Below are 55,844 nucleotides of genomic sequence, written 5' to 3'. Positions count from 1 at the left end.
AAGGGAACAGGGCCCATTATGAGAGGAGTCCATTAGAGATATAAGGGAACAAGGCCTATTATGAGAGGAGTCCATTAGGGATAATAGGAAACAAGGCCCATTATGAGAGAAGTCCATTAGGGATACAAGGGAACAGGGCCCATTATGAGAGAAGTCCATTAGGGATATAAGGGAACAGGGCCCATTATGAGAGAAGTCCATTAGGGATATAAGGGAACAGGGCCCATTATGAGAGAAGTCCATTAGGGATATAAGGGAACAGGGCCCATTATGAGAGAAGTCCATTAGGGATACAAGGGAACAGTGCCCATTATGAGAGAAGTCCATTAGGGATATAAGGGAACAAGACCCATTATGAGAGAAGTCCATTAGGGATATAAGGGAACAAGGCCCATTATGAGAGGAGTCTATTAGGGATAAAAGGGAACAAGGCCCATTATGAGAGGAGTCTATTAGGGATATAAGGGAACAAGACCCATTATGAGAGAAGTCCATTAGGGATATAAGGGAACAAGGCCCATTATGAGAGGAGTCCATTAGGGATATAAGGGAACAAGGCCCATTATGAGAGGAGTCTATTAGGGATAAAAGGGAACAAGGCCCATTATGAGAGGACCCCATTAGGGATATAAGGGAACAGGGCCCATTATGAGAGGAGTCCATTAGAGATATAAGGGAACAAGGCCCATTATGAGAGGAGTCCATTAGGGATAATAGGAAACAAGGCCCTTTATGAGAGAAGTCCATTAGGGATATAAGGGAACAAGGCCCATTATGAGAGAAGTCCATTAGGGATATAAGGGAACAAGGCCCATTATGAGAGGAGTCCATTAGGGATATAAGGGAACAAGGCCCATTATGAGAGAAGTCCATTAGGGATATAAGGGAACAAGGCCCATTATGAGAGGAGTCTATTAGGGATAAAAGGGAACAAGGCCCATTATGAGAGGAGTCTATTAGGGATTAAAGGGAACAAGGCCCATTATGAGAGGAGTCTATTAGGGATTAAAGGGAACAAGGCCCATTATGAGAGGACCCCATTAGGGATATAAGGGAACAAGGCCCATTATGAGAGGAATCTATTAGGGATTAAAGGGAACAAGGCCCATTATGAGAGGAGTCTATTAGGGATAAAAGGGAACAAGGCCCATTATGAGAGGAGTCTATTTGGGATAAAAGGGAACAAGGCCAATTATGAGAGGACCCTATTAGGGATAAAAGGGAACAAGACCCATTATGAGAGAAGTCCATTAGGGATATAAGGGAACAAGGCCCATTATGAGAGAAGTCCATTAGGGATATAAGGGAACAAGGCCCATTATGAGAGGAGTCCATTAGGGATATAAGGGAACAAGGCCCATTATGAGAGGACCCCATTAGGGATATAAGGGAACAAGGCCCATTATGAGAGGACCCCATTAGGGATATAAGGGAACAGGGCCCATTATGAGAGGGGTCCATTAGGGATATAAGGGAACAAGGCCCATTATGAGAGGAGTCTATTAGGGATTAAAGGGAACAAGGCCCATTATGAGAGAAGTCCATTAGGGATATAAGGGAACAAGGCCCATTATGAGAGGAGTCTATTTGGGATAAAAGGGAACAAGGCCCATTATGAGAGGAATCTATTAGGGATATAAGGGAACAAGACCCATTATGAGAGGAGTCCATTAGGGATATAAGGGAACAAGGCCCATTATGAGAGAAGTCTATTAGGGATTAAAGGGAACAAGGCCCATTATGAGAGGAGTCTATTTGGGATAAAAGGGAACAAGGCCCATTATGAGAGGAATCTATTAGGGATATAAGGGAACAAGACCCATTATGAGAGGACCCCATTAGGGATATAAGGGAACAAGACCCATTATGAGAGAAGTCCATTAGGGATATAAGGGAACAAGACCCATTATGAGAGGAGTCCATTAGGGATATAAGGGAACAAGACCCATTATGAGAGGAGTCCATTAGGGATATAAGGGAACAAGGCCCATTATGAGAGAAGTCTATTAGGGATTAAAGGGAACAAGGCCCATTATGAGAGAAGTCTATTTGGGATAAAAGGGAACAAGGCCAATTATGAGAGGACCCCATTAGGGATAAAAGGGAACAAGACCCATTATGAGAGGAATCTATTAGGGATATAAGGGAACAGGGCCCATTATGAGAGGAGTCTATTAGGGATAAAAGGGAACAAGGCCCATTATGAGAGGAGTCCATTAGGGATAAAAGGGAACAAGACCCATTATGAGAGGAGTCCATTAGGGATATAAGGGAACAGGGCCCATTATGAGAGGAGTCTATTAGGGATAAAAGGGAACAAGGCCCATTATGAGAGGAGTCCATTAGGGATATAAGGGAACAAGACCCATTATGAGAGAAGTCCATTAGGGATATAAGGGAACAAGGCCCATTATGAGAGGAGTCCATTAGGGATATAAGGTAACAGGGCCCATTATGAGAGGAGTCCATTAGGGATAAAAGGGAACAGGGCCCATTATGAGAGGAGTCCATTAGGGATATAAGGGAACAGGGCCCATTATGAGAGGACCCCATTAGGGATAAAAGGGAACAAGACCCATTATGAGAGGAGTCTATTAGGGATAAAAGGGAACAGGGCCCATTATGAGAGGACCCCATTAGGGATATAAGGAAACAAGACCCATTATGAGAGGACCCCATTAGGGATAAAAGGGAACAAGACCCATTATGAGAGGAGTCTATTAGGGATAAAAGGGAACAAGGCCCATTATGAGAGGAATCTATTAGGGATTAAAGGGAACAAGGCCCATTATGAGAGGAGTCTATTAGGGATAAAAGGGAACAAGGCCCATTATGAGAGGAGTCTATTTGGGATAAAAGGGAACAAGACCCATTATGAGAGGAATCTATTAGGGATATAAGGGAACAAGGCCCATTATGTGAGGAGTCTATTAGGGATATAAGGGAACAAGACCCATTATGAGAGGAGTCCATTAGGGATAAAAGGGAACAAGGCCCATTATGAGAGGAGTCCATTAGGGATATAAGGGAACAGGGCCCATTATGTGAGGAGTCTATTAGGGATATAAGGGAACAAGACCCATTATGAGAGGAGTCCATTAGGGATAAAAGGGAACAAGGCCCATTATGAGAGGAGTCCATTAGGGATATAAGGGAACAGGGCCCATTATGTGAGGAGTCTATTAGGGATAAAAGGGAACAAGACCCATTATGAGAGGAGTCTATTAGGGATAAAAGGGAACAAGGCCCATTATGAGAGGAATCTATTAGGGATATAAGGGAACAGGGCCCATTATGTGAGGAGTCTATTAGGGATATAAGGGAACAAGACCCATTATGAGAGGAGTCTATTAGGGATAAAAGGGAACAAGGCCCATTATGAGAGGAATCTATTAGGGATTAAAGGGAACAAGGCCCATTATGAGAGGAATCTATTAGGGATAAAAGGGAACAAGGCCCATTATGAGAGGAATCTATTAGGGATATAAGGGAACAAGGCCCATTATGAGAGGAGTCTATTAGGGATAAAAGGGAACAAGGCCCATTATGAGAGGAGTCTATTTGGGATAAAAGGGAACAAGGCCAATTATGAGAGGACCCCATTAGGGATTAAAGGGAACAAGGCCCATTATGAGAGGAGTCCATTAGGGATATAAGGGAACAAGGCCCATTATGAGAGGAGTCCATTAGGGATAAAAGGGAACAGGGCCCATTATGAGAGGAGTCCATTAGGGATAAAAGGGAACAGGGCCCATTATGAGAGGAGTCCATTAGGGATATAAGGGAACAAGGCCCATTATGAGAGAAGTCCATTAGGGATATAAGGGAACAAGGCCCATTATGAGAGGAGTCCATTAGGGATATAAGGTAACAGGGCCCATAATGAGAGAAGTCCATTAGGGATATAAGGGAACAAGGCCCATTATGAGAGGAGTCCATTAGGGATATAAGGGAACAGGGCCCATAATGAGAGAAGTCCATTAGGGATATAAGGGAACAAGGCCCATTATGAGAGAAGTCCATTAGGGATAAAAGGGAACAAGGCCCATTACGAGAGAACGTCAGGCCCGTACCCAGGATTTTTCTAGGGTGGGGGGGTGCGAAATCAAAAAAAGTGGACCTAATTTTTCTGGGGGAGGGGGAGGAAGTTTTCTGATAAAAATCTGACCACCCCCGACAGAACAAAAAGGGTTTTTTTAATTTTATGCAGTATTTTCACGGGACGTTTATTGTCGGATTTGGCTACAAATAAAGTCTGACTTATGGATTAATGACATACCAAAGTGATCTAGCTTATGCTTTATAGTTTTGTCTACGAATAGCACGTCTATTGAGAACCGAAAGTGGACTTTCGGCCGTTTTGGGGTACGGGTCTTGACTTCATTAGGGATAGGGATATAAGGGAACAAGGCCATTATGAGTGGAGTCCATTAGGGATGTAAGGGAAAGAGTCCCATTATGAGAGGAGTCTATTTGGGTTATAAGGGAACAAGGCCCATTATGAGAGGAGTCCATTAGGCATATAAGGGAACAACGCCCATTATGAGAGGAGTCCATTAGGGAAACAGGTATGAGAGGAGTCCATTAGGGGAACAAGGCCAATTATGGGAAAGGAGTCCATCAGAATGTGTGCAAGACGAGAAGAGGGGAGAGATGAATAAGATCATGGGGCGGACATTGTAGTGCTACGTTTAATCCTGTAGTTTTATTTAGATGTGATTATATAATTTATTGTTTATTGTCTATTGGTTTTATACTATTTCTTTCACGTGTCTCAATTTAATACACAATTTTGGCGAATTTTCTTTTAAATGTTGCTACGTTTTTCCCCCATGATTCTGCGATGGCTTGCTCTATTTACAGAGAATGCTATCATTGTCAATTTAAGGTTGAAAACTCCTCTCCAGATTATGGCAAGTGAATCAAGGCTCTCTTCATTCTGAAATGGAATAGATGATGTTTTTTTAGTACTGGAAACCTGCAAAAAATTAGGAAGATATAAAGGGCTATAAAGTCAAGAGGCAAGATACAAATCAAATATTGAAACAGAAAAAAAAGAAAAGAAAAGAAGTCGAAAAAATAAGGGAGAGATCCTCTTTTTCACATTGAATATCTTGTCATTTTAAAATTACCATCATTTCATGTGCTATCCCATGCTGCGCATATAAAATGGAGCCGTTTTTATCGTTGGATGGATTTGACTTCAGAACTATGCAATCGGATTTATTTACTTACTGGGACGAGCATCTAATTTTTATTCACTCTTTTTTTATAAGAACCTTTTTATAAGAACATCATCAAGCCTGAGATTTCACCAAATTTTTAGGACATGCTAGGAACATGCCGAGGCTCATATAACAGAAAATTATTCTTTGTGCTGATGCAATCTAAAATGCAGAATCAAATTGTGCTTATTATTGCTATTAATCATAAGTGTAATTCTTCCTAATAATTCATTGGGTATTATATTCTTATATACACTAAAATTTAAGAACATCTTTAAGAACATATTCAGCCTTAAAATGTCCCAAAAATAAAAACGGCCCAGCCTAAACTGAAAATTAGACGTTCTTATAAAAAAAGAGTGTATATTCTATCAAGACTTCAAAACAAAGTTCACATAATTTGGCACAGAGTCTAAAAAATGTCGATCAACCATTCTTTTGTTAACTGGTTATTGTTTACTCTTTTGAAATACAACGGCTATTCATAAAAAAATCTAAATAACCAATCCAGATTGAAGTCGATGTGATTTTAAACGCTTCAGTCAGCCGTAGATTTGAACTCACGGACTTAACGTTGATCGTAACTCGCCGTAGATCGTAACTCGCCATAGATCGTAACTCGCCGTAGATCTGAACTCACCGTAGATCTAAGCTCGCTGTAGATCGTAACTTACCGTAGATATAACTGACCGTAGTTCCTAACTCGCTGTAGATCTGAGCTCTCCGTAGATCTGAATTCAACGTAGATCGTAACTCACTGTAGATCGTAACTCACCGTAGATCGTAACTCACCGTAGATCGTAACTCGCCGTAGATCGTAACTCACCGTAGATCGTAACTCGCCGTAGATCGTAACTCACCGTAGATCATAAGTCACCATAGATCTGATCTGTCACCGTAGATCATAACTTACCGTAGATCTGATCTGTCACCGTAGATCATAACTTACCGTAGATCTGATCTGTCACTGTAGATCGTAACTCACCGTAGATCTCAACTCACTGCAGATCGTTGCTCACCGTAGATTGCAACTCACCGTAGATCGTAACTCGCCGTAGATCGTAACTCACCGTAGATCGTTACTCACCGTAGATCGTTACTCACCGTAGATCGTAACTCACCGTAGATCGTTACTCACCGTAGATCGTTACTCACCGTAGATTGCAACTCACCGTAGATCGTATGTCGCCGTAGATCGTAACTCACCGTAGATCGTTACTCACCGTAGATCGTGTAGGCGTAAATGGAGTTTGGTCCACCGGCACAGTCCGACTCTTTATCGTCCGGGCATGGACCTTTGTCATTGACGCATTCGTCCGACTTGCCATGCACTGCCACCGCATTTCCACCCCAGCAAGTAGCTGCGCAAATCAAAATAAGAATACAAATAAGGCAGAGCAAAAAACACTTTCTTGTAAACAATGACAATGACAATGACCATGACAATAACAATGATTCATTCTCCCCTGATATGACAATGACCATGACAATAACAATGACAATGATTCATTCTCCCCTGATAAGTCAATTAACCGTTACGCCTGCGGTAGTCCTTTAATATCAAAGTACGAAAATGTCACTTTGAATATTGATAAGAAGTGAACAATATACCATTATTGTGAATCCCAAAGCTATTGAAATTATTGAACTTGGCAGCACGAGCGCATGCGCAGACAAAGCTCGAAAACTCGTTCCACTTTTCCAGGTCCAGGATACTGCCATAAAAGTGCGGGCTGGCGGGATCAAGACGGTCCAACAGTTCGGTCTTGAAGGCGCGGTCATCACTTTTCTCGGCGAAGCAGCCTTCAGGTTTGTGCTTAATCTCGCACGGTGCCTCTGAAGGAAAGGGGAATATATCAGTCCAGACCGTACTGTTTTATTTCCTGTGTCAGGTCTGGAAGCAGGGTTGAGTACCCACCTTGGAGCCGGTAGACGAAGTTAGCGTGGTTTTTTCCAGCACAGAACTTGTCGAATCCCTTGCAAGGTTTGAAGCAATGGTTTACGCACTGGTCCGATTTTCCATCCCTCCAGTATTGTACCTCACTGTCCGGTCCACTCCAGCACTCACCTGATAGCAGATGTCACGTGGTCAGTCACGCCACCACAGACACGTCACATGATCAGTCACAACACCACGGACACGTCACATGGTCGGTCACACCACCACAGACAAGGCACAGGTCGGTAACACCACCACAGACACGTCACATGATCAGTCACACCACCATAGACACGTCACATGAACAGTCACACCACCACAGACACGTCACATGATCAGTCACAACAACACAGACACGTCACATGGTCACCACGCCACCACAGACACGTCACATGAACAGTCACACCACCACAGACACGTCACATGATCAGTCACAACAACACAGACACGTCGCATGATCACCACGCCACAACAGACATGCCACATGATCACCACAGACACGTCACATGATCACCACGCCACCACAGACACGTCACATGATCACCACGCCACCACAGACACGTCACATTATCAGTCACAACACCACAGACATGTCACATGGTCGGTAACAACACCACAGACACGTCACATGATCACCACGCCACCCCAGACACGTCACATGATCACCACGCCACCACAGACACGTCACATGATCACCACGCCACCACAGACACGTCACATGATCACCACGCCACCACAGACACGTCACATGATCAGTCACACCACCATAGACACGAATGGGCATAGCCGACAATTATAAATGGCCATACCCCGGTTACAGACCAGAGCTTACCATAGAATTGAATGCCGAAGGTTCTGTATCCCTTAGCTTTGATGGCTTTCGCGCATCGACATACTTCATCAGGCATGTAAGCGTCCCAGTTCCTCCAGTCAATAGGGGTGCCAGTATAGATCGGTATAGATATATCTCGGTCTGTTTGGACGTACTCTGGAAATGGCCTAGCACCAGAATAATGATGATCCTTGAAGCAACCGACCCTTTCCACCCTACATGTTGGTCTCACTGCAAGAAAAGACGGCGCATTAGGATATCCCAGCAAATATGACACGACGCTTGACATCTAAGTGATCCAAAAGGAAATGGGGGCCTATTCGTGAAGGGGGACTCAAAAGTTGAGAACGCTCTTCTTATTTAGGGATTCTGGGGACAGGCCCCACCCAATAACTTTAAATTATTTAAGATCTGGAAAAAAAACTGCGAAAGGAATTGGTTAAAAGTCATTACCTATCTCATAAACAAAGTTTGTCCACTGCTCGCCTACACAGAACCGACTGAACTTGCCGCATTTCTGGTAATCATCCGTAATACACTTGTCGGATTCGCCATGCTTGTTGTATTTAACAGACGTTATGACATCGGGTCCACTCCAGCATTCGCCTGGAAATACAATCAATCATTTTATTAAAAAGAAACATATTTAATCGCATCTATAGCTATCAATCATTCAATCACATCTATAAAAATCAATTTTTAAATCACAACTATAACAATCAATTATTTCGACACAACTATAGCAACCAATCATTTAATCACATCTATAACAACCAATCATTCAATCACATCTATAGCAACCAATCATTCAATCAAATCTATAACAACCAATCATTCAATCACATCTATAACAACCAATCATTCAATCACATCTATAAGAACCAATTATTCAATCACATCTATAACAACCAATCATTCAATCACATCTATATCTTGTCGCCGCCCCGCCTTCCACCTCCGAAACCTGGATCATATAATGGAGTTTCCTCGTTGAAAAATAATGCTCTAAAATTATGTCAGTTATCTTAAAATAAATGACAATTTACGGGGTCAAAGAAGAGGATAAGTGGCTACCTTTTTTGTACAAACGAATTTCCATTCCATTTTCTCAGAAATGACTGCTATTATGTGATTAAATATTATAGAGGGCAAATGTTATGAAGATCAAACAACGGCGTTCTTACCGTAAAACTGAAGACTAAAGAAACTATAGCCCTTTGTTCGTGCTACTTTGGCGCAGCGACATGCGAAACCAGACAAGTAGTCATTCCAGTCGTGCCAGTCGATCAACTGGTTTCCATACACATTACTAGAGGTGTCTCGCTCGTTCAGTATTTGCTCGGACAGTGCGCGGTCGTGTTTCTTGTCCTTGTAACAGCCGATCGCTCTGAACTTCACGTTGCATCTATTGCATCGCCAATCGCCATTTGCGTGCCCCAGCCCTAAAGGAAATGGCACGTGCTATTAGGCCATTCGACCTATTTTCTGATTGGCTAATCGCGCTCGCGTGATTGACATGACTGATCTATAAAGGTTGGTTCTCACTACTAGGGCGCAAGTACAAGAGCAACGCAACACAAGTGAGAATCGGTCAAACAAAAGCGCAACACAAGTGAGAATTGGTCAAACACAAGCGCAACACAAGTGAGAATCGGTCAAACACGAGCACAACACAAGTGAGAATCGGTCAAACACAAGCACAACACAAGTGAGAATCGGTCAAACACAAGCACAACACAAGTGAGAATCGGTCAAACACAAGCGCAACACAAGTGAGAATTGGTCAAACACAAGCGCAACACAAGTGAGAATCGGTCAAACACAAGCACAACACAAGTGAGAATCGGTCAAACACAAGCGCAACAAAAGTGAGAATTGGTCAAACACAAGCGCAACACAAGTGAGAATCGGTCAAACACAAGCGCAACACAAGTGAGAATCGGTCAAACACAAGCGCAACACAAGTGAGAATCGGTCAAACACAAGCGCAACAAAAGTGAGAATCGGTCAAACACAAGCGCAACACAAGTGAGAATCGGTCAAACACAAGCGCAACACAAGTGAGAATCAGTCAAACACAAATGCGGTATCCAGTTGCGCGGTCCACTTTCTAACCCTTAATCTACCCAATTGCGCTAGCACTAGCCCTAAACCTTACTCTACCCCTAGTTGCCCTAGCCCCAACCCAATTGCGCTAGCACTAGCCCATAGTTGCGCTGACCCAATTGCGCTAGCACTAAACCTTACTCTACCCCTAGTTGCCCTAGCCCCAACCCAATTGCGCTAGCACTAGCCCATAGTTGCGCTGACCCAATTGCGCTAGCATTAGCCCTAAACCTTACTCTACCCCTAGTTGCCCTAGCCCCAACCCAATTGCGCTAGCACTAGCCCATAGTTGCGCTGACCCAATTGCGCTAGCCCTTAATCTAACCCGTTCTCGGCGTAGGTAGAGAATTGGTCAAACAAAAGCGCAATGCAATAAAACTTCAAGCATTTGCGACGCTGTAAGGACATCGATGTCAGGCCTCAAAGGGAGCGCAATTAACGCGTTATTTCAGCGAATGTGTTTCGTTGTCGTATATCACGTCAGTGTCATCATGGATTGATAATTACGCACTCCATAATGATTACTGCAGCAGAGTTTTCCCTTGTAGTTCAGAATTTTAGACAAGTTAAACAGTCGCCTTAGCCGGACTTTAGCGTACAAGGAGGCGGGTTGGGGGATAACGACCACAACTGGTGACTGTCTGACAAAGTGATCATAAAGCCACAACAGAAATGACCACTTGAAGAGGCTTTTATATTGTTCATGTTATTCTTAAAGAATGTTCTATTAGTATTGGCCCTTGAGATGTGGACACGGAAAATGCGTTATGCTTCACATGTTTGTTTGACTCCATATAAACACTTGCTCTTTCTCGTCGCCAGGTAGTGATAAGGCCGTATAGTTGGCAAAGGCACGCTTTTCAATTATTTATTGCCATTGCCATTGCCAATGCTTTACTTATATTTATATCCACAGTGAGTTGTCTCTAGAACATTTTTTGAAACTTATATATTTTTTCATTGTTTCGTAAATTCTGATTTTTACAAAGCCCGCAACGAACTTTTTCACTTGATTTGAGCTGGAAAATATTTCTACCTAGAATTATGAGTTTTAGTCGCCAGAGGCGTGACGCGATCATTCGGAACTTATGGCATCCTAAGCACTAACACTTGCATTGAAAATGCTTCTGATATGAGCTCTGCGAGTTAAGGGGCGTTTTTTAAACCACAAAACAACACAGCCTTGTAACAAATCATCGGTTTCAAGCGCCTGAAGCCATTGCCGTACGTTAATTTTTTAGGGTAGACAAATTTCCTTTGTCTGAGGTAAAACGAGCAACAAAATCGAGTTATGTTGGAAAAAGCATGACGACCTAGCTTCCTACATTCTCGTACTATTTTTCAACTTGGATGTTTGCCATCGAAAAAAAAGAATGATCGTTTCCTTTTGAAAAAAAAGTAATTCAAGTCAACAATAGATCGGTTTCTGCTTTTACTAGTTGCCAACTAATGCCACAAGAGAGATCTAGACAAAATCAAACAATTTTATTTATCTATGCATCATTCAAGCTAATATCCAAAGAATGTCGTACTCTTCCCCAAGAAAATAAGTCAGTGTGTTCGCTGATCGAATTTTTCGAAATGACAATGCTCGAGTCTCGCTCGAAATAAAATAGCGTTTGTGTGCTCACAAGCGTTGCCATCAAATCGCGTAAGAATGTGTCCATTTACCTTGTAGAAGAACCAGTACCAGTAAAGTCTTAAGTAAGACCATCCTATTGCACGGACTTTCCAAAACTTTCCCTTTTTTCTTAATGTGTGTCAGAACTAAACGCTGTCAGGAACTATTCTCGTTTAGGTCTCCTTGCACAAAACCAGCGTATTCATAGATTTATTTGACACATCTGCTACGCCCAACTGAACAGATTACTAATGCCTTTATTTATGAATAGTTGCCCTTCATTCTTAAACGTTCCAAATCACAAGAGAGAACAAGTTGATCCTTGCTCCTTAGAATAGTCTTGAAGACGCCCTCAAAAGTCTTCGAATGGCTCCCCAACTAGTCAAAAAGAGAAAATCGCAGTTACTTTTGAATTCGTCATTTCATTTTACATTCACAGAGGTGGCTTATTCTAGCATGAAATAGTTAGAATTCCTTGATAATTCAAAGTATTCAAAGGGGAGAGTTCTAGCACGAAATAGTTAGAATTCCTTGAGAGTTCAAAGTATTCAAAGGGGAGAGAGATAGAGGGAGAGAGAGAGGGAGAGAGAGAGAGAGAGAGAGAGAGAGAGAGAGAGAGAGAGAGAGAGAGAGAGAGAGAGAGAGAGAGAGAGAGAGAGAGAGAGAGAGAGAGAGAGAGAGAGAGAGAGAGAGAGAGAGAGAGAGAGAGAGAGAGAGAGAGAGAGAGAGAGAGGTGAGGGAATCCTTGATACGATTAACCAAAATATAGCTATTCTAGTAAAAAAAAAACCTATTGATACGATTCTGAATTTCTAGTAATAATTATAATCATAATAATAATAAAAATAATCTTTATTCTTACTAGAAAAAATACATTTCTAGGAGCGCTCTACTTTACACACTACTTTACAAGTACAGAAATACAAAAACAAACAACCTGCAGTTACAACTTTAAGGCTCACTCGCTAAGGCTAGATTATATCTGAGTGCAAGCCGATTAGCAAAGGCGTTGAGAAATCTATCAGTGTTAACACGGGGCTTGGTGAGCTTCTTATTACGAAGATTGTAGTTAGTTGATATAACAACAGGAGCAATATCCCTTAGAGGGTGGTTGCTGTTACCTTTGATTTTGTTGAAGATCTTCGTGTCCGTTTTCTGAAGTAGATCCATGATATTGACTTTATAAGAGATATACCTCCTTTTTTGCACCTATCTAAAAATCTCTGAATGGTGTTTAACTCTGAATGGCTAGCCGCATAAACTGCCAAGCCATAGGTTAGTTTAGGTACAACAATACTCATAAAAAGGTGATATACTTCTGCCTGTTGGTATCCTTCCTTTCTCAGGGATCTAATAACATATAGACAAGCATTTGCCTCCTTCAATTTTATGTTAATGTGAAGGGAAAATTTGGAATTAGTTTGTAGCGTTATTCCTAGTAGTTTGAGTTCATTCACTCTAGGAATATTACTTACAGGGGCTGGGTCGAATTTCGCCCCCTTCTTATAAAATACAATTTCATGGCATTCCTTGGGGTTACAGCTCGTCTTGTTTTTATCTGTCCATTTAAGAAAATGGTCTATTACATTAACTGAGCTATCTACATTATTGCTCACAGCCACCTGGATCGAGCAATCGTCCGCATACTTTGTGATCTGGATCCCCTCGTCTTGTATGTCAAGATCACTCAGAAACAAGGTCCGGAGACACTCCCTTGCGTGGTCCCTTGATTAACGATCTCCCAGTCTGTGGTGACTCCTTTGGTGCACACCCTCTGTAGTCGTCCCTCGAGGAAGCTCAAGTACCAGTTGATTATGTATTTGTTTAGTGGCCACGCCTTGAGCTTGTCAGCCAGGATCTTGTGCTTTACGCTGTCGAAGGCTTTTGAGAAATCCATCGAGAAAAGACGAACAGCAATGTTGCTCGAGTTGTCCAAAGCCTGAAGTTGGAAGTGCTGTATGCGCAGAAGGGCCTCCGTGCAGCTGCCCCCCGAACGATAAGCAAATTGGGCTGACTCTATGTGTCCCTCGACAGCAGATTTGTTGAAAACATTATACACCGTTCTTTCAAAGATCCGGGACACAACCAGGGTGATATTGATACCTCGAAAGTCAGAGTTCTCGAGCGGTACGTCAACTTTAGGGAGAGGACTTATGTTGGATCTTTTTCATTCCCTGGGCCATGTCTGCGTCCGTAGAGATTCCAAATTGCAGATACTATGGGAGTAAGAGCTTCCGCGTTTTCCTTCCACATCCAAAATGGCATGCCGTCCGGGCCAGAGGCTGTTTTCCTGCACGATGTTAGGGCTTTCCATGTTTGGACTTCCGTCAGTTGGGGAACATCATACTCATTGTCAATTGGTACAGGGGGAGGCTTGCTATACTCCTTTTCCCAACACAGATCCTTGAAATACTTGTTCAGCTCTTGCGCTTGTACGCTTAACTGACATGGAGAGTGACTTTTCCGTTGACTAAGGCAGTCCACCCTTCTCCACCACTTGGCCGATCCGATTACTTCTCCAGTGCTGAGATTGCGTCTATATCCGGACACCAAACTGCCAATTTTGTTTTCTCGGACGCGCTCTGCCTTGCCTCTGCATTGTAATCGCCGCTTCTTCCGTAGAAGCACTTTGACCAAAGGTGTTAGCCAAGGTGGGTCGCGTGAAGACATTGTGATGGATTTCAAAGGGAGGCATTCATCCATTAACAGGTGTAGGGTCGACTGGAAGGTGTTAGCGATATCATCAATGCTGGAAAGCTCCCTGAGAGGGGACCAGTCAAAATCAACAAGCCTTTTGTAAAGGGCGTCTTTGTGTTGTTGCCGACAGTCCCTAAAGGCCAGTTTGGTTCGAATGGGTTTTAACTTTTTCGCGGCCGGAACAATAAAACCCAAATGGTAAAAGTTTCTAAAGTAAAGTTTATAAAAGTCCAGTTACTTACTTACTTAAAAAAATACTATTTTGTTATTAAATAATACGAAAGGAAGGTGGCTTCTGTTCTTTCAAAGAATGAGGCCTGTTACGTGATTCCTTGAAAAAGGTTTAAAGGATTCGTTCCGTCATTCCGCGTTTTAGGATTTGGGCCAAATTTCGACATTCTGCCGTTCCGCCATTCCGCGTTATTAATTCCACCATTCCATTTTGTAAGATAGCCCTAGCCTCCCCCGCAGGTATCTCTTCCCATCGGAGAGAAAAAAGCGTTTCTTTTTTCGATGCCGGGTTCCTGTGGCGAATATTGGTTGAAACTAGACCCTGCGCGCAGGGTTGACTGGGATACCTGAGATCTTCAACTTGTTTGGGCCCTTGTGTTGTGACATGTACGACAAATATTTTACTGCCAACTTTGAATATGATAAAAATATATATTATCTTGGTTTTTATTGTAAATGCCATATCACAACACTGATTGGGGCAAGAAAGGTAAGAGCGTCATCTCTTCAGGTAGGCGGGGAGGTGTGCTCCATGAAAGGGCTGATTGTCCTATCTAATCTTTTGCGGTGTAAAAATCTTACAAATACTATCACAGTAGAGTTAGTACCGAAATAAAATTAAATAAGATCATATACATATTTTCACGATCAACAACACTACAAAGACAACATAGTTATCTAGATTTTATTGAAAATGTTCCATAAAAATAAAATGACATTCAATGAGGGAATTTTAGGGAAATAACAAAACTTATCTATTTTTTTTGTATTTTGGTGCTTACCAAACTACCAAGAAATAAGCACCAAAGTACCAAAATAATTTTCATAGATTTAAACATCTTACACTACACATGACTACTGACATGTACCTCTACCTCTAAACAGATACCAAAACCAAACAGCAGGATTTTAACTTTTCTCGTACAAGATTTTTTACGCTTACTGCTCGATATTCTGATGGAACTTGTCTCATTTTCTACCGAGTTATTGTGGAAAATCATCTCAGCTTGGATTGATTTCGCTGCATTTACACGTGTTAATACATTTGCGACCCCGAGACCGGAGACTCCATGTGAGTTTCCTTGCAGCCAATCGTGTAGAAGTCCCGCTTAGCCCCCCGCCCCCAAGCTTACGGCTGCAAAGGAGACCAAACTCATTCCGGCTAGAAACAGGTCATTAGGTCATCGTGCTTCGTTAGGTATTTTGGCGCACATTTTCAAGGGCGATTATGAGAGATATGACAGGGTCGACCTTTTGAGAATTTTTCGACTAGGCGGGAAACACGGTTGGCGCTACTTTAACGTTCTTTCCCGCTCAAACCCAGAGCTCGTTGCATTTTCTCGAGAAACAAAAACAGTCATTGTTCAAGGGGGGAATTCTTAATTTTGTCTTGTTGCTAATAAAAACAAATTAAGATTTTTGCCGACATAGAAGAAAAATTAATCAGTGTTTAAACCTTAAATTGGAATTAAATTGGAGAATACGTTAAAGAGGCGCATCTAAATAGCCTCGCGGTATCATGACATCCAGCGGCGATACAGCTCGAAATTCATTGAAATTGCGTTGAGTTAAACTCATTGTAGCTCGTCAAATAAATGCAGTGAGTTGCAAAGAGTGAAATCCTGCTAAAACTGGAAATGTGCTTCATACTATTGACATTTATACGAGTATTTTCCAGACGTGCGCAAGCAAAACCTACCTGATATTAACACGAGTGTGACGATCCTTAGGATAGTTCGTGTGATTCCCATGACTAATTATGAAGTTTGTGCGCCGTGACTCGCGGAGACTTTTCAGATGATTGTTATCAGGAGAGTGCTGCATTTGGGCGATATTCACTGTGATATATACACACAGGCCTGCGAGTGATACTCTGTAAGTGCCAGTTGAGCCTCTCAGATAGTCTGGCACAAGTTGACAGCTACTTGTATTACAAGGTCACTGTTCGCGAGGAGCTAGAAACTTTGTGTTATGTTTAAAGGAAAACGAATAAAACGTATCAGTATTTCACGTATTCTGGTTCGTTGGCTTTTTCGTATCCTGCGTAGCGGCATTGAGCTAGAGGGAGGGGGTCCGCGGGCGAGAGAAAATAAACCGGAGCGTGGGGCTAGGACCGAGAAGGTGGATAGAATTCTAAAATTAAACGAGACTTACCTGTAAGTCGAAGTTTGATTGGGATTCTATCTTGTCATCAGTCAGGAACGGAGGAGTAACATGAGAAGCACGCGCGCTTGCTTATCGAGCCATTTTTTAAAGAATCCTACCCACTTACTGGCAATCGCGGGACGGAGGAGTAAGGGAGGGAACATGCAAAGCCGCGCAGCCAAGAGCCGCCAAGCGTCACGATACCATTGTTGACGACTAAATAAACGACCAGCTTATGTGACAAGGGTAATCCCCTCCCTCTTCACAATTCATCTATGCATTTCACCGTGATTCACTTTTTGTGTCTTCAATTTTGGTACCCCCTTCCACGATGAATGCGCAATGAGAAATGAGACCAGTCAGTGTTAGGCTCGGCATTAGCCAGTGTAGGGATGGGGTCTGTCGTTAGGAAATAACGCATTTTTTTCTCAGCCCACAGGCTTACCAACCTCTCAGTCAGTCTCCAGTCAATCCCAGTATCTAGCTCGAATATTTTTTCACGATTGACACCTCCTGTAATTGTCTTATAATTGTCTTATATCCTAGAATAAAGGTCACAATAAACTCTCATTGCTTTGTGATGTGTATTTATTTAGAATAAGCGCTATTTGAGCAGATAGGGAGGTAATACCTATATTAAATATACTGTACCTGAATAGTTTTTTCACTCCCTTTCGTGAAATAGTGCTCCGAACCCGAAATAGTGCTTCTCAGTGCAATAGGGACAAATGGCTGAAATCAGCAAAATTCAGGCCATCTCCCGGTTAACAAAATAGGAAGCTTTTTTTTTCTAATTTTGTACGACAACGCCGCGAAGCTCGGAGCCTCTGGTACCAAAGGTAGACTATCGGGGTTTACTTAGACTCTTTTTTGATTGGTCTAGAAAATAACGAAGCACAACAATAAGAATATCTTATTACCGATGAGTGATTGGTTGTTCACCTTTACATGTAGCCTACGTGCGTAGGCTACTTTACAAGCCTTCTTGACTTCTGTTTACATCATGGCAACCTCAAGCTCCCGTATTGTCGTGTTTTGCGCTGCAATTCTTTGTGGAGTGATCTTACATTCTCGACCAGGTATTTCATTTTAGTAGTACAACAGTAGCGATACAGGAGTTTTGGACTGTATTTTCGCGTCATCGTCAAGCTCGTTATTGGGGACGGGCGTTGGTGTATTCTCTTCATCTCTACTTTGTACCGTGCAAAGGTCATAGAATGCATTTTTGAATGTTAAATCTTGAAAGATTTCAAAACATTTTGATCTGTGGATTATGTAGTAATAGCCTCAGTGACCAGAACTCAATGTTTGCTTATCTTTGCATTGTTGGGTCTGCGATGCTCTGATCCCTTTGTATAGTATGATAATACTTGTAGCCTTACTAAAATTGACCTCCTTTTAATCATCAGTGACAACTTGAAGTCTCAGTGATAGAATTTGGGACGTTTTATAGCGCTAGTTCCATTTTCAGCACTAGTGTCTCGGCGTCGGTTTGTGCTCCACGAAGCAGCTAAGCCTAGATTTCGCTACGCCATCTGACCGAACAACACAGAAAGCGCCCAGTAAATCATAGCAGGAATGCGAGCGGCCAAACTAAAGGCACCATGCCTTGTTAGGCTAGATTCTACAATAAACACGAAATCTTTTATGGCTAAATTATGCTCGATATTTTCGAAACGCTTTGTCTGTTTACTCAAGTTCCATTACGAAATGTGAGCTTCTTGCAGCGGACGTGTGTATTTCAGGGCAGGGTGGAAGGCAAGTGCGGAAGGAACAGAGTTTATTAGGCTAAATTCTGACAAGAAACCACAAACTTCCTCTAATTTGGCTAAAACGTGCCTTGTTTGCGATGCGATCTCCGTGTTTGATTAGAAAACCCGATCAAGTTGCGCTGCGTAATCGCTGGCGCGAACCGTCCCATGCAGATAATTCCATTGTTCCGCTGTGATGTGCATAGTAAAGCGGCCGTCGAAATCTGATGTGTCAAACTGCCCAGATCTGTCAGTTGTGTACTATTTCAAGATATCTTTTGCAAGCGTTTTTCTAAACCAGAAGTTGCTAGTTTACAGTCCATGCTCTTTCCTTAATTTTCGCTAAGAAAAAAAAAAACCGCGAACTTTCATCTCGCGAAATTTAATGGATATAGAAAAATCGTTTAAGGTTCTATTTAGATCTTTTAGTGACGATACTCAATAATTGCTAAAGAGAACATTCTAACATTACTGTTACGCCGCTAAAGAAAGGGGTGTTGGTTTTGTTTTAATATAATTAGTGGTCTTGTTTCAGTAGTCGGTTAACGTCATTTTATTGTAACAACGAAAAAAGGTCACTCGAACTTCAAATTCGCGAAATCCGTGATAGCGAAATAAAAGACTCGCGAAATTTGCCGAAAATATTTTCGTAAAATTTAAGATGGCAAAAACAAAGAAGAATACTAAGGCATTCCTTAATGGAAAATATACATTGCATTTTAAAAATTCCTTTCTTGCATTTGATCGCATGATTGGGTAAAAAAGACGGTTTCCTTTGCTTAGAGATAAAAAGTAGCCTAGCACCCATAGATACGCGCCTGGTCTAACCTAGCATCCCTTAGATACGCGCCTGGTCTAACCTAGCACCCCTTAGATACGCACCTGGTCTAACCTAGCACCCCTTAGATACGCACCTGGTCTAACCTAACACCCCTTAGATACGCACCTGGTCTAACCTAGCACCCTCTTAGATACGCGCCTGGTCTAACCTAGCACCCTCTTAGATACGCACCTGGTCTAACCTAGCACCCCTTAGATACGCGCCTTGTCTAGCCTAGCACCCCTTAGATACGCACCTGGTCTAACCTAGCACCCCTTAGATACGCGCCTGGTCTAACCTAGCACCCCTTAGATACGCACCTGGTCTAACCTAGCACCCTCTTAGATACGCGCCTTGTCTAACCTAGCACCCCTTAGATACGCGCCTTGTCTAACCTAGCACCCCTTAGGTACGCGCCTGGTCTAACCTAACACCCCTTAGATACGCACCTGGTCTAACCTAACACCCCTTAGATACGCGCCTGGTCTAACCTAGCACCCCATAGATACGCACCTGGTCTAACCTAACACCCCTTAGATACGCGCCTGGTCTAACCTAGCACCCCTTAGGTACGCGCCTGGTCTAACCTAACACCCCTTAGATACGCACCTGGTCTAACCTAACACCCCTTAGATACGCGCCTGGTCTAACCTAGCACCCCTTAGATACGCGCCTGGTCTAACCTAGCACCCCTTAGATACGGGCCTGACCTAACCTAGCACCCCTTAGATACGCGCCTTGTCTAACCTAACACCCCTTAGATACGGGCCTGGTCTAACCTAGCACCCCTTAGATACGCACCTGGTCTAACCTAACACCCCTTAGATACGCGCCTGGTCTAACCTAGCACCCCTTAGATACGCGCCTTGTCTAACCTAGCACCCCTTAGATACGCGCCTTGTCTAACCTAGCACCCCTTAGATACGCACCTGGTCTAACCTAACACCCCTTAGATACGCGCCTGGCCTAACCTAGCACCCCTTAGATACGCGCCTGGTCTAACCTAGCACCCCATAGATACGCGCCTGGTCTAACCTAGCACCCCTTAGATACGCACCTGGTCTAACCTAACACCCCTTAGATACGGGCCTGACCTAACCTAGCACCCCTTAGATACGCGCCTGGTCTAACCTAACACCCCTTAGATACGGGCCTGGTCTAACCTAGCATCCCTTAGATACGCGCCTGGTCTAACCTAGCACCCCTTAGATACGCGCCTTGTCTAACCTAACACCCCTTAGATACGCGCCTTGTCTAACCTAACACCCCTTAGATACGCGCCTTGTCTAACCTAACACCCCTTAGATACGCGCCTTGTCTAACCTAACACCCCTTAGATACGCGCCTGGTCTAACCTAACACCCCTTAGATACGCGCCTGGTCTAACCTAGCACCCCTTAGATACGCGCCTGGCCTAACCTAGCACCCCTTAGATACGCGCCTGGTCTAACCTAACACCCCTTAGATACGCACCTGGTCTAACCTAGCACCCCTTAGATACGCGCCTTGTCTAACCTAGCACCCTCTTAAATACGCACCTGGTCTAACCTAGCACCCCTTAGATACGCGCCTGGTCTAACCTAAAACCCCTTAGATAAGCGCCTGGTCTAACCTAACACCCCTTAGATACGCGCCTGGTCTAACCTAGCACCCCTTAGATACGCGCTTGGTCTAACCTAACACCCTCTTAGATACGCGCCTTGTCTAACCTAACACCCCTTAGATACGAGCCTGGTCTAACCTAGCACCCTCTTAGATACGCACCTGGTCTAACCTAGCACCCCTTAGTTACGCGCCTTGTCTAACCTAGCACCCTTAAGATACGCGCCTTGTCTAACCTAGCACCCTCTTAGATACGCACCTGGTCTAACCTAGCACCCCTTAGATACGCGCCTTGTCTAACCTAACACCCCTTAGATACGAGCCTGGTCTAACCTAGCACCCTCTTAGATACGCACCTGGTCTAACCTAGCACCCCTTAGATACGCGCTTGGTCTAACCTAACACCCCTTAGATACGCACCTGGTCTAACCTAGCACCCCTTAGATACGCGCCTGGTCTAACCTAACACCCCTTAGATACGCACCTGGTCTAACCTAGCACCCCTTAGATACGCGCCTGGCCTAACCTAGCAACCCTTAGGTACACGCCTGGCCTAACCTAGCACCCCTTAGATACGCGACTGGTCTAACCTAACACCCCTTAGATACGCACCTGGTCTAACCTAGCACCCCTTAGATACGCGCCTTGTCTAACCTAGCACCCTCTTAGATACGCACCTGGTCTAACCTAGCACCCCTTAGATACGCGCCTGGTCTAACCTAAAACCCCTTAGATACGCGCCTGGTCTAACCTAACACCCCTTAGATACGCGCTTGGTCTAACCTAACACCCTCTTAGATACGCGCCTGGTCTAACCTAACACCCCTTAGATACGCGCCTGGTCTAACCTAACACCCCTTAGATACTCGCCTGGTCTAACCTAACACCCCTTAGATACGCGCCTTGTCTAACCTAGCACCCTCTTAGATACGCACCTGGTCTAACCTAGCACCCTCTTAGATACGCGCCTGGTCTAACCTAACACCCCTTAGATACTCGCCTGGTCTAACCTAACACCCCTTAGATACGCGCCTTGTCTAACCTAACACCCCTTAGGTACGCGCCTGGCCTAACCTAACACCCCTTAGATACGCGCCGCCTTGTCTAACCTAGCACCCTCTTAGATACGCACCTGGTCTAACCTAGCACCCCTTAGATACGCGCCTGGTCTAACCTAACACCCCTTAGGTACGCGCCTGGCCTAACCTAACACCCCTTAGATACGCGCCGCTTTGTCTAACCTAGCACCCTCTTAGATACGCACCTGGTCTAACCTAACACCCCTTAGATACGCGCCTTGTCTAACCTAGCACCCTCTTAGATACGCACCTGGTCTAACCTAGCACCCCTTAGTTACGCGCCTTGTCTAACCTAGCACCCCTAAGATACGCGCCTTGTCTAACCTAACACCCCTTAGATACGCGCCTGGTCTAACCTAGCACCCCTTAGATACGCGCCTTGTCTAACCTAACACCCCTTAGATACGAGCCTGGTCTAACCTAGCACCCTCTTAGATACGCACCTGGTCTAACCTAGCACCCCTTAGTTACGCGCCTTGTCTAACCTAGCACCCTTAAGATACGCGCCTTGTCTAACCTAGCACCCTCTTAGATACGCACCTGGTCTAACCTAGCACCCCTTAGATACGCGCCTTGTCTAACCTAACACCCCTTAGATACGAGCCTGGTCTAACCTAGCACCCTCTTAGATACGCACCTGGTCTAACCTAGCACCCCTTAGACACGCGCCTTGTCTAACCTAGCACCCCTAAGATACGCGCCTTGTCTAACCTAGCACCCTCTTAGATACCCGCCTGGTCTAACCTAGCACCCCTTAGATACGCGCCTTGTCTAACCTAGCACCCCTTAGATACGCGCCTTGTCTAACCTAACACCCCTTAGATACGCGCCTGGTCTAACCTAGCACCCCTTAGATACGCGCCTTGTCTAACCTAACACCCCTTAGATACGCGCCTGGTCTAACCTAACACCCCTTAGGTACGCGCCTGGCCTAACCTAACACCCCTTAGATACGCACCTGGTCTAACCTAGCACCCCTTAGATACGCGCCTGGTCTAACCTAACACCCCTTAGATACGCGCCTGGTCTAACGTAGCACCCCATAGATACGCGCCTTGTCTAACCTAACACCCCTTAGATACGCGCCTGGTCTAACCGAACACCTCTTAGGTACGCGCCTGGCCTAACCTAACACCCCTTAGATACGCGCCTTGTCTAACCTAGCACCCTCTTAGATACGCACCTGGTCTAACCTAGCACCCCTTAGATACGCACCTGGTCTAACCTAGCACCCCTTAGATACGCGCCTTATCTAACCTAACACCCCTTAGATACGCGCCTTGTCTAACCTAGCACCCTCTTAGATACGCACCTGGTCTAACCTAACACCCCTTAGATACGCGCCTTGTCTAACCTAGCACCCTCTTAGATACGCACCTGGTCTAACCTAGCACCCCTTAGATACGCGCCTTGTCTAACCTAGTACCCCTTGGATACGCGCCTTGTCTAACCTAACACCCCTTAGATACGCGCCTGGTCTAACCTAGCACCCCTTAGATACGCGCCTTGTCTAACCTAACACCCCTTAGATACGCGCCTGGTCTAACCTAACACCCCTTAGGTACGCGCCTGGCCTAACCTAACACCCTTAGATACGCGCCTTGTCTAACCTAGCACCCTCTTAGATACGCACCTGGTCTAACCTAGCACCCCTTAGATACGCGCCTGGTCTTACCTAACACCCCTTAGATACGCGCCTTGTCTAACCTAACACCCCTTAGATACGCGCCTTGTCTAACCTAGCACCCTCTTAGATACGCACCTGGTCTAACCTAGCACCCCTTAGATACGCGCCTGGTCTAACCTAGCACCCCTTAGATACGCGCCTGGTCTAACCTAGCACCCCTTAGATACGCGCCTGGTCTAACCTAGCACCCCTTAGATACGCACCTGGTCTAACCTAGCACCCCTTAGATACGCGCCTGGTCTAACCTAGCACCCCTTAGATACGCGCCTGGTCTAACCTAGCACCCCATAGATACTCGCCTGGTCTAACCTAGCACCCCTTAGATACGCGCCTTGTCTAACCTAACACCCTCTTAGATACGCGCCTGGTCTAACCTAACACCCCTTAGATACGCACCTGGTCTAGCCTAACACCCCTTAGATACGCGCCTGGTCTAACCTAGCACCCCTTAGATACGCGCCTTGTCTAACCTAACACCCCTTAGATACGCGCCTGGTCTAACCTAACACCTCTTAGGTACGCGCCTGGCCTAACCTAACACCCCTTAGATACGCGCCTTGTCTAACCTAGCACCCTCTTAGATACGCACCTGGTCTAACCTAGCACCCCTTAGATACGCACCTGGTCTAACCTAGCACCCCTTAGATACGCGCCTTATCTAACCTAACACCCCTTAGATACGCGCCTTGTCTAACCTAGCACCCTCTTAGATACGCACCTGGTCTAACCTAACACCCCTTAGATACGCGCCTTGTCTAACCTAGCACCCTCTTAGATACGCACCTGGTCTAACCTAGCACCCCTTAGATACGCGCCTTGTCTAACCTAGTACCCCTTGGATACGCGCCTTGTCTAACCTAACACCCCTTAGATACGCGCCTGGTCTAACCTAGCACCCCTTAGATACGCGCCTTGTCTAACCTAACACCCCTTAGATACGCGCCTGGTCTAACCTAACACCCCTTAGGTACGCGCCCGGCCTAACCTAACACCCTTAGATACGCGCCTTGTCTAACCTAGCACCCTCTTAGATACGCACCTGGTCTAACCTAGCACCCCTTAGATACGCGCCTTGTCTAACCTAGTACCCCTTGGATACGCGCCTTGTCTAACCTAACACCCCTTAGATACGCGCCTGGTCTAACCTAGCACCCCTTAGATACGCGCCTTGTCTAACCTAACACCCCTTAGATACGCGCCTGGTCTAACCTAACACCCCTTAGGTACGCGCCTGGCCTAACCTAACACCCTTAGATACGCGCCTTGTCTAACCTAGCACCCTCTTAGATACGCACCTGGTCTAACCTAGCACCCCTTAGATACGCGCCTGGTCTTACCTAACACCCCTTAGATACGCGCCTTGTCTAACCTAACACCCCTTAGATACGCGCCTTGTCTAACCTAGCACCCCTTAGATACGCGCCTGGTCTAACCTAGCACCCCTTAGATACGCGCCTTGTCTAACCTAACACCCCTTAGATACGCGCCTTGTCTAACCTAACACCCCTTAGGTACGCGCCTGGCCTAACCTAACACCCTTAGATACGCGCCTTGTCTAACCTAGCACCCTCTTAGATACGCGCCTTGTCTAACCTAGCACCCTCTTAGATACGCACCTGGTCTAACCTAGCACCTCTTAGATACGCACCTGGTCTAACCTAGCACCCCTTAGATACGCGCCTTGTCTAACCTAACACCCCTTAGATACGCACCTGGTCTAACCTAACACCCCTTAGGTACGCGCCTGGCCTAACCTAACACCCTTAGATACGCGCCTTGTCTAACCTAGCACCCTCTTAGATACGCGCCTTGTCTAACCTAGCACCCTCTTAGATACGCACCTGGTCTAACCTAGCACCCCTTAGATACGCGCCTTGTCTAACCTAACACCCCTTAGATACGCGCCTTGTCTAACCTAGCACCCTCTTAGATACGCACCTGGTCTAACCTAGCACCCCTTAGATACGCGCCTGGTCTAACCTAGCACCCCATAGATACTCGCCTGGTTTAACCTAGCACCCCTTAGATACGCGCCTTGTCTAACCTAACACCCTCTTAGATACGCGCCTGGTCTAACCTAACACCCCTTAGATACGCACCTGGTCTAGCCTAACACCCCTTAGATACGCGCCTGGTCTAACCTAGCACCCCTTAGGTACGCGCCTTGTCTAACCTAACACCCCTTAGATACGCGCCTGGTCTAACCTAGCACCCCTTAGATACGCGCCTTGTCTAACCTAACACCCCTTAGATACGCGCCTGGTCTAACCTAACACCCCTTAGGTACGCGCCTGGCCTAACCTAACACCCCTTAGATACGCACCTGGTCTAACCTAGCACTCCTTAGATACGCGCCTGGTCTAACCTAACACCCCTTAGATACGCGCCTGGTCTAACGTAGCACCCCATAGATACGCGCCTTGTCTAACCTAACACCCCTTAGATACGCGCCTGGTCTAACCGAACACCTCTTAGGTACGCGCCTGGCCTAACCTAACACCCCTTAGATACGCGCCTTGTCTAACCTAGCACCCTCTTAGATACGCACCTGGTCTAACCTAGCACCCCTTAGATACGCACCTGGTCTAACCTAGCACCCCTTAGATACGCGCCTTATCTAACCTAACACCCCTTAGATACGCGCCTTGTCTAACCTAGCACCCTCTTAGATACGCACCTGGTCTAACCTAACACCCCTTAGATACGCGCCTTGTCTAACCTAGCACCCTCTTAGATACGCACCTGGTCTAACCTAGCACCCCTTAGATACGCGCCTTGTCTAACCTAGTACCCCTTGGATACGCGCCTTGTCTAACCTAACACCCCTTAGATACGCGCCTGGTCTAACCTAGCACCCCTTAGATACGCGCCTTGTCTAACCTAACACCCCTTAGATACGCGCCTGGTCTAACCTAACACCCCTTAGGTACGCGCCTGGCCTAACCTAACACCCTTAGATACGCGCCTTGTCTAACCTAGCACCCTCTTAGATACGCACCTGGTCTAACCTAGCACCCCTTAGATACGCGCCTGGTCTTACCTAACACCCTTTAGATACGCGCCTTGTCTAACCTAACACCCCTTAGATACGCGCCTTGTCTAACCTAGCACCCTCTTAGATACGCACCTGGTCTAACCTAGCACCCCTTAGATACGCGCCTTGTCTAACCTAAAACCCCTTAGATACGCGCCTGGTCTAACCTAACACCCCTTGGATACGCGCCTTGTCTAACCTAACACCCCTTAGATACGCGCCTGGTCTAACCTAGCACCCCTTAGATACGCGCTTTGTCTAACCTAACACCCCTTAGATACGCGCCTGGTCTAACCTAACACCCCTTAGGTACGCGCCTGGCCTAACCTAACACCCCTAGATACGCGCCTTGTCTAACCTAGCACCCTCTTAGATACGCACCTGGTCTAACCTAGCACCCCTTAGATACGCGCCTGGTCTAACCTAGCACCCCTTAGATACGCGCCTGTTCTAACCTAGCACCCCTTAGATACGCACCTGGTCTAACCTAGCACCCCTTAGATACGCGCCTGGTCTAACCTAGCACCCCTTAGATACGCGCCTGGTCTAACCTAGCACCCCATAGATACTCGCCTGGTCTAACCTAGCACCCCTTAGATACGCGCCTTGTCTAACCTAACACCCTCTTAGATACGCGCCTGGTCTAACCTAACACCCCTTAGATACGCACCTGGTCTAGCCTAACACCCCTTAGATACGCGCCTGGTCTAACCTAGCACCCCTTAGATACGCGCCTGGCCTAACCTAGCAACCCTTAGGTACACGCCTGGCGTAACCTAGCACCCCTTAGACACGCACCTGGTCTAACCTATCACCCATAGATACGCGCCTGGTCTAAACTAGCGCCCTTTAGATACGCACCTGGCTTAATCTAGCACCCCTTAGATACTCGCCTTGCCTGACCTATGACCCTTTAGATGCGCGTCGGGTTGGCTTGATGTTTTCGCTTTTTTCTCAGCTCATGGCCTCAAGTGTTACAAACAAGAATGCACTCAAATGCCTGGAGCTACATGTCCACCTGCTAACGTCACTGAGTGCCCTTCCGACACCATGTGCAGCAGGATGCTGATTAAGGGCACAGTCAAAGTCCAGGGAATGTCAATGTCATTTAGTCAAGACGTTAAAGAAAGTTGTCAACCAGCCTTCCAATGTTCTGATGCCTTTAACCAATTAATGTGTGATTCGGCTAAATCTTCAATGAACGTCAGCTCGGTGGAGTGCTCAAGACAGTGTTGTCAAGATGATCTATGTAACAGTGACAGCTTTAATCCGACTTTGGCTCCAAGTGCGCAACCAGGTAGGGTATGGAAACCACCAGGTGACCCCCCAACACCCGCCAAATGATACATACTTCTGAAAGCCATGTTTTACTTTCGATGGTACTTGTTCTCACCTATTCCTGAAAGTTTACGTGGAATTGCTAGACTTTTCTAAAAAGAGGAATCCCAAATATGAGCGAACACGAACAACGATAGTTTTCAAAGCAATTGGTGAACCCAGGTATCACTAACTTAGAAATTTATCTAGTGCTTAAATATTGGTGCTATTGTCTCTGTATTGATTAACAACATATTCATTTTTGATTTCAGGCCCTGCATTAAAATGCTACGTCTGTTCCAACGTCCCATCGCTAGGTGGCCACTCATGTGACAACCCTGTGCTCATGGTAAATTATTTCTTCTAAGATAGAGCACCTCTACTAGGTAATCTTTATATTGTTCACATAGAAAAGCGGGGTATCGTCACAAAGAGGTATCCGCTCTAAGATATGAAATGGTGATCGAAAGAATCAGACGGTGAACTAGTTCCCATCGTGACGTGACCCGTCCAGAATGTCCGTGAGGGAGACTAGATGAACGCCAGGCGCCCTTTAAAAATCCCGCGGATGTTCATTGGGCTAACCACCCCCACCCCCCTTATAGCGGAAAGCTAGGGGCAGCTATTTGATGGCTACTTCTTACTCTTTCTTTCTTTAGGCTTATGTTATCCATTGATATGCCCCGGGGTACAAACAGCGGCAACATCAACCAGTAATGCTGGCACTTCTTTGCTCGGTTGAATGCAATAAAAAGAAAATGTTGGCTAACTAGCTGATTCACCGCCTTCCGATGTACAAAAATGTCGTCGTAGAACAGGGTGGGGCCCCTTGGTTATATCCTACGGTACTAAGTTAGTTGGTTATATCCTATGGTACTAAAGTTATTTTATGTTCTTTTTCTATGTGCCTAATATCTTTATATTCCCAGGAATGTCCATCCCACGGTCCTTTCATCCCTGATAGCTGTGTGACCTTCAAAGCTTTTGGCCGTAACGACACAGGTAGCCCTGCCAGCATAGAGTTTCGTAACTGCACTGTGTCCCTGGCGTGTGGCGAGTTTTGCAAAGAGTTTAACAGCACTGGTCAGATAGATGAATGTTCTGCCAAGTGTTGTCAAGGAGACGGATGCAATAACGAGGGATTGCCAACTCAGCCGACGACTATGACAACTTTGCCATCTGACGCTTTCAGACCGGCCATGCAGGGTTTGGCCCTTCTGACTGGGCTAGTGTGGGCTATACTGGTGTTGCGGTAGTCACGTAAACTAGCCGTTTTCCAACGAGTTGTTTTCATATCCAGCTGATTATCTGTCATTGTTCACATTTTTGCTTTGAAATAAAGATCTCTGAATGGTATTGTTCTATCATTGTTGTTAAACATGACTGAAATGGTGATGTTTTCGAGGGCATTTCTTCTGGCGCTGTTTTGCTCATGGCCACCATTGCCAAAACAGCATAGATTAGTGTATCCAGTTAAAAAAGCACCATTAAAGGTCGGATGATAAATTGGTTGGGATCATTTTAAAGGTGATAAAAGTGTAGATTGGCTCAGTTTTAGCGAATATCAATAGTTCACTAGATGCAACACACATAACAATTCTGATTGAAATTCTAATTTTACAATACAGATAGTTAAAAGACTGGGACTCTCCTAGCGCCCGTAAGCCCATGGTCCTTTGTAATGCTTGATAATTCCCATGATGCATAGCGAGGTAATCTGTTTTACTGACTAGAGACGCCTGGGAGCGAGAGAGTGATTGGCTTGTGTTTGACAGTGATTGGCTTGTGTTTGAATTCTTCCAACCAGCCTACTGGCGTTGGGTTGTGAAGATTTTTGCTCTTTCTGTCTCATTTTGTATTATCTTGTCCAGCCGGTTGGCAATATTATCAATGTTTGAGTCATTCAGATCGTCCAGTAAATTCAAATCTGTAATGAAATAGTTATTCAAAGTCTTATCCTTTACTCGATCTCGTAGAAACTCCAAAAAGTGCAAGAACCTTTCCGCTAGCTTCTTGCCTTCCCAGTCGAGTTTCACATCAGAAAAATTGTACTGTAGAAATGCGGTTTTGATATGATATGACGATAACTGCGCCAGCGTTGGATCTTTCTTGACAATAGTTTTCACTATCCGCACCATTTCTCGCCGGCAACCATTGTCATCCTTGTCGAGTTTATCCATAAGGTGCTTTTCCTTCAAGGAAAATGATTGTCGCCACAGCAACTCTGACCTGAAAGGCAGGGGTTCCTTGAGCCTTGCCCCCTTAGGTATGGTTTTAGCGACATAGTGCCAAGCCCTTAAATCATCCCCAGCAGGCTTGGTCTTGTCTTTGAACAGCAGTGCAGGCACTAGGTCAATGCTCAGTCTCCTGTTTTTCTCTTGGGGCTTGTCACCTTCGCGGTATGTAATTACTAGTGTGGTCGCCGGGCCATTATCCGTTAATTTGACTTCAGTTTGAGGGATCTCATCTTTATAGGTGTTAACTGCTTTCTGGACCAGACTGAAAAACCACCTCGACACTTTCTCCGGACTTAAATACCTTCCATAGTTGTCTGCGATCGTCAAATCATTGTATTTATTTCGGTTACTCGGGGTATCTCGCAGCTTGAGTCCGGCATAGCCAGGTGTGACTTGCTCAACTTCAAGCTCATCCATTTTGATGCTTAGAGCCACCATAATGTCAAGTTCATCAGCATCGATTGTTTTCAGATGCTCATAGAAGCTCCCGGTGTATTCAAAATGGTTAAAAAGCTTAATAGAATTTGTTTTACAATGCTTGCGGATAATTTCCAGGTGCTTATCCGCCATTTTCTTTGCCCATTTCGTGCTTTGCTTAGAGATTTTTACATCAGTGACTGAAAATCTACGCAGCGTTTCTAGATCTCCTTTTGGGAATGGCTGCTGCTGCTCGTTTCTCTTTAATTTCTTACTTTTCTGCTGTTTTTTGCCACGGATTATTCGCTTCTGCTTTGGTCTACTCCGATGCTGGATGCCTAGTTCTGGAGTTGAATTATGGAAGAGTACATCATCTGAAATTCACAAAGACATTTTTACTTTATAACGTAAGATAAGATAATAAAGGTGTTATAAAAGCCAACGTACCCAAGTGATATTCTCTTAGTAAGTCCAATAACCTTTCAAGCGTCGCCATGTTTCAATATGAATTTCGCTAAAGCTTCGCTTCCGCGAAATGCCCGCTGCGGGGGTCGTTATTATAATATTCTGTCATGCGCACCAAGGCAAGGGCGATAGGAACAGTGATTGTTAGGCTAAATTCTGATAACCACGAATTTTCCTACAAATTGGCTCAAATGTCTTGTTTGCCGGTCTTCGATAGAATACAATGCCATGGCAACCGCCGATACCTTCATTGTATTCTTTATTGTGTCCAGGCCTCGACCGCGCTCAGGGGACCCGTTTGTCAGCACCCTGAAAGAACGATAAATTTCGACTTTGTAGCGAAAAATTGCAGGGTAATTCTGGCCTTTTGAGTGTTTTTCTTTGAAAGATGTGTTTAGAAATTATTCTCCTATACCATTTAGGATTTTGAAGGGAAAAGCTGTCCGTTTTCTGCCGAAAAAGTTGCCTCGAAAAGTGGAAGTTGTGATTGCCAGTCCTTAGACCTTCCTACCCTTTTGTATTTTATTACGAGTGGGGAGGAGGTAAACCGAGATGAGGAAGGAAAACCGCCTAAACGATTATGAATCACGGCTAAAACGGAACCAGATTAATCTATGACAACTTCTTCAAGAAATTGGCTTTATTACAGATATATTCGGTACAAAATGAAAGATAATATTCGATACACGAACATTTTGTCTGGTTTGCCGGTAGTACATTTGAACCAAATTGGAGGGAAATTCGTGGTTATCGGAATTTAGCCTAACAATCACTGTTCCTATCGCCCTTGTTTGGTTCTAGCGTATTTTTTAAAAAAAGTCTTACTATCTTTTCTCTGCCTCGCTTTGTTTAAGAGCTCTCAATATACGCCTCTAATTGTTAAAATGGTCAAAAAAAGTACCGCGATGATTATTTCAGAAAATGAAAATATATTTAAATTAGGGGCTAAATTCCTGTTGTTGTAAATGGATTGCGGTTCCTCTTTATTAAGCGGCTTTGGCGGAACAATCAATTTTGTCGTACAATTATTAAGCGGACCTTCCCCCCTCCCCAAGTTGTTCATGCGAGTTTAAAGTGCTCCTAAATAGAAGGTGTACTACGTGGTAAAAAGGCAATTATCTGATATATAGGAACCGAGACAAGCGTCAGGCGCTTACTTGCAAGGTAACTTTATTGAAAGAAGGCAGTAAAAAAAAATTATTTTGCTAAGACAGCAGTTTCAACATTTGTCCAAAAAGATCTCCAAAAAGATATTATTTTTGTAGTAGGTATCGTATTTTCCTTGAATAGAGTTCAATTCAAATTCAACAGTTCTATCAAACACGCGATCTCTGTGTAAAATATACTTTAAGTGGAGTGCTTTCCACACACACTTTTCCATGCACGTTAAGCTTTCTTTTAGCGAAATCATTCCAAACTGGCTCCTGGCATGGAGCCAAAGTTCGGAAGCACCGTGCCAATATCCGAGTCATCTGAATCATCGTCAGACATCTCTTCATAGTCCTCCTCCTCCATAAAGGTCCAGTCCCCCTCCGCTGAGCCTTCCACTGCGCCTGAAAACTCAAAGCTAGCATCCGTCAGGAACGCCTGGTCGAATCCTGCATCGAAGCCAGCGACAACGACTCCCTGGTCCTGACCAGCGGTCTTCTTACGGCATACGAATACAAAGGAGACGACTGCTATGATGATGAGGAGGAGTCCTCCTCCGGTGCCAGCGAAAATAGCAAACTTCTTAGTCTCGGCATTCTGAGTCGAAGCCAGATCTTTAACGCATGTTTTGCCGTCACCCGCATACCCAGGCTTGCATGTGCACCGATATGTCCCTATCTCGTTACGGCAGAAAGCAAATTTGCTGCACGGCCAGTCTTCCGCGCACTCGTCGCGATCTTTGGATATAAAGAAAATGAGAGAATTTTAGAGAAGGAGGGGAGTGCCTATTTGCAGAAGCATGCATACCATTCTCGTCTTTCAGTATGACTCAGAACCAGGGACGGGAATATGCGAGAAAAGAGAGCCCCAACCACAGTCACCAGATCGGCAGGTTGAGGTAGGGAAAGGGATGGATGGATGGGATGGGATGGGATGGGATGGGATGGGATGGGATGGGATGGGATGAGATGGGGTGGGATGGGATGGGATGGGATGGGAGGGTGGGAGGAAGGGAGGGAGGGAGGGAGGGTATGAGGATGGGCGAAATGAAAGCAGGGAGTTCTACTTACCGACACACTTTTTCATCTCATTATTCATGCTGTAACCAAGTGGACACTGACACTTGTACGAGCCGAGAGTGTTTTTGCAGTTGGCGTCCATCATCTCGCACAACTTTCGGTACTCCTGCTCCTCGCATTCATCCATATCTACATTCAATCATTGTACCGTTAATTTCCAGGAAAAGAAGAACCCACCCCCTCGACACCCTTCCGTATATTAATTTGTTGCTTGTACTTACCAACACATTGCTTCTGTACAGGGTCCTTATCTTTAAAAGTATAGCCTTCTTTACAACTGCATTTGTAACTTCCCAGAGTGTTGTGGCAGAAAGCGTTTTTGCACTCGTGAGCGTTTGTTTTGCACTCGTCCACATCGGTGCATTCGTTTTCATACCACACGTAGCCATCTGCTTTACACATACACTCAAAGAAACCATCCCTGTTCATGCATTTGGTCTTGTCAGAAGGACACAGGCTTCTGGCGGCCTGATCGTCACACTCGTTGATATCTAATGTAAAACATTAAACATTTTATTTAGAAGCGGCTGTTCATGCGCTGTGCTGAGATCTAGCTTCCTTTTCCCCAATACGCACGTTTATACTTTAGATTTTCAGATTTTTTTGTGATCAGTTTCGTGAACGACTGGTCCATGACGAGACAAGGCGTCCGATTATTTCGATTCTAATAGTGAATGATCTGTGCACAAGAAAATGCTTATCGCTTATGTCAGTGAGAAACTGTACAAATAAGATATGCATAACACGATTCAGTCAGCAAGACTAAACATTAATTTTTGTATATCTTAAAAAGGGAGGGGGGTGTATTTTTGAGCACTTGAGACAATGCCCTCGCCACGCCCCGGAGACATCACATATGCGTCTATAACAGGACTAACGTGTGCATAACTTGCAGTTCTACTAACTTGTTAAAAACAAGGTGGGGGATTTATCACGCATTCATCCCTCGCATTCTAACCCCAATTTGAATTCATTTCCACCAAGGCGCGTTTCCACGGCATACGATGCGTCTACCAACTCACAAGCAACTCACTGCACCCATCGCCGTTAGGATTAGGTGTAAAGCTACGTTTTCACTGTGTTTGTTGTTTCTAAATTTAACTTACCCGTGCAGCCTTTACCATTAGGCTTAGGCGTAAAGCCGCGTTTACATTCACACTTGTGCGCCCCGTCTGTATTGATACAATCCTGGTTTGATTGGCAGCTGTGCGTCCCTGTCTCGCACTCGTTAACATCTAAAAGGACATTTTCTTCGTTAGAACATAGCAAAAAAATATTCAACTTTATGGAAATTCATTACGGGGCAGGATACCATGTCAGTAATGTTTTCTAGTACACAGTGGCTATATTCCCGACAGTCGGGAAAGGTTCAATGGACTATATGCCCGACAGTTTTTTATCTATTAAAAAAACAGTAAGATAGTGCCACTAAAATTACGGTTTTATAGACAACGGAAAACATTCAATACCGACAACAAAGCTTAATTCAGATTTGCTCGCCCTTTCTCAACAAATCTGGAATACTTCTTTACTAATCCTCGGGTCCCCCGAGAATGGCAGGCCCGTAGCCAGGATTTTTTAAGATTTTAGGTTAAGGATTAATCATTATCCATAAGCTTTTCATGTAAATTCTATGGGGAGAATGTACCGACGCACTTTGTAATAAAATTGACGCATTTTGTTATGCTTGACGCACTTTGTAATATACCTATCTGACACACTTTCTAATAAACTAGAATTTTCGTTTTATTAAAGCTTGAGTGTAAAATGTCTTCCCTAGATTTTGGTTGTATTTTATTTTTAAATCGCCATATTGAGCGATTCTGAAAGGAAATCAGAATTGAATTTTAGATCTAGTAACATTTAACGTGAACTTCATTGCAATAATAGCAAAAGGGTGACCAAGCTGTGTGTAAAACGATTTTTTGTCAAATACTACGATGAAAATCTTTGGGTGCGTCAGCCTTTTATTACAAAGTGCGTCAGCTTTTTATTACAAAGTGCGTCGTTACAGCGTGTGAGACTCTACACTTCAAATCGCATGATTTATGATTTTGGGCGCTATATTTAGGTTTGAGACATTCGAGGAGAGTAGCTTACGAGAGGGTTATTCGCAGTATTTTCTAAAACCTGAGAACACAAAACATCTTAGATTGCGTGCATTTCAATGTAGCTTGCTTGTTTTTCTCACCACAAAATATTTCATATGCACGTGCGTGACTGGACAAAGAAAAACAAAGGCTAAAGGCGGAAGTAATGTAGACCGAGGTCGTAGTGTGCTGCACATGATGACGACATCACTACATTACTATAGCAACACACCCATTCCCAAGAGACACAAGAGGGAAAAAGACCCCGATAATTTTCCATCTACATCTCAGCGAGCTGTTCGTGGCGTAACCGTCTAACAGGGCTGGGATCCTGGTTATTGCCTCACCATTAATGCGCGGGTACCTCAGGTTCCTTTGTATTGTACAGTTCGCTAGATAGCGGTGCTGGAGCCGAGATCTCCAGCTTAGCCGTAAAGCTTTATGCTGCCATACGGTGTTTCAGCGCATGTCTGGAAGTATGGTCTATTTTTCTCATTTTACCTGATCTGGACGAGGTTCGATTCTTGGCCATGTCCTCAAACTGTTTTTTTTTTTCATTGTTTACTATTACTATCAGTGCTTTTTTGGCGTTATCACTTTTTCAAGTCTTTACGCAGCTGTCATGATATTGCAGCGCGTAGCCCGGCTTTGTCCACGGGGCTGTGCTTATACACCTGGTTTCAAATAAGGTTGCACTCGAAAAATCTGTGTATCGTTACCCGCAGTGCTTCATGGGTATCAAGTAAATAAGCAAATTAGCGTAAACAAAATACAAATCCAGGTTTCAAAAGCTATAGAATTCTTGTTTACATTCTTGTTAACATTCACATGGCTTTAATGGCTTTTAGATACAAGGATTCGGCCGTTTATACGCTACCCATGAATCACCGCGGGCTACGACAGGCTGGTTATCGAGTGCAATCTTTGTTGAAATAGGTGTATGTAGTCTTGACGTTTACATTGCCACAGGGTAACCATAAGAATGTCATCACTTACAAGCTTGAATTGATACAGCACAGGGTACCCACTTGTCAGGTTCTTAGCAGGCCCGTTACCAGTACTTTTTTATGATTTAAATTTAGGGCTAATTACCATATCAATAGGCTTTTCAAGTAACACAGTGGCCATATGCCCGACAGTTGCTACATTACCTTATTGTAAAAAATGCTACAATGTGTCGCTTTGATAGCGATTTTAAAGTGTATACAAGCACGGAAGAACATTCCACTTTTTCAGATTCGCTTGCCTTTTTCAACAAATATAGAATATATACTAGATCGACACTAGGTTGACAATTTACTGGGTTATTTGAATTAATTAAAAAGTGTCGGCCATTTAGGATATTGAGGACTTTCCCGAGTGTCGGGCATATAGCCACTGCGTTTCTCGCAACGTGTGTTTGGTTATTGTGAAATATCAGCATCATAAGAAATCTGAAAATGTAGGATTTTACGCGTGTAAGCCCACAGTCAAGCTTTAATATACCTGACAGTCCTTTTAAACCTGTTTTCCATATGATCGCACTCGAACAAACAAAGTGCAGGCGATCGTGTATGATTGAAACCACTTTGCGATCGGAATGCCATTGGTTGCGATCGGAATGCAATCGGTTGTGATCGGAATACCATCAGCTGTGACCGGAATGCAATCGGTTGTGATCGGAATACCATCAGTTGTGATCGGAATGCAATCGGTTGTGATCGGAATACCATCAGTTGTGATCGGAATGCCATCGGTTGTGATCGGAATGCCATCGTTTGTGATCGTGCTGTCAAATTAACTGTCATCGGGTGCAATCGAGTGCCATCATATAGAAACTAACCTTTAATTACAGTGACTAAATTTAAGAATGTCCCTAAAGTGTCAGTCCCCACAATGCCTCGCGGTCCATTCTCGCACACTCGTATATTGTTTGTTGTCGGCAAACGTAACAATTTCTTTTGAGCGCTGAATATTTACCATAACAACCTTGTCCATCATCTACGAAGCCGGGACCACATGCTGGCAAAGAATAAGATAATTTTTACATTATTTGCCTTTGGTTTAATCGCGACAGAACACAATGCTGCTGCGGCGCGGGTCCGAGCACACACACAAAAACAGATCGTTATAGCCCCGTGCACGCCTGAGCACAAACACACACACAAAAACAGATTGTTATAGCCCCGTGCGCGCCTGAGCACAATCACACACACAAAAACAGATCGTTATAGCCCCGTGCGCGCCTGAGCACAATCACACACACAAAAACAGATCGTTATAGCCCCGTGCGCGCCTGAGCACAATCACACACACAAAAACAGATCGTTATAGCCCCGTGCACGCCTGAGCACAAACACACAGACACAAAAACAGATCGTTATAGCCCCGTGCACGCCTGAGCACAAACACACACACAAAAACAGATTGTTATAGCCCCGTGCGCGCCTGAGCACAAACACACACACAAAAACAGATTGTTATAGCCCCGTGCGCGCCTGAGCACACACACACGCAAACAAAAGCAGATCGTTATAGCCCCGTGCGCGCCTGAACACACACACACGCAAACAAAAACAGATTGTTATAGCCCCGCGCGCGCCTGAGCACAATCACACACACAAAAACAGATCCTTATAGCCCCGTGCGCGCCTGAGCACACACACACACGCAAACAAAAACAGATCGTTATAGCCCCGCTATTTTACACACTTACAAAACCCTCGCGTGCGAGGTTAGTCTACAAAAGACTCTCATAATCACTTTAACTCCAAACTTTTGTTTTTACCGAAATCCCGTTATCCAAAATAATTGCCCGACTGTCCTGATCGCGTGCGAAATTTCTATACCAATCCCGCTCATGTTTTCCTCAAAGTCCCGCTGTGGCTAGGCTATACCTCGACAAGCCACTTTAGCATCTCCAGTGAAGTTTGTCTTGCAAAAACAGGCGTAGTCAAAAGGCTTGCTGCTAACACACGTAGCGTTTCTGCCACATAGACTTGTATCCAAACATGGATTCACACCTGAACAAAAGCAACAGCATGTTAATCACCGGAGACGATTATAAGAATGAAGCTCGTCTGCTGCTGCTGGTATCAGTCGTCAGTCGTGAGTGCGCCCGCGGTCGTCTCTAAGGAGAGATCGATGAAACGTGGTTGCAAAAGCATTGTACGGGATCCCTGTGGAAGGATTTCAACATACCGAGGCATTCGCCTTTGCGCTTGAGGAATCCCGGCATGCATTGGTGACAGTTCTCTTTTCCCATCATGCTAATGGTGCACTCACTCCCCTTAGGGCAAGATTTAAATAGGCATTTGTCTGCAAGGAGAGAATAGAGGCAAAGGGAAAACCATAGAATGAATGATGATAAAAGCGACAATGATGATAATTGTGGTGTCGATGTTGATGATTGTGATGATGACGATGATCAAATGACTATGATACGATGACAGTGATGATGATCAATTGACTATGTTTCTATTACAGTGATGACGATGATGATGATGATGATGGTGATGATCAAATGACTATGATACTATTACAGTGATGATGCTGATGCTGATGTTCAAACAACTTTGATACAGTGACGGTGTTGATGACGACGACGACGACGATGATGATTATGATGATCAAATGACCACGATACAGTGACGATGATGATACAATAACGGTGATGATGATCAAATGACGATACGTTTTTACCTTGAAATCCACTGAGTTCGAAAGAGAAACACAGTTTCCCCCCAGAAGGCTGAGACACATTCACCATGACATGGCTCGCTACCACTGCTCCCCTGCGCTCGACTTTCTCCAGCAAAATCTGAACAGGCTCGTCAGCCCTGGAGATCTTGATCTTGAAATGAAATAAGACAGTTAATAGGACAGTCTCAGTTATTCATTATATTAAGCCCATGGAAAGGGATTGAAATAGAATGGTTTGGGTGTTTATGTGTATTGCGAGGGAGCGAATTTAATTTACCTTTTTACCTATCTCCTTACCATTTTGTCCAAGGAAATCCACTTGCCGTATTCGCCTGTGTCACTCCATGAGAAGCTAAACACGAGGTCGGGCTCTGTGGTGGTAAGTTCCATTGCGTTGAGTACATATCTCTCGCCCAAGTCAGCCTTAAATAAGTTCGAATAAAAAAGAATTGTAACATCTTACTTTTTATTCGAGGATATAGCCATACTTTTGAGTATGTTAAAACACCAAGCACACGTTTCTACAAAGCGCATTAACTACCTATAGCAAGCTACCCTTTCAATTAGGATCTGCTGTTTCTAGTACAACTACCAGCAGCGTTTCGGCCAAGCAAACCACAAATAATTTTGAATGAAAGTAACGAAACATTATTATACTGATAAGCTGCAAACTTGCCATAGCGCAGCAAGCATGTAGCAAGCCCGTGCCCAGGAGTTTTTCTTGGGGGGGGGGGAAGACAGGGGGGGGGAGTTTCCTGATAAAAATCTGACCACACCATAGCATTGTAGCTAAATACATTTATGACTGCTATTTAATTAGACAATCTTATTTATAAATATTAGAGAATAATGGCCTATGAACTTCTTTGTTTACGGCACTATAATAAATCTGTCTGTCCGTCTGTCTGTCTGTCTGTCTTTCTGTCTGTCTGTCTGTCTGTCTGTCTGTCTGTCTGTCTGTCTGTCTGTCTGTCTGTCTGTCTGTCTGTCTGTCTGTCTGTCTGTCTGTCTGTCTGTCTGTCTGTCTGTCTGTCTGTCTGTCTGTCTGTCTGTCTGTCTGTCTGTCTGTCTGACCACCCCACCTGCCATTACAGTATCTCCACGAGACGTTTATTATTTGGCTACAAAAGTTCCATTTTTTAGATTTATGACATATTTAGATTTATGACGAGAATGCCTTTTTTATTTAATTCGCTTATGTTTAACAGTTTTATTGCGAACCGGAAGTGGACTTTTCGCCGTAGTGGGCAGGGGGGGGGGGTTGCGAACGCACCCCCTGCACCTCCCTGGGTAGGGGCCTGATGTACTGTGTTACAACTGTAGTCAATAGCAACATCGTAAAGACTACACAAGTCTCGTGTACCTTGATCCAGCGTTGAGCGCTTTCTAGTCCAGGACACCAGCTGTTACCTGCGGACAAGTCTGCATCGGGCCTGTTGGTAAAATATGCGTTGTGAAAACAACAGTAACACAAATACAACAGCAACAAAAATATAAAAAACGGGTTGCTCAGGTTAAAAACATGAAGATGGAATTAATAGGTTGAAAATCGACCCACAGAACACAGCAGAATACCCTCTCCTTCCCACTACATCACAAAACACAGCAGGAACTGGCAGCCCAGCAACAAAGCAACTCACCCTAGGGACGACGAGGCTGTCAACTTGGCATTACTTGTCCTTAGAACGTCATACTCGTAATCTGCACAACAAGTGAGTAACAAAGGTGATGCTTGATGCATTTGTAGTAGTATGGAAACTCATAACACAAACAAAATAAAGGCGGTCCTTAAACACAAATAGACTTTTAATCAAATCTGGGGGTATAAACCACCCTGCCCCTATCCCTGGGACAACTCCCTGCTGCGACAGACATACCAGAATTGTGCCTTTTCAAAGAGGATTTCCTGGCCAATTGGTTATCAAAGTTTTCTGGCCTAAAGGTCAAGCAGATGCTCGCCGCTTACTATTATAGAGATGATTGAAAGTATACGGTATCTTGAGGTATCCCCATGAAACACCAACTGTCTGCTTGCAGTAGCATTGTTGTTTTTTTACCTTTTTGAAAAGTGCCTATAACCAGACAACTGAGGGCTGCAAAGAAAAGCGTATGACTGCTCTTCATCAAGTCATGTGCATGTCACGGCCGTTACGGCCTCTGAAAATTGCATATCACAAGCTTTGCTCAGTCTATGACATCATAATTTGTTTTGAATATGACGTCAGAATTTAGGATATCTGCGCGTTCTATAAAAGCAATTCTCTTAGAAAAAATTGGGCGTATCAGCGCAATAAAATGAGATCTTATTTCTTTGTAAACTAGTGGAGTCTTAAAAATAGAACTTCACACATGTTCGTTTATTATTGACCTAATGTGTGAGCCTGTGGCTATGCTGGCCGCGTGAAGGCGAAGACTGTGCACTAGGGAAGTGGTAATAAAAACAGAATCTGTTGTTGTTGAGTGCAGAATTAGAGAGAAATAACGTCGTAAACTCGGGTTTTTGCCCGCTGCTATAACTGTCTGCTTGTTGTAGCATTGTTTTTTTTTTTTACCTTTTTGAAAAGTGCAAATAACAAGACAACTGAGGGCTGCAAAGAAAAGCGTATGACTGCTCTTCATCAAGTCATGTGCATGTCACCGTCGTTACGGCCTCTGAAAACTATGACGTCATAATTTGTTTTGTATATGACGTCAGAATTTAGGATATCTGCGCGTTCTATAAAAGCAATTCTCTTAGAAAAAATTGGGCGTATCAGCGCAATAAAACGAGATCTTATTTCTTTGTAAACTAGTGGAGTCTTAAAAATAGAACTTCACACATGTTCGTTTAATTGACCTAATGTTTGAGCCTGTGGCTATGCTGGCCGCGTGAAGGCGAAGACTGTGCACTAGGGAAGTGGTAATAAAAACAGAATCTGTTGTTGTTGAGTGCAGAATTAGAGAGAAATAACGTCGTAAACTCGGGTTTTTATAATGGCTAATATTAAGTACGTGATCTCAAGACATACTAAGGATGTAACAGGCTGCTGCTTTTCTGCGAATAGTCGGGTCTTAGCTTCTTGCTCTGGGGATAAAACAGCTCGACTTTGGGACGTGGAGAAAGGGACTGAACTTGCTCAATCGCCACTCGATGGCCATAACTATCATGTGAATTCGTGCAGTGTTTCGCCTTTTGGGACACTTATGGCCACTGCCTCTACAGATTCTACTTTAATGCTATGGAATCTTGAAACAGGGGAATGTTTAGCGGTACTAGAGGGACATACAGGGGCTGTCAGAGTTTGTCGTTTCTCTCCAAATTCTCAATTTCTAATATCGGGGTCAGCCGACGAAACGTTTATCATTTGGGATGTTTTACTGAAAAAACCTGTTAGATGCGTTGATAAACTAGAGAGCAGTGTTACAGCCTGTGCGTTTACTCCAGATGGCTTGCACATCATAACAGGGACAAGCGAGGGAAAACTTGCGATTTGGGAAGCTCAGAAAGGAAAATTCATTACTCAAGTTGAAGGGCATGACATGGGTGTCGGTGCCTGCGATTTCTCTCCAACATTTGGGTCTGCAGGTAAACTTTGTATATTACTTTCAATAAGAAATGCTGAAAAAGTTATATTTTCCCCACCTGCCGTTTAATATCGAGTTTTGCGTAATTTACAATTCTAAATTGGACATCTGCGAATCGGAAATTACTTTTTCTAGAGTGTTTTATAATCTAGACACAAACACACCGTCGTATCATATGATATTTCTCTATTTCAGTAAATAGAAACAAATGTTACACCATTATGTCCTATCTTGTTCTAGTTTGTAATCCTTCTAAGTACTATATCCTCGGGATTACTCTATTGAAGGGGAGTGACCACAATTGGACGTTTTCTACCTTTGATGGTAGAGTACCTTCAAGGACATCTGCATCCATTTCAAAGTCATTCCCTTTAAACTGCTCATCATTATGACATTCATGTTATGAATTAGTGACGAAGTCATAATTACCTTGGCCACTTGTATGAGAATGGGAATTTTCTCAATATTCTGAAGTGAAGCGATAGCATATAATCCAAGTCAAGTTAGGATGTTCAAGTTAAGATTTATAGCCTGCAAAGCATCACTTTCACTCAGGTTATTAGCTATAAAATAATTGCACATGAAAATAATGTAAAATTAGCTTTTCTGATCTCTTTTGACACATAATATACATAGTTTATAAGTTCCTGATAATTGACAGTACTGAGAGCAAATTGCAAAACATCCACTTGGGCTTGATACATACATGGATTGCCAATTTAAAAGTGTAATATTTCTAATTAGATGAGTTTTATTTGCATTCTCATCCACTGGCTTGATTTTGCATCACTCTTGAAATCACAGAAATATTCCACTAGCCTTAAATTGCTGTGAAAAAAACATTACACAACCAGAATTATGAGAATTTAAGACTTGATGTGCATACACATTGTGCAAATAGCAAAGGCGCTCATGTCTTGGTCATCCTGCTTGTTTTGGTTTGGGTCAAGCATTATTGATTTATTGTTTATTATGTCCCATTCAATTCTCTGTTTCATTCTATCTATTTCATATTCAAATTAAAATACTTTCCATTCTAAATACAATTCTTGTACTCAGACTCTGCCAACAGCTTGACAGGGCCGTCTTCTTTGATCACGCCTCCCCCTGACCAAGGAGGAATAAGTAAGGAGATGCCTTACCCATCCATCTTCTCTGATAATAAACTAAAAATAAAAGCATACCTAAAAAAAGTAAACCTAAAGAAAGTCTATTGCAATCTTCATGTAAAGCTTGTTAGTAAAGATATGGTACTGTAAGTCTTGAAAATCGCTGATTTAGGTCAGCTCGGGGGCATACCTCATATGCTTTCACATAATCTTTTAAATTTTCTTCAAGATATGAAAAGATACACAAGCTATTTTGGTTTCATTTTCATCTCAAAGAAGGCAGATGGTGATTGGCAAATAGCAGTTCCAAACCCTAAAATGTAGAAGAAAAATTGGATTTTTTCACTTTTATTATTACGATGAATAATTAACCATTAGCATAATCAGAGAAGTGTAAGGGGATGGAATGGCAACTGCATAAATTAAACGATTTCACACATTCTATGTTTGTTTGGCTTCGTTAATTTGAGTTTGTTATTTGTGTGTGTATTTAACACACAAATAACAAAATACATAGGTTGATGGCAATATACCTAAAGCTTCTAAATTTAAAAATCAAGGCTCACTAGAGTTTTTTATGGCAAAATGCATACTGATGCTTGTAGTGCAAGTTTCCCTGCAATTGGCTTTGTTGTTGTATGGTCGGGCCCTCCAGAGCATCAAAATCTGTGTATTGTTCGTTCAATTTCATTATCTTACTCTCAAATAACAAAATAGGTCTATGGCAATATTCCTAAAGCTTCTTCATCTAAAAATTGGGGCTTGCTAGAGATACTGTGGTTTTCACGGCAAAATGTGTACCTATGCTTGTAGTGAAAGTTGCAAAACAAACATTTCAAACTTCTGTAGCCAATCAGAGTGCCCCATTTGCCTTGAATATATTCACTTGCGATTCCATCTCCTTACACTTTCCTGGCATAATTCAGTCTTAGATCTGCCATCCAGCATTTGCCTTTCAATTTGAAAAAAAAAAAAGGAAAGAGATCTTGTCCTTGCTCTCATGAAATGAATCCTTAAATGAGGACCCCCCTCCCCCCACTATTTGAAAACCTTTACTCCCACCTCACCCCTCCCCATTTAGTTTGAATTTACTTTGTCCGATCTTTCCTGAGGTTGTATTCATCTCATGTTTTAGTCCCAGGACTTTCAGATACTAGTGGCAGTGCCCCACAGTTCTTGCTTGCATCAGGGGGGAATGACAACCTTGTACGGCTATGGACTATTTACACTGCCTCAGGTAACGTTGCTGAATTCTGTAAATGTCATGAAAAGATTGGAGACTGATACCAGTTAGAGATACGCTCAAATAAAGATTGATGTCACTCAGGTTCAAAGCTCCCAGGGATATAAGGAGAAATTAGAATGGGCAAACAGACTCTTCTCCCTGCCCAAAAACTGTGGTGGGCCTTTCTCTACTTTAACTTATTTAATTATCAGCGTATTCCTAGTCCTTTCCATCCCACATCTAGGAATACTCACCTTGTCAACAGACGTTGACAAGGTGAGTATCTTGTTCTCATCTTGTTCTCCATTTTGTGCTCATATGTCTATTTGTTCTGCACTTTTGTATTTGTGCAGCATTTTCTGAAGAATGCCACATTGCCAGCCGCTGTGTTCTTGATCAACACCAGAGCCAAGTATGGGATTGTTGCTTCTCCCCAAATGGAAAAATCCTCGCTTCAGCGTAAGTTATTGTATTAAATGCCAGAAACCACATAATGCCTGGTGCACATTAGTAAAATACTGACATAATGACATAGGCACACACACTGTCATGTTTGTATGTTCAAGTGTGAATGGCTTGACATAAAGACATGTTTTTTTCTGTTATGCCATTGTCCATCTTGTTATGTCGTCAACATAACCTTATCGTTATCTCTTTATTGTTATCTCTTAAAAAAATGTTAAAATACACATGTTACACTAAATCAACAGTGCTGTAAACTATTAGGAAAGATTTTGGGGTTAAAAGGTGTCTTTATTAATGGACTTTACACCATCTGCAAGTAATGTTAGCCTTTTTGAGGTCTTGTTGAATATTGATTTATGGGTTGTTGATATTTTATTCTAGATCTGGGGACAAGACAGTTATACTCTGGAATCCAGTAAGATAACAATTTCAAACTTTATCTATTAGAGTTATATTATTGAAATACCTTTACTATGAATATATATGCGAGCACTGTTCTTCAGGGCATGGGAGGATTACATATGATAGTTGTGGAAACCTTTTTTTGATGTAAATAGCTGAAATAATGATGTAATATATATATAAATATAATATATATAATATATATAAAATTATTATTATATTATATATAAATATAATATATATAAAATTAGTATATATATTAGTATATATTATTAGTATATATTATTAGTATATATATATATATATATACTAATTACTTAGTAATTAGTATATATATTACAGACTTACTTATATATATATATATATATATATATACATATATATATATATAAAATTATTATTATATTATATATAAATATAATATATATAAAATTAGTATATATATTAGTATATATTATTAGTATATATTATTAGTATATATATATATATATGTAATTAGTATATATATTACAGACTTACTTATATATATATATATATATATATATATATATATATATATATATATATCCACGTTTAAGTCCACGTTTTTTTTATCTAAAATAAAGAAGCATCAACACAATTTCATAATTATAAAACATGTGTTGTGCACATGCATGATAATTTGTCAAGTACATTAGATGATGATACGCTCTACTCTGTACACTCTAATCTTGCAAAACTGTGTTGCTTATATAAATAGTTGGTTCCATTGTTACTAGACTAGGGGCTGGGAAGAAGGGGTGGTTATTAAAATGTGGTGTATTTAAATAGAGTTTTACAATATTTTTTTTCCTGTCACAGCTTAATGGTGTAGCACTTCACACAATAACTGGACATTCAAGGTATGTGTCTGTTGTGCCTTTTGGACAATTTCAAGTATATAAAACTGACCTTTTTTTGATTGTGCACAGATATGTGACTTGTTGTTCATTCTCCCCTGATGGGAAGTGGCTAGCTACAGCAAGTGGAGATCGCACACTCAGGCTATGGCAACTCACTCTCACTGAAAATGGTAAGTTTGAACTGGTCATACCGTCCTGCTATTCAGCTTTAATTTAGTGCTATTCATAAAGAGATAAGGTACAATGTATATCTGATGGATCTGTGTATATATGCATTTATTTGATTGAACACAAGCATTTGCCGGAAAGCAGGTTATCAGACTTAGAGTATATCATAACCCGATAATATTGTAAAATTCTATTAGTAGCATAGCAAAGAATTCAAGATTATTGTTATATGAATAATGATATCCACTTGTATTGAGTTTATGGCATGAATATCTAGTTTTTATTTATTCCAGGGGAGCTTGACACTGGTGCTATGGCACAACAACTTCCTCAAGATAGCAAACAACCCTCAGTATTACAGGTGAGTGATGTGGAACCCTCAGTATTACAGGTGAGGGATGTGGAACCCTCAGTATTACAGGTGAGTGATGTGGAACTCTCAGTATTACAGGTGAGTGATGTGGAACCCTCAGTATTACAGGTGAGGGATGTGGAACCCTCAGTATTACAGGTGAGTGATGTGGAACCCTCAGTATTACAGGTGAGTGATGTGGAACTCTCAGTATTACAGGTGAGAGATGTGGAACCCTCAGTATTACAGGTGAGTGATGTGGAACCCTCAGTATTACAGGTGAGTGATGTGGAACCCTCATTATTACAGGTGAGTGATGTGGAACCCTCAGTATTACAGGTGAGTGATGTGGAACCCTCAGTATTACAGGTGAGTGATCTGGAACCCTCAGTATTACAGTTGAGTGATGTGGAACCCTCAGTATTACAGGTGAGTGATGTGGAACCCTCAGTATTACAGGTGAGTGATGTGGAACCCTCAGTATTACAGGTGAGTGATCTGGAACCCTCAGTATTAGAGTTGAGTGATGTAGAACCCTCAGTATTACAGGTGAGTGATCTGGAACCCTCAGTATTAGAGTTGAGTGATGTGGAACCCTCAGTATTTCAGGTGAGTAATGTGGAACCCTCAGTATTACAGGTGAGTGATCTGGAACCCTCAGTATTACAGGTGAGTGATCTGGAACCCTTAGTATTACAGTTGAGTGATGTGGAACCCTCAGTATTACAGGTGAGTGATCTGGAACCCTCAGTATTAGAGTTGAGTGATGTGGAACCCTCAGTATTACAAGTGAGTGATGTGGAACCCTCAGTATTACAGGTGAGTGATGTGGAACCCTCAGTATTACAGGTGAGTGATCTGGAACCCTTAGTATTACAGTTGAGTGATGTGGAACCCTCAGTATTACAGGTGAGTGATCTGGTACTCTTATTCTAGCATCACTTGCCATTTTATTAGGCATTATTCATCACTTTTACCTCATTCCTGCAGCACCTCTTTTCAGGATATAATGAGTTTACTCAACTGTCTACCCCATTAGGGTATTGTGTATACTAGTTGATTACACAATAGCTTCGGAAACAGTCCATAGGATGGTTCAGATAAATCTTTTCTATGACAAAATATAAGCCAGATTGATGTCAGATTGAAAGAAAAATTTTATCTGTTTGTGCAGAGAGGTGAGCGTAAGCGTCTTGTGACCTGGACAGTAGAGGAAGTGTGCACATGGCTGGAATCCATCGGCCTAGCTCAGTACTCAGAAGTGTTCCGGAATAATGCAATAGATGGCCACGAGCTGTCTAACATGACAGGCAACGTTCTCCTCACGGACCTGACAATAGGTACTGAAGACAATGATAACACTGCATCATAACCTGCTATAAATATAATACAGATATCTGTATCACTTATATTTACTCAAAGCCCTCCCCCTCCCCCAAAACCACTAGGATTTCCCATATTGCTGCTGCTGTGATGATGCTGATGATGCTAATAGTTCTGGTGATGTGATGATGCTGATGATGTGAAGATACTGATGATGTGACTATGCTAATGTTGATATATCGACTTGCTAATGTTGATAATTCGACCTCGATGTTGATAATTCGACTTCGATAATGATAATTCGACTTGTTGATAAATCGACTTGTTGATAATTTGACTCAACTGATGATAATTCGACGTGACCGTGGGTAATTCGACTTCGACAGTTGATAATTCGACTTCGACTGTTGGTAATTTAACTTTGGCTGTTGATAACTGAATTGTTGATAATTCTACTTGATTGCTAGAGAAGAAAAGTAGTGAAACCTTCATGTGGTAACGATAATTAATCTTTCTGAAAAAAGAAATTGATACAATAGTATTTACAGCTGACCACAAGACTTTAGACCAAGGATAAACGTTCGAAATGTAAAAAGGGCTAAAAAGGTAGATATGACAGACACGTTTGGTGTAGAGGCTCGTCAGTAACTATATAAAGACGGGAAATGTAAAGAGGGCTAAAAAGGTAGACATGACAGACACGTTTGGTTTAGAGGCCCGTCAGTAACTATATAAAGACGGCAAATGTAAAGAGGGCTAAAAAGGTAGACATGACAGACACGTTTGGTTTAGAGGCCCGTCAGTAACTATATAAAGACGGCAAATGTAAAGAGGGCTAAAAAGGTAGATATGACAGACACGTTTGGTTTAGAGGCTCGTCAGTAACTATATAAAGATGGGAAATGTAGAGGGCTAAAAAGGTAGATATGACAGACACGTTTGGTGTAGAGGCTCGTCAGTAACTATGTAAAGACGGGAAATGTAAAGAGGGCTAAAAAGGTAGATATGACAGACACGTTTGGTTTAGAGGCTCGTCAGTAACTATATAAAGATGGGGAATGTAAAGAGGGCTAAAAAGGTAGATATGACAGACACGTTTGGTGTAGAGGCTCGTCAGTAACTATGTAAAGACGGGAAATGTAAAGAGGGCTAAAAAGGTAGATATGACAGACACGTTTGGTTTAGAGGCTCGTCAGTAACTATGTAAAGACGGGAAATGTAAAGAGGGCTAAAAAGGTAGATATGACAGACACGTTTGGTTTAGAGGCTCGTCAGTTACTATGTAAAGACGGGGAATGTAAAGAGGGCTAAAAAGGTAAGAAAAAATAATTCTCATGGTCGATTTATCAACATAGCATAGTGATGATGATGCTGATGATAGTGATGATGTTATGCTGATGATGTGATGATGATGATGATGATGATGATGATGATGATGATGATGATGAAGATGATGATGATGCTGCTGCTGCTGCTGCTGATGATGATGATGATGCTGATGATGATGATGATGATGATGATGATGATGATGATGATGATGATGATCTTGTCTCTATAATGTTTAGGTCCTGCTGGCCATCGGAACAAGATCTTGAGAAGTATCAAGGACACGAAGAAGGAGGAGATAGATGATAACATCCCAGACGAGTACCTTTGCCCTATTTCACGAGATGTTATGAGGGATCCTGTCATTGCTGCAGGTCAGGTGTACTGCACTTTTCGGTTGCAGAAGTCTGCAAATCTCTTGCCAACAAAATCCAGCTGCTTAAACGCATTTAGACTTATTCTAATAAAATATAAGAAGAATATTCTAAGAAAGAACATCATGACCTGGTCAATGAAAATAAATACCTAAAAACAGCTTTTTACCTGTCCCCTGATATGAGATCCTGTTTCTTCGCAGATGGTTACTCATATGAGCGTGAGTCCATCGAGTCGTGGCTTCAAGCTGGACGCCTGACAAGCCCCATGACAAACGCACCGCTGCGTAACTCGACACTGACTCCCAACAGAATGCTCAAGAACATCATCCAGCGCCACTTTACACAGCACCTAGAGCAACAGGTCTAGCACATCCGTATGGTCTTCATCATAGCGGCACCTAGAGCAACAGGTCTAGCACATCCGTATGGTCTTCATCATAGGGGCACCGAGAGCAACAGGTCTAGCACATCCGTATGGTCTCCATCATAGGGGCACCGAGAGCAACAGGTCTAGCACAACCTTATGGTCTCCATCATAGGGGCACCGAGAGCAACAGGTCTAGCACAACCTTATGGTCTCCATCATAGGGGCACCGAGAGCAACAGGTCTAGCACATCCGTATGGTCTTCATCATAGGGGCACCGAGAGCAACAGGTCTAGCACAACCTTATGGTCTCCATCATAGGGGCACCGAGAGCAACAGGTCTAGCACAACCTTATGGTCTCCATCATAGGGGCAACGAGAGCAACAGGTCTAGCACATCCGTATGGTCTTCATCATAGGGGCACCGAGAGCAACAGGTCTAGCACAACCTTATGGTCTCCATCATAGGGGCACCGAGAGCAACAGGTCTAGCACATCCGTATGGTCTCCATAATAGGGTCACCTAGAGCAACAGATCTAGCACATCCGTATGGCCTACATCATAGGGGCACGCCTTAGACAAAGAAACCCGAGGCGACACCTTGGACAGCTAAGGCAACGCATTCAAACCCGAGGCGACACCTTGGACAACTAAGGCAACGCATTCAAACCCGAGGCGACACCTTGGGCAACTAAGGCAACGCATTCAAACTCGAGGTGACACCTTGGGCAACTAAGGCAACGCATTCAAACCCGAGGCGACACCTTGGACAACTAAGGCAACGCATTCAAACCCGAGGCAACACCTTGGGCAACTAAGGCAACGCATTCAAACCCGAGGCGACACCTTGGACAACTAAGGCAACGCATTCAAACCCGAGGCAACACCTTGGGCAACTAAGGCAACGCATTCAAACCCGAGGCGACACCTTGGGCAACTAAGGCAACGCATTCAAACCCGAGGCGACACCTTGGACAACTAAGGCAACGCATTCAAACCCGAGACGACACCTTGGGCAACTAAGGCAACGCATTCAAACCCGAGGCGACACCTTGGGCAACTAAGGCAATGCATTCAAACCTGAGGCGACACCTTGCGCAACTAAGGCAACGCATTCAAACCCGAGGCGACACCTTGGGCAACTAAGGCAATTTTACCTTGGACAATTAAGACAACTTTATGTAGAAGAAGATTAATAAGGTCGCAGCCTAGCCTGGCTCTCATTTAAAAAAAAAAAAAACAATGCGCAGCTTAAATTTAACAAAACTTTATCTTTACCTGCAAGGGCGGAAAAGCCTATTAAAAAGAATTCGAACAGTATTCGAATGGTAAAATGAAGACGATGTGATCACAAGAAAAGCCAGATCTCCAATATCCTGGGTGCCAGAGGTTCCCGCACCGCCGAACACCCGAAGGCACAACAAATTAAACCCGAAGGTTCAACGGATTAATCCCGAAGGCGAACGAATCCCGAGGTTGTAGGAGGTTGAGGCGACCGGCCTCTTGCATCCAGGATATATCTTAACTTGTAGATATTTTTAAGTAAGATATAGAAAAAAATAAACACCGAAAAACGATGTTCGTGAATAAACCTTTGACCCCCTAAAATTAACCAATATGTTCGTGAATAAACCTTATGATCCCCTAAAATTAACCAATATGTTCGTGAATAAACCTAATGACCCCCTCAAATTAACTAATATATTCGTGAATAAACCTTATGACCCCCTCAAATTAACAGATATGTTCGTGAATAAACATGACCCCGTCAAATTAACTAATATGTTCGTGAATAAACCTTATGACCCCCTCAAATTAACCAATATGTTCGTGAATAAACCTTATGGCCCCCTCAAATTAACTAATATGTTCGTTAATAAACCTTTTGACCCCCTCAAATTAAAATAAACTCGGCCATACAATAGTATTATAGTAGCTACGCTAATACTGGGGAGAGCATACGGCCAGTTTTCAGCCGGCGGAGATGCGGAGGCACCTTTAGTTGATATCATCGATGGCTGGCAAAGCTGCTGTTTTAGACCCTGCCCTCACGTATCCTGCGGTTTTAGACCCTGCCCCCACGTATCCGTTTCCGTTTGAACACGCAACCTTTTTGTTCCGTTTTCAAAAAGATCCGCGTCCACACGGAGCGTTTTCATTTTGATACGAACCGCCCCCACGAAAACGCAGAAACGATAGTAAAATGATAAACTGATCTACAGGGCATGCGTAGACCCACTTGTTTGCATTGCGTGCGCAAATCGAATCACGCCATCGTTTTCGAAAAGTTCCGTTTTCGTCCGTCCCATGGCACCGATAGAGTATCGTTTTTAGATTGTTCCACTCTGGAGATCGTTTTCAAATCGTTCCGTTTTCGGTCATCGTTTACGTGTGGACGATACCCGGATCCGTTTATACATTTATATGCATTCTTTTGAACTACATCTGCCAAGCTGCTGACCAATTCAAGTACACTATATCCAGATCATCTTGAATAAATACAAAAACCCGAAATTGTCGTGTTCGTGAACCAGAAGAATAAATACGATACACCAAAACTGGAATTCGAATCTGCCAAATTTTCGACTTTACTAAGACTTCTTCAGGGCCCTGAGGAAGTCTTAGTAAAGACGAAATTTTGGCAGAGTCGAATTCCAGTTTTTGGTTTATTGTATTCATTGTTCTGGTACAAGACCACGACAGCTTGGGCTTTTTGTTTCTAGAAGAATAAACACAATACACCAAAAACTGGTAATCGACTCTGCAGAGTCGTCATCTTGAAGTGTAGTATGGTCATCCATGGATGTGATTGGGCGGTATATGATGTTGTCATCTGCATCTGCAAACAGTCTGATTTGAGAATTTGATGCTTTACATATATCGTTGATATACAACAAGAATAGGGTCGGTCCCAGTACGGAACTGTGTGGTACTCCTGATGTTACTTGTACTTTATCAGAGTGGGTACCATTGACTGCCACATAATACCTCTTAGGAAACCAGATATCCAAGCCAATGTTTTTCCCCTGATACCATAATAAGAGAGCTTTTTCAAAAAACTTTGGGTGTGACACTTTGTCAAAAGCTTTACTGTAGTCTAGGAGCAGAGCATCCACTTGGTCATGATGGTTTAGCATGGTTGCCCAGTCATGAAAAGTGAGGACTAGCTGGGTTTCACAAGACAAGCCCGCACGAAAGCCATGTTGAAATATTGATATATGTTTTTAGATGATATGTGTTTGTTCAGATGGCTCAGATCAATGTGTTCCATGATCTTGCAGCTGATGCAGGTAGGAGAATTAGGGCGATAGGTTTCCGGAAGATCTTAGCTGACTTTTTGTGTATTGGGTCGACCATCGCATTTAGCCAAATAGCTGGTAAGGTCCCCTCATTGTAGCTTTGGTTGAAAATAAAGCACAGCATCCCGGAAAGTTCCTTTGCCAGATCCCGTAACACACGGGGTGAGATACCATCAGGGCCACTGCTCTTGGATACATTTAGTCCAGCAAGTCGTTTGTGGACACCAGCCTGAGTAAATATGCTATCTTGGACTGTAAACAAATTAAACAATATGTTCGTGAATAAATTGATTTTGACCTGATATTTCAAAGTTTGATGATGATGATGATAAACTTTATTAAAGTGTCGGAGACCGTCTAGCTTAGGAAACGCAGTCCGGACTAATATGGGGCCACAACCAAAACATCGAAATGAGAGGGGAAAAAATATTATATCTGTAAATACTAAAATTAAGAGCTATATATACTGATACTTTATATTGATACTACTACTACTTTATAACTAATTTAATTAATATAAGATAGAATAAAAAATAAAAGAAATAAAAAATATTCGTATAAATGTAGAATTTTAAAATAGTTATTAATTTTTGCACAAAGAGCAGCATTTTGTTCCATTATCAATTAGAAGGGAAATGTCGATTTCTCTTATTTTGCGTTTAAAAGTATTTAAACTCGTTGACGATCTTATAGTGACAGTTTCCCCCAAAGCTTTGGCCCAAGGTACCTTAAAGAGTGCTTTCCATAAGTAGTGGTGTTGTACCTTGGAAGGGAGAAATCTGCTTGCCTTAGATTATAGTTGGCACTGTGTCTGTTAAAAATGCCGCAGATATTAATAATGCTCGTTTATTTCAACCGTTTGCAGTTCTTTTACAACTGAATTACCGGTAGGGTCAGCTAACTACAAAATACATTACACCATACATAATTCATAATAACATTAAATCCCCAGCATATTGCGCTGAGACGAATTTGGAAAAACGGTCCGTGCGACCCGAAACCACACTATGTGAGCGCTTAGATCTTAGGGAGTATGGCGAGTTGGAGGATATAAGTCTGCTTGACACTAGGGGGTATAAGACGCTCCCCTGTTTGATATTGCTTATGAATTTTCTGCACACATTGTGACGCCGCGCCTCTAAAGAAGACAAGCATGCGCGTTCGAGGGCGTCCTCATAGCTAAGGCCACTACCGAAAATTATTCCTAGAGATCTTTTTTGAATTCTTTCTAAGGCAGCACATAGGTATTGCGGAAGGTTGGAAAAGACAACGCAGGCATACTCTAAGATGGACCTTATAAGAGAACAGTACACAGACACTAAGTCCCTTTGTGAGACACCACATGATTTTAGTTTTCTGAGTGCATAGAGACGACGGTTTGACTTTTTGATCACATAGTCACAGTGCGATGACCAACTAAGGTCCGAAGAGATATACACACCGAGAAGCTTGAAACTGGTGACTGACTCAATAACGGAACCGCCGACCGCTATTGGTTGGCACTGAGAACTATTGTACTGTAAAAAATCAACCCGCATCTCCTTGCACTTACTAGGATTTAACAGCATGTTATTATTTTGTGCGAAATTGTTGACATTATTTACCATATGTCTCATGACAGATGGAGCGTTGCGAGGAATTATTTCTAGAATAGATAAGTCATCAACGTATTTCACCCTAGGACCCCAGGCGCGCACTAGATCATCTACCATAACTGCAAATAAAATGGGGCTCAATTTGGTTCCCTGAGGAATTCCACCATTTGGGGATTTACAAGCTGATG

General features: G+C 43.2%; 5 protein-coding genes across 9 annotated transcripts; 2 read left to right on the top strand and 3 right to left on the bottom strand.

Moving 5' to 3' along the window:
- Nucleotides 1-4,686: 4,686 nt before the first annotated feature.
- LOC116616115 lies at nucleotides 4,687-16,613 on the bottom strand. 2 transcript variants are annotated; one of them, XM_032377994.2, is made up of 8 exons: nucleotides 16,351-16,613; nucleotides 9,181-9,438; nucleotides 8,450-8,602; nucleotides 7,997-8,227; nucleotides 7,144-7,293; nucleotides 6,837-7,061; nucleotides 6,449-6,586; nucleotides 4,687-4,939 (listed from the first exon to the last, which is right to left on the bottom strand). In XM_032377994.2, the coding sequence occupies exons 1-8, from the start codon at nucleotides 16,400-16,402 to the stop codon at nucleotides 4,935-4,937; spliced, it is 1,212 nt and encodes a 403-aa protein (XP_032233885.1). In that variant the 5' UTR covers nucleotides 16,403-16,613; the 3' UTR covers nucleotides 4,687-4,934. The 2 variants fall into 2 exon arrangements, with proteins under 2 accessions (XP_032233885.1, XP_032233886.1); XM_032377995.2 differs by lacking the exon at nucleotides 16,351-16,613 and adding an exon at nucleotides 11,774-12,066.
- Nucleotides 16,614-17,716: 1,103 nt separating this feature from the next.
- Nucleotides 17,717-29,442, top strand: LOC116616109. Its single transcript, XM_032377986.2, has 4 exons — nucleotides 17,717-17,875; nucleotides 27,728-28,066; nucleotides 28,359-28,435; nucleotides 29,016-29,442. The coding sequence occupies exons 1-4, from the start codon at nucleotides 17,800-17,802 to the stop codon at nucleotides 29,340-29,342; spliced, it is 819 nt and encodes a 272-aa protein (XP_032233877.2). The 5' UTR covers nucleotides 17,717-17,799; the 3' UTR covers nucleotides 29,343-29,442.
- LOC5509120 (cyclic GMP-AMP synthase) lies at nucleotides 28,121-31,416 on the bottom strand. The gene is made up of 2 exons (XM_001629607.3): nucleotides 31,188-31,416; nucleotides 28,121-31,114 (listed from the first exon to the last, which is right to left on the bottom strand). Exons 1-2 carry the CDS (start codon nucleotides 31,234-31,236, stop codon nucleotides 29,895-29,897), a joined length of 1,269 nt encoding a protein of 422 aa, XP_001629657.1. The 5' UTR covers nucleotides 31,237-31,416; the 3' UTR covers nucleotides 28,121-29,894.
- A 942-nt stretch (nucleotides 31,417-32,358) lies between these two features.
- LOC116616113 (adhesion G protein-coupled receptor E2) lies at nucleotides 32,359-41,853 on the bottom strand. Of its 3 annotated transcripts, none has more exons than XM_032377991.2 (12): nucleotides 41,757-41,853; nucleotides 40,845-40,905; nucleotides 40,568-40,637; nucleotides 39,502-39,627; nucleotides 39,205-39,355; nucleotides 38,704-38,820; nucleotides 38,400-38,525; nucleotides 37,483-37,524; nucleotides 34,540-34,668; nucleotides 33,655-33,924; nucleotides 33,425-33,562; nucleotides 32,359-33,091 (listed from the first exon to the last, which is right to left on the bottom strand). In XM_032377991.2, the coding sequence occupies exons 1-12, from the start codon at nucleotides 41,821-41,823 to the stop codon at nucleotides 32,613-32,615; spliced, it is 1,776 nt and encodes a 591-aa protein (XP_032233882.1). In that variant the 5' UTR covers nucleotides 41,824-41,853; the 3' UTR covers nucleotides 32,359-32,612. The 3 variants fall into 3 exon arrangements, with proteins under 3 accessions (XP_032233882.1, XP_048580302.1, XP_048580303.1); XM_048724345.1 differs by lacking the exon at nucleotides 41,757-41,853 and adding an exon at nucleotides 41,262-41,406; XM_048724346.1 differs by lacking the exon at nucleotides 41,757-41,853 and adding an exon at nucleotides 41,082-41,208.
- Nucleotides 41,854-42,099: 246 nt separating this feature from the next.
- On the top strand, nucleotides 42,100-52,339 carry LOC5509137 (WD repeat, SAM and U-box domain-containing protein 1). Of its 2 annotated transcripts, XM_032377992.2 has the most exons (11): nucleotides 42,100-42,769; nucleotides 43,828-43,893; nucleotides 45,013-45,114; nucleotides 45,456-45,561; nucleotides 45,949-45,982; nucleotides 46,810-46,850; nucleotides 46,920-47,020; nucleotides 47,312-47,379; nucleotides 48,545-48,710; nucleotides 50,259-50,393; nucleotides 50,597-52,339. In XM_032377992.2, the coding sequence occupies exons 1-11, from the start codon at nucleotides 42,178-42,180 to the stop codon at nucleotides 50,761-50,763; spliced, it is 1,578 nt and encodes a 525-aa protein (XP_032233883.2). In that variant the 5' UTR covers nucleotides 42,100-42,177; the 3' UTR covers nucleotides 50,764-52,339. The 2 variants fall into 2 exon arrangements, with proteins under 2 accessions (XP_032233883.2, XP_032233884.2); XM_032377993.2 differs by lacking the exon at nucleotides 43,828-43,893 and having other exon boundaries at nucleotides 42,101-42,769.
- The last annotated feature ends 3,505 nt before the right edge of the window (nucleotides 52,340-55,844 follow it).

Source organism: Nematostella vectensis, chromosome 2 (assembly GCF_932526225.1).
Source record: "Nematostella vectensis chromosome 2, jaNemVect1.1, whole genome shotgun sequence".
Classification (NCBI taxonomy): Eukaryota; Metazoa; Cnidaria; class Anthozoa; order Actiniaria; family Edwardsiidae; genus Nematostella; species Nematostella vectensis.
The sequence above is the reverse complement of the archived record's forward strand: the minus strand, read 5'-3'. Positions and strand labels throughout refer to the sequence as shown.

Bases quoted from the DNA above. Each gene is read 5' to 3' on its own strand.
- LOC116616109 (XM_032377986.2), top strand. From the start codon at position 17,800: ATGGCAACCTCAAGCTCCCGTATTGTCGTGTTTTGCGCTGCAATTCTT. The intron at 17,876-27,727 runs GTATTTCATTTT...CTTTTTTCTCAG, and splicing joins GATCTTACATTCTCGACCAG to CTCATGGCCTCAAGTGTTAC. The intron at 28,067-28,358 runs GTAGGGTATGGA...TTTTGATTTCAG, and splicing joins GGCTCCAAGTGCGCAACCAG to GCCCTGCATTAAAATGCTAC.
- LOC116616113 (XM_032377991.2), bottom strand. From the start codon at position 41,823: ATGAAGAGCAGTCATACGCTTTTCTTTGCAGCCCTCAGTTGTCTTGTT. The intron at 40,906-41,756 runs GTAAAAAAAAAA...CTTGTTGTGCAG, and splicing joins TATTTGCACTTTTCAAAAAG to ATTACGAGTATGACGTTCTA. The intron at 38,526-38,703 runs GTATGTTGAAAT...GCTTTTGTTCAG, and splicing joins GCGCAAAGGCGAATGCCTCG to GTGTGAATCCATGTTTGGAT.
- LOC116616115 (XM_032377994.2), bottom strand. From the start codon at position 16,402: ATGGGAATCACACGAACTATCCTAAGGATCGTCACACTCGTGTTAATA. The intron at 8,603-9,180 runs GTAAGAACGCCG...TTGTATTTCCAG, and splicing joins CTTTAGTCTTCAGTTTTACG to GCGAATGCTGGAGTGGACCC. The intron at 8,228-8,449 runs GTAATGACTTTT...CTTTTCTTGCAG, and splicing joins AAACTTTGTTTATGAGATAG to TGAGACCAACATGTAGGGTG.
- LOC5509137 (XM_032377992.2), top strand. From the start codon at position 42,178: ATGGCTAATATTAAGTACGTGATCTCAAGACATACTAAGGATGTAACA. The intron at 42,770-43,827 runs GTAAACTTTGTA...TCTTGTACTCAG, and splicing joins TCCAACATTTGGGTCTGCAG to ACTCTGCCAACAGCTTGACA. The intron at 48,711-50,258 runs GTACTGAAGACA...TATAATGTTTAG, and splicing joins CCTCACGGACCTGACAATAG to GTCCTGCTGGCCATCGGAAC.
- LOC5509120 (XM_001629607.3), bottom strand. From the start codon at position 31,236: ATGGCGACGCTTGAAAGGTTATTGGACTTACTAAGAGAATATCACTTG. The intron at 31,115-31,187 runs GTACGTTGGCTT...TGTGAATTTCAG, and splicing joins ACTAAGAGAATATCACTTGG to ATGATGTACTCTTCCATAAT.